General features: G+C 37.4%; 2 long non-coding RNA genes across 3 annotated transcripts; one reads left to right on the top strand and one right to left on the bottom strand.

Annotated features, from left to right (window-relative positions):
- Nucleotides 1-16,225: 16,225 nt before the first annotated feature.
- Nucleotides 16,226-65,150, top strand: LOC105496003 (uncharacterized). 2 transcript variants are annotated; one of them, XR_011607870.1, is made up of 5 exons: nucleotides 16,226-16,329; nucleotides 39,965-40,250; nucleotides 48,996-49,131; nucleotides 62,611-63,050; nucleotides 64,859-65,150. It is a non-coding gene; the product is annotated as an uncharacterized lncRNA (long non-coding RNA). The 2 variants fall into 2 exon arrangements; XR_011607871.1 differs by lacking the exon at nucleotides 39,965-40,250 and having other exon boundaries at nucleotides 16,232-16,329.
- On the bottom strand, nucleotides 63,479-69,804 carry LOC105496004 (uncharacterized). The gene is made up of 3 exons (XR_011607869.1): nucleotides 69,716-69,804; nucleotides 67,381-67,422; nucleotides 63,479-63,566 (listed from the first exon to the last, which is right to left on the bottom strand). It is a non-coding gene; the product is annotated as an uncharacterized lncRNA (long non-coding RNA).
- Between the last annotated feature and the right edge of the window lie 2,285 nt (nucleotides 69,805-72,089).

Raw genomic sequence — 72,089 nt, 5'->3', positions numbered from 1 at the left:
AAAGAGGAAAAAGTGGGGTTCAAGCAGAATCAGAGAACTGAAAAGCAAGAAGCATGATTGGTCAACATGATTAGGCCATCTGGGTTTGCTAACTGGTGCTTTTCGTAGATACACTGCTACTATCCCACAGTGACTGGGAGACAGGGTCTCCCTTCTCAGGTATTGGCTAGAACAAATAATAAATTCTTTGGGCAACCTTCAGCTTTCTCAGGTAGTAATTTGAGAGGAGTGGTTGGGTGATCCCAAGAACACATCTGTAAACCAAAAAGAACACATCTTTAAACCACATCCCAAGAACACACCTGTAAACCTGAGAGACAGGTTTTAATTAACTTAGAAGTTTATTTTGCCAAGGTGAAGGACATGCCTGGCAAAAATAAACATGGAATCACAGAAAGTCTATGGTCTGTCCCTTTCTCCAAAGTCAACTTTCAGGGCTTCAGTATTTAAAGGGGAAAACTGGGCTAGAGTGGAAGGGGAAGCATATAGTAATTCACACATTGCATGAGAAAAGGAGTAGGTAGGGGAACAGTCAATTATATATTCATCTTGCAGTCAGTAACTTGGCACTTTACATTAGATAAGGTGAATGTAAAGTAGTTACCTGTGGAGATATTTAATCTTTTATCTGTAGATGTCTGCTTAGGAACAATAGGAAAGGCAGCTTCTTGCATGACTTAGCTTATTTTTTTTCTTTTGGCATAGTGAATTGGGATCCCAAGTTTTTATTTTTCTTTTACACATCCTTGAGCTGTAAGGAGGCATGCTAGAGTATGTTAACGTCTCTTAGAGCATGGGGTAGCTGAAATTGTTTAGGCTGAAAGTTTGCATTCTTTATAGGCTAAAGTTGAGGCCAAGTCGAGAACAGAGCTTAACCGAGCCTGAGTGATTAAAGAGAGAACTTTTGTCAATGTGATAATTAAAAAAATATGTATTCTTTATTAATGCTTTATGACTTTTTCTATTCCATAGTGAATTTTTGAGTGATAAATATCTAATAATTTAAACATAAAATCAGTTACGAGTTTTCAAAATCAATAATTCAAGATATATATGTAAGCATGTCATATACAATAAGTTGTCTATGCTAAGAAGACAGAGACTTTAGGGCCACTGTGAAGTCACCTGTATAAAATAAAAAAAGTCTAATCTAGAGAAGGACAGCGCAAGATGGCAGAGTAGTATTCTCCAGCAAAGATCTTTCCATAGAAGCATAAATTCAAGAAACCAATCACAAATTAAAAAATACCTTCACAAGAGCTAATTACATCAGGTGAGATATTGCAGTACCTAGTTATAGAACATAAATAAAGAAAGATGCATTGAAGATGGTAGGAAGAATGATTTTACATTATTCATGTCACTGTTCTTCTAACCCCAGACAATCCAGTATGAAGAGCAATAACATCTGCTCTGGGGAAAGAGAAAAGTGAGACAGGACATGTCTTGGACAGAATACTGGCCTGCCACAGTAAAATATGGCACTTGGCAGAAACCCACAATCCTATATTCCAATTCAGTACCCACAGACAGAAATTTTAGACTCACCATGGCACCAACCAGTAACACAAAGTTCTAGGCTTCATGTTTGCTTGTCGAACTCAGTCTCTGGCCTGTACCATTTCTAGATCAACATCAGTGGCCCTGGGCTCTAAAAACTTCTTCTTCTTTTTTTTTTAAAATCAGAATCTATATTACAAACGTCTTTCAAGAACACAGGAAGAAAAGATAGCCACATGCAAAGGGCTCTCTAAGAAGCCCTTCATTGGTCTATGACAATACTGATTGTAACAGCTTGTGAAGAAGGTTCAATAGAGAAATAAGGCATAAGCTTTTCTGCAAACTTATCAGTGAAGTTATACACATGTGATCTGTTTTTTAAATTATAAAATGAAACCTCCCCCAACTCATAGTCCAGAAAAATGGCAACTTACAGGACTTCTGTATTCCTTGTAGTGTGTGAACTACAGAATGACTGAATTTGCCAGCACCCCATCTGTGGAATTGGTGATGTAATATTATCTCTGGGAAATGTTTCCTTACATACATCAAGGAACAATGCACCTGTGCTTCTCACTTCTGCTTGCCAAAACTGTCTCCCAGCATCAAATCTTTCAAAGCTCCAGTCAACTGGGTAAAAACTAAAGGACTGAGAATTATCAACAAAGTTTAGCCTCATCATCCTTAATATCACACGTTTTCTATCTCTTGAGATAGTAAGACTAGGGTGGGCTATTTTTGGATCTGGCATCAAGTCTTCCTGAAATGTGCTCATCATTCTTTGCAGGCCAAAATAATGTGGATGGAGACTCAAACTCTCCTTCTTGATTCATGTGAGAAGATTGCAGGGGTTTTCAGGATTTCATATGTGTTGTAAATATTCTCAATACCTGTCAGCTCATCCAGGTCTGCCTGAAAACACTTGTTTGTTATTTCATTTAACAGATTTTGTAGTACAAATAAGTGCTTTGAAATTTGTCTTTGGTTTTCAGTGAGTTTTTCTTCAGCCTCCTTCTCTTCAGTAGGTAGCCTGTCATGAATTGCAGCTTGTTCTTCTTCCAAGAAAGACTTAATTCCTTCAAATTCAGGCTGTAATTCCTTCCTCCATGTTACCATCTTCCTTTTCACATTAAAAGATCTCAAAATTGGAACTTCACACCGCATCTTGACATCTTCAATTTCCTTCTGTAGTGGGGCTTAATGTAGCTTTTGAGCTTCCTTCTGTGTGTAGCTGCAGCTTCCTCAGTGGGCATCAGGGGTCAGAGGAGACCCTGGGCTCTAAAAACTTCTAAGCAGCAGGCCTCAGTGAAACTGGGAATCAGATTTACCCCAGCATTTGCTTGATGCTGTGCTTCTGGCAGCACTGTGACAGTCATAACTTCCCTGGGCTTCTGGTGTACCCCAGCAGTGTGCCTATTACAGGGATTTTCCAGAATAAACTAGTCTGTGAAGGCTGAAATAAGTATCTACCTCTTCAATTATGCAACCACTGATGCACAACCACAACAATCAAGAACAATGATGGAGACATAATATCACCAAAGAAATAAGATGTCAGGGACTGTCTGACCCTGAAGAAATGGAGATGTTTGAACTGCCTGACAAAGAGTTTAACATAACTGTTTTAGGAAGCTCAGCAAACTTCAGGAAAATATAGAGAAATATTTTAACTAAACAAGGAAAAATATGTGACCAGAATGAGAAATTCAATAGAGAAACAGAAGTAGTAAAAAAACATACAGACGTTTTGAAGCTGAAAAGTATAATGAACAAAATAAAAACTGCAATAAAGAGCATTGACAGCAGAATTTATCAGGCAGAAGGGAAAATTTGTGACTTCAAGACCAGGTTATTTAAAAACATACAGTAAAAATATGAATAAAAAGAATGAAGAAAGTTATGGACTTTATGGGACAGGATCAAATGAACAAATTTTTGAATCACAGGAGTTAAAGGAGGAGAAGAGAATGATAAAACGATAGAAAGCTTAATAAAAAAATTGTAGAAAAATTTTCAAACCCAAAGAAAGATGTAAATATCCAGATAAAGGAAGGACAAAAGTCTCTAATCAGATTCAATCCAAATAAAACTATCTAAACCATTATAATCAAACTGTCAAAAATCAAAGACAAAAAGAGGATTCTGAAATCAGCAAGAAAAAGCAAATAATGTATGAGAGTTTCAATATGACTGGCAGAAGACTTCTCAGCAGAGATCTTAGGAGATAGATAAAATATTCAAAGTCCTAAAGGAAAAAAATACCGTCAATCAAGTATACTGTACCAAGCAAAGTTGTTCTTCATAAATGAATGCAAGATAGATTTTTCCAGACAGGCAAAGCTGAGGAAGTTTCTCACCATCATACCTGTCTTATTGAATAAAAGCTGAAGAGAGTTCTTCAAGCTGAAAGAAAAGAACACTAACAATAAAAATAACATCCATAAGTATAAAATTCACTGGTAAAAGTAGACAGTCAAATTCAGAATACTCTAATATTGTAATAGTTGAATGTATAGTCCTCAATGAAGGTTGAAACACAAAACTATTAAAAATAATAATAGCTACAATAATTTTTAACAGATATGTCATAGAAAATGATGTAAAGTGTGGGATTAAAAATTCAAAATGTGGGAAGAGTTTGGAGTAAAAATATAAAGTTCTGAATTTTTGTCATGAAGGGTATCATCAGCTTAAAATAACCTTTTACAACTATAGATGTTTTTTGTATGCCTCCTGGTAATCACAAAGCAAAAACCTATAGTAGATACACACACACACACAAAAAGGATAAAGAAAAGTATACATACCACTAGAGAAAATCACTTAACCACAAAGAAAGATAGCAAGAGAGGAAGAAAGGAACAAATGACTTATAAAACAATTAATAAAATGACAGTAGTAGTCCTTGCCTATCAATAATTACCTCAAATGTAAATGAATTAAAATTTGTAATTAAAATATATACAGTGGCTGTATGAATTAAAAAAAACCCCAAGACCCAGCTATATGCTGTCTACATGAAACTCCTTTCACTTGTAAGAACACACACAGGCTGAAAGTGAAGTGATTAAAAAAAAGATATTCTTTGCTAATGAAAACCATAAGAGAGCAAAAGCAGCTATATTTATATCAGACAAAATAGATTTTATGTAATAAAGTATAAAAAGAGATAAAGAATATCATTATATAACGACAAAGGAGTCAATTCAACAAGAAGGTATGAAAATTATAAATATATATGCAGACAATATTGAAGTAACTAAATATATAAAGCAAACAAAAATCAATCTGAGCCAGGCACACCTGTAATCCCAGCACTTTGGGAGGCTGAGATGGGCAGATTGTGAGGTTAGGAGATCGAGACCATCATGGCTAACATGGTGAAATCCCATCTCTATTGGCCGGGCGCGGTGGCTCAAGCCTGTAATCCCAGCACTTTGGGAGGCCGAGACGGGTGGATCACGAGGTCAGGAGATCGAGACCATCCTGGCTAATATGGTGAAACCCTGTCTCTACTAAAAAATACAAAAAAACTAGCCGGGCGAGGTGGCGGGCGCCTATAGTCCCAGCTACTCGGGAGGCTGAGGCAGGAGAATGGCGTAAACCCAGGAGGTGGAGCTTGCAGTGAGCTGAGATCCGGCCACTGCACTCCAGCCTGGGTGACAGAGCGAGACTCCGTCTCAAAAAAAAAAAAACAAAAACAAAAACAAAAATGTTAGCCAGGCATGGTGGCAGGCACCTGTAGTCCCAGCGACTCAGGACTGAGTCAGGAGAATGGCATGAACCTGGGAGGCAGAGCTTGCAGTGAGCTGAGATTGCACCACTGCACTCCAGCCTGGGTGACAGAGCAAGACTCCGTCTCAGAAAAAAAACCAATCTGAAGGGAGAAATATACTGCAATATACAATAGTAGGGAACTTCAGTGTTGCACCTTTCGGCAGTAGTAGACAAATCATCCATATTGAAAATTATTAAGGAAACTTCAGACTTAAGCATTCTAGATTAAACAAACCTAACAGGCATATACAGAATGTTCCATCCAATAGCCACAGAAAACATTCTTCTCAATGACGTATGGGACATTCTCCAAAACAGATGATATGTTATACCACAAAAGAAGTTTTAACAAATTTAAGAAGACTAAAATCATGTTAGATATCTTTATTGACCACAATGATATAAAACTAAAAATCAATAGCAAGAGGAACTCTGAAAAAAATCATTAATATATGGATACTGAACAACATGCTCCTAAGCAGCCAATGAGTTAACAAACAAATCAAAAGGAAAATTTAAATAATTTCTCGAGACAAATGAAAATGGAAACCATATACCAAAACCTATGGGATATAGCAAAAAGAGTTTTAAGAGGGAAGTTCTTAATAATAAACACCTATATCAAAAAAGAAGAAAGATCTCAAATAAACAACCTAGCATTGCACCTCAAGGAACTGGGAAAACAAGAACAAACTAAACCCAAAGTTAATGGAAGGAGGGAAATAATAAAGATGAGAGGAGAAATAAATAAAATAGAGGCTAGAAAAACACTGGAAAAGATCAACAAAACTGCATTTTTTTTGAAACGGTATACAAAATTGGTAAACCTTTAGCTAGGCAAAGAAAAAAAGAGAGAAGACTAAAATATATAAAACTAGAAATGGAAAAGTAGACATCACAACTAATAAAACAGAAATACAAAGGGTCAAAAGAGATTATTATGAAAAATTATGTGCCAAAAATTGGACAAACTAGAAGAAATAAATTCCTTGATGCATGAAAACTATCAAAACTTAATTAAAAATAAATATAAAATATTAATGGATCCATAATGAATAAGAAAATTGTATCAGTAATAAAAACCTGCCATCAAATAAAAGTCCAGGAACTTATGGCTTCATTGTTGAATTCTATCAAACATTTAAGTAGAACTAATACAAATTCATCTCAACCTATTTCAAAATATTGAAAAAGAGAGGATATTTCCAAGCATTTTATAAAATCAGCTTAACCATGATACCAAAGCCAGGCAAAGAAACTGCAAAAAAAGAAAACTACAGGTCAATATTCTCGATGAAAATAGACATAAAAATCAATGAGAAAACACTGACAAAGTGAGTTCAACAACATTTAAAAAAATTATTCACCATGATCAAATGGGATTCATCTTAGGGATGCAAAGATGGCCTAACATACATAAATTAAATGTAATACGTCACGTTAGCAGAATGAAGGACAAAAATTATATGGTCATTTTAATAGGTGCAGAAGAAACATTTGACAAAATTTAGTATTATTTCATGATAAAAACTCTCAACAAATTAGTTATAGAGGAAATGGCCTGCAACACAATAATGGGCATACACAACAAAACCTGTAGCTAAAATCGTATTCAACGGAGAGAAGTTGGCAGCTTTTTCCCTGAGAACTGGAACAAATCAAGGATACTCTTGTCATTTCTATTCAATATGATATTGGAAGTTCTAGTCAGAGCAATTAGATAAGAGAAAGAAATAAAAGGCATCCAAATTTGGAAAGAAGAAGTTAAGTGGTCCCTACTTGCAGATGATATAATCTTATGTAAAGAAAACCCTAAAGATGTCACTCAAGAATGTTATAACTAAGAAATGAATTCAGCAAAGTTGCAGTAGTTTCTATATATTCACAGTGAACTATCTGTAAAAGAAATAAAAAAAATTCTTTTATAATAGCTTCAGATACTTAGGAGTAAATTTAACCAAGGAGGTGAAAGATCTGTTCACCAAAAAGTATAAAACATTGAAGGGAAAAATGAGGAGACAAATAAATGAAAAGATATCACGTGTCCGTGGGTTGGAAGAGTTAATAAAATATACACACTACACAAATAACCTATAGATCCAATGCAATCCTTATTAAGATATTGGTGACATTCTTTACAGAAATATTTGAAAAATTTTTTGAAACCACATGAGACCCTCAATGCCAGAGCCATTGTTGGCAAAAAGAGCAATACTGGAGGCATCATACTACCTAATTTCAAAATACACTACAAATCCATAGTAAACAAAACAACATGGTATTCCCATAAAAACAGACACTTAGACCAATGGAACCTAATAGAGAACCCAGAAATAAATTCATGCATTTACAGTCAATTGATTTTCAACAAAGAAGGCAAGAAGTCACAATGTGGTAAGGAGAGCCTCTTCAATAATTTATGTTGGGAAAATTGGATATACACATACAGAAGAATAAAATTAGACTCTCATATCACACTATAAGTAAAATCAACTCAAAGTGGATTAAATATCTAAATATAATACCTGAAACTATGAAACTACTAGAAGAAACACAGGGGAAAAACTCCATGATATTGGTTTGGACAATGATTTTTTAAGTATGACTCCAAAACACAGGCAACAAAAGCAAAAATAGACAAATGGGATGACAACAAACTGAAAATTTTCTTTTTTTTTTAATTACACTTTAAGTTCTAGGGTACATGTGCACAACGTGCAGGTTTGTTACATATGTATATGTGTGCCATGTTGGTGTGCTGCACCCATTTAACTCATCATTTACATTAGGCATATCTCCTAATGCTATCCCTCCCACTATCCCCCTCCCCACAATAGAACTGGGTGTGTGATGTTCCCCTTCCTGTGTCCAAGTGATCTCATTGTCAATTCCCACCTATGAGTGAGAACATGCGGTATTTAGTTTTCTGTTCTTGCGATAGTTTGCTGAGAAAGATGGTTTCCAGCTGCGTCTATGTCCCTACAAAGGACATGAACTCATCCTTTCTTATGGCTGCATAGTATTCCATGGTGTATATGTGCAACATTTTCTTAATCCAGTCTGTCACTGATGGACATTTGGGTTGATTCCAAGCCTTTGCTATTGTGAGTAGTGCCACAATTAACATACGTGTGCATGTGTCTTTATAGCACCATGACTTATAATCCTTTGGGTATACACCCAGTAATGGGATGGCTGGGTCAAATGGTATTTCTAGTTCTAGATCCTTGAGGAATCGCCACACTGTTTTCCACAATGGTTGAACTAGTTTACAGTCCCACCAACAGTGTAAAAGTGTTCCAATTTCTCCACATGCTCTCCAGCACCTGTTGTTTCCTGATTTTTTAATGATTGTTATTCTAACTGGTGTGAGATGGTATCTCATTGTAGTTTTGATTTGCATTTCTCTGATGGCCAGTGATGATGAGCATTTTTTTCATGTATCTGTTGGCTGTATGAATGTCTTCTTTTGAGAAGTGTCTGTTCATATCTTTTGCCCACTTTTTGATAGGGTTGTTTGTTTTTTTCTTATAAATTTGATTGAGTTCTTTGTAGGTTCTGGATATTAGCTCTTTGTCAGATGAATAGATTGCAAAAATTTCCTCCCATTCGGTAGGTTGCCTGTTCACTCTGATGGTAGTTTCTTTTGCTGTGCAGAAGCTCTTTAGTTTAATTAGATCCTATTTGTCAATTTTGGCTTTTGTTACCATTGCTTTTTGTGTTTTAGACATGAAGTCCTTGACCATGCCTATGTCCTGAATAGTATTACCTAAGTTTTCTTCTAGGGTTTTTATGGTTTTTGGTCTAACATTTAAGTCTCTAATCCATCTTGAATTAATTTTCATATAAGGAGTAAGGAAAGGATCCAGTTTCAGCTTTCTACTTATGGCTAGCCAATTTTCCCAGCACCATTTATTAAATATAGAATCCTTTCCCCATTTCTTGTTTTGTCAGGTTTGTCAAAGATCAGGTGGCTGTAGATACATGGTATTATTTGTGAGGGCTCTGTTTTGTTCCAAGGTCTATATCTCTGATTTAGTACCAGTACCATGCTGTTTTGGTTACTGTCGCCTTGTAGTATAGTTTGAAGTCAGGTAGTGTGATGCCTCCAGCTTTGTTCTTTTGGCTTAGAATTGTCTTGGCAATGTGGGCTCTTTTTTGGTTCCATATGAACTTTAAAGCAGTTTTTTCCAATTATGTGAAGAAAGTCATTGATTGCCTAATGGGGATGGCATTGAATCTATAAATTACCTGTCAGACAGATATTTACATCTGCAGAGGTTTCTATTCCTTTTTGTTTAGCTATGCCCTGTCCCCAGAGGTGGAGTCTACAGAGGCAGGCAGGCCTCCTTGAGCTGTGTTGGACTCCACCCAATTTGAGCTTCCCCGCAGCTTTGTTTACCTACTTAAGTCTCAGCAATGATGGGTGCCCCTCCCCCAGCCTCACTGCCACATTGCAGTTAGATCTCAGACTGCTGTGCTAGCAATGAGGGAGGCTCCGTGGGCATGGGACCCTCTGGGCCTGGTGTGGGATATAATCTCCTGGTGTGTCATTTGCTAAGACCCTTGGTAAAGTGCAGTATTAGGGTGGGAGTTACCTCACTTTCCAGGTGTTGTGGGTCTCAATTTCCCTTGGCTAGGAAAAGGAATTCCCTTCCCCCTTGCACTTCCCAGGTGAGGCGATGCCTTGCCCTGCTTCAGCTCTTGCTGTTCAGGCTGCACCCACAGACTAGCATCGACGGTCCGACATGCCCCAGTGAGATGAACCCGGTACCTCAGTTGAATATGCAGAAATCACCCATCTTCTGTGTCACTCATGCTGGGAGCTGGAGGCTGGAGCTGTTCCTATTCGGCCATCTTCCAAACTGAAAATTTTCTACACGGCAAAGGAAACAATCAATTAGAGTGATGAGATAACCTATAAATTGGGAGAACATATTTGTAAACTATATATTTGATAGAATGCTAATTTCCAAAATATATAAGAAACTCAACTCAATTAATAAGAATGAAACAAATAACTCAAAAAATATACGTCTCAAAGAAAGACATAAAATGGCCAACAGATATATGAAAAAATGCTCAACATCACTAATCATGAGGGAAACACAAATGAGATATCAACGCTATGAGATATCACCTCACACTTGTTAAGATGGCTGTTATCAAAAAGACAAAAGATAAATATTGGTATGGATGTGGAGAAAAAATAACCTTTGGACACTGTTGGGAATGTAAATTAAAACAGCCATTAAGATGAACAGTATGGAAGTTTCTTAGAAAAATAAAAGTAGAACTAATATATAATCCAGCAATCCCACTACCAGGTATACATACAAAAGAATGAAATCACTATCTCAAAGAGATGTCTACACTTCCATGTTTATAGAAGCACTATTCACAATAGCCAAGACATGGAATCAACCTAAGTGTCCATCATGGACAAACAGATAAAAAAAGAAGTGGTATATATACACAAGGAGTATTATTCAACCATAAGAAGAAAGAAATCTTGTCATTTGTGACCATGTGGATAAGTCTAAAAGATGTTATGTTAAGTGGAATACATCAGGCATAGGAAGACAAATACCACATATTTTCTTTATATGTGGAATCCAAAAAAGTCAATTTTCTAGAAGTAGAGTAGAATGGTAGTTACCAGGGGCTAGGATAGTTGGAGGAGTGTTGTGGATATGTTGATCAAAGCATACAAAATTTCAGTTAGACAGGAGCAATACATTCAAAAAATCTATTTTACAACATGATGATGGTTAATAATATATTATATTCTTGAAAAATGCTAAGAGAGTGGATGTAAAGTATTCTTACTGCAAATATTATAACTATATTAGCTAATGCATAAGTTGATTAGCTAGATTTAGTCATTCCAAAATGTATATATACTTCAAAACATCATGTTGTAAATGATAAATACATATAATTTAATATGTCAATATATAAAATATATAAAATATAACAAAGGTTATATTTTTGTATATTTGAGTTTTGAATGTTTGTTTATTCTCTGCTGGATAGATCGATAAAGAGAAAATGTGTATTTAAAGAAAATGCAACTGATAACCTTTTAAAAGGCAACAAATACAGGAGACAGAAATTACCCAAATTTCCACCTGAAGAGTTCAGGCTGACAATTCTGGACAAGTTCCAGGACGCTGTAGACAACATGTTCTCTTTTACAACATATCTCAAAAAGGTGCTACAAAGATGGAAAAGAAAATGAAAAATGAACTGTGAACTCTCAGAAAATAACTCAGAGAAAATAAAATCTATCCGAGAGATGAATATCATATTAGAAACAATACAAATTAGAATAAAATGTTAAAAACACTTATTACAGAAAAGATCGTAGTCAAGGGTAAGGGAGGAGATATAACATATACATAATTTATGTCCTTGAAAAAGACTACATACAATAGAAAATGTAATTAAGTATATAAACTCAAAGTTCTTTGGAAACAAAGAACATTGCTATCTTCAGAGCAAAAGCACATATCAATCCCCAGAAGATTTTGATGCGGAAAAAGTAAACACCAATTTATATCTTGATAACACTACTTAATTTAAAAAGAAAACAGAAGGCTTATGTGAGTAGTCATTGAAGCAGACAAAGCAAATTATATGGAATTTGGGTCTCACACTTTCCACATGACCACTCATCCCAGTAGAAAGAAAATAATTTTGTAGAAAAGTGTGACCTGATACTTAGATCTTTAGCCCTGTTGTCAATTTTAGTATAAAGGTAACAAAGAACATCTATGGGTATTCAAGAAGTTTAAGACTGAAGCATCTAAGCTCCTATTACCAAAATAAACAAGAAATGATGCTAGCAAACAAAACTCTAATGAATAAGAAAATCCATGCAAAAAGGAAAAGAAACAACACAGAACTCAAGATATAGAAATCACGTTGAAAGCATTTGGGGTGGACATCTAATCCATTTAGTCAGACATGTAAGACATAACAACTATAAAAATTATGTTTATAAAACAGAAGGAAATTTTATATAAGTATAAAAAAGTAAAAGTAATATAGATAACATTAATTTTTAAGAATTTGAAGAAACACTGAAAGAAATGTCAATTTTCTCACATATAGAATAGAAATAGACAATAGATGCCAATATTGAAATGTGTGGTTTTAAAAGTACGATATCTCAACCTGATAATTTTTAAAAACAGACCTATTTTTTCTAGAGCAGATTTAGACTGACAGAAAAATTGAGCATAAAGTACAGAAAGTTCCAATATGCTCCTCAGCCCCACCTATGCATAACCTTCCCCACTATTGACATCCCCCACATCCCCAAATGGTACATTGTTAAAACAGATGAGTCGGCGGGGGGTGTTGGCTCACACTTGTAATCTCGGGCACTTAGGGAAGCTGAGGCGGGCGGATCATGAGGTCAGGAGATCGAGACAATCCTGGCCAACCTAGTGAAACCACGTCTCTACTAAAAATACAAAAATTAGACGGGCATGGTGGCATGCGCCTGTAGTCCCAGCTACTCAGGAGGCTGAGGCAGGAGAATCGCTTGAACTCAGGAGGTAGAGGCGGCAGTGAGCCAAGACTGTGCAACTGCATTGCAGCCTGGGCAACAGAGAGAGGCTCTGTTTCCAAAAACAAACAAAAACAAAAACAAAAAACCCCAAAAAACTGATGAGTCTACATTAATGCATTATCATCCAAAGTCCATAGTTTACATTATGGTTTATTCTCGGTGCTGTGCATTCTTTTTCCTTTTACTTTTTCTTTTTTTTTTTTTTTTTTTGAGACAGAGTCTTACTCTGTTGCCCAAGCTGGAGTGCAGTAGCATGATCCACAACCTCCGCCTCCCGGGTTCTAGAGATTCTCCTGCCTCAACCTCCCTAGTTGGTGGGACTACAGGCATGCGCCACCATGCCTGGCTAATTTTTGTATTTTTAGTAGAGACAAGGTTTCACTATGTTGGCAAGGCTGGTCTCAAACTCCCGACCTTGTGATCTGCCATTCTATTCACCATTGTAGTTCAACCTGTTAATTTTTAGTATAATTTTTCTAAACTTTAGAGGCATAGTTGGGAACTAAATATTGCTCTTATAGGATATTATTCGGGATTGGTGGGGATAACTTGTAGTAATACACAATTTCACAATCTCAGTGTCTGACTATAACGAGGCTATGTTTTCCTCTTGTAAAGTCAGCTATAGGTCTCAGCATCTGCATCCATTAAATTTCATCATGTAGCAGCGTTGTCCAGATTATGTAGCCTCCCTGATGAATAAGGTAAGGAAAAAGATTGTTAGGGAAGCATATATGATAGTTGGATTCTTCGGTCTGGAAGTCACATTATCACTCCCAATCCCTGTGTTACTCTGTTCTTGCATTGCTATAAGGGAATACCTAAGGCTGGATAATTTATAAAGAAAAGAGGTTTAATTGGCTCATCGTTCTGTGGGCTGTACAAGCATGGCACCATCATCTGCCTGGCTTCTGGGGAAGCCTCAGGCAGCTTTATTCATGGTAAAAGCAAAGACAGCACAGACACATCATATGGTCAGAGCAAGAGCAAGAGTAAGGTTGTGGGGAGGTGCCACACACTTTTAAATAACCAGATCTCACAAGAGAACTCATTCACTACTACAAGGATAGAACCAAGCCCTAAGAGATCTGCCTCTGTAACCCAAACTCTTCCCACAATACGATTCGAGGTGAGATTTAGAGAGTACACATACCCATCCCCTGAGTGGCCAAATCACATGGTCCTATCAATCAGCAAAGGAGCATAGTGCAGTACAAATCTCCCCTGAGCACAGGACAGAAAAATCAGATCTGTTCAGAACTAGAAGCCTGTTCCAAAGTAAGAATACTCACTCTCTGAAGCTCAGTAACTCCATTTGTTTTACATTAACACTTTTTTTTTGGTTTCACTTAAATTCAGTTGAATTCCAAGTTAACTAAGTTAGTTAACAAGAACAGAATTATATAGTTTTTCATAAATAATATTTACTAAATGTTTGTTATTGTTCTTGTTGTTTGTTTTTTTGACACAGGGTCTTACTCTGTCACCCATGCTGGAGTGCAGTGGCATGATTGTGACTCACTGCAGCTTCACCTCCTGGGCTCAGGAAATCCTCCTGCTTCAGCCTTCCAAGTAGCTGGGACCACAGGCACACCACCACATTCAGCTAATTTTTAAAATTACTTGTAGAGATAGGGTCTCCCTATGATGCTTGGGCTGATACCGAATGTTAATGGCTATTTATGAGTATTAGAATGTTAATCTTCTTTATTGTTCTTTAAACTATCAGTATGTAGTATTTTTACAAAAAAAGTATGTTTATAAATTTGATATAATAATACTTTGTATGACTTAAAAATTTTGAAGGAAATAGAAGAAGAAAAGTATCATACATAAAAGCTGAAGTGCATTGTGGGTCTGATATTGGTTTCCAACATTGCCTCTTAATATGCAGCATATTTATTTCTGACTTTATGTATTGCTTCTCATAGTTAATGATGGTGATAATTATGATAAAAGCACTACAGTTTATAGAACTTCTTGCCTATTTGCTGCTTCCAGAAACAGCATACTCTGATAGCTGGCAGACACATCGCTATCTTACTGAGTTAATTTTCATATGGTAAAGTATGATATCCTTTAAGCTAGCACAATCCACTCATTTTTCACAAACCCAAGGACCAACTCTGGGCACCTCGATACATTAAGCCAGTTCTCCCAGACCATCTCCACTATTTCTGACCTGTTTCCATTTATATCAAGTTCATATATAGTTTTGAAACTTGGCTTTTGATCATAGTACATCTATTTCCCCATCTGGTCTACACAACTGCTATCTCTGACTTCATTTAAATGGCTTTGTTGGAACTTTTTTTCCTTAACTTTTCTCCTGTCTCACATAACAAACCCTTCCCATGTTCAGCCACAGAAGCCCAACTCTCTGTCCTAGCCCACCAGCTGAGACTCTAGAATACTGCACATTGTCTTTTAATGAAGAAGCTTCAATTAGAGGCCACATACGATACTGGTTAAGCACCTACTGTTTGAATAATCTAAGCTTGGTCCCAATCCAAGTTCTGACTTACTAGCATATGGGCTAGGAACCTTCAGTTGCCTGGTCTGTTTGATGGAGATCAGCATGTCTTCCTCTTACGGCTGTTTTATCAATAAAATGAGACGACTTACATAAGCACTCATCATAATGTAAGCTATAGGAAAAATGTTCACTAAGATTGGCTTTTATTTATTATCAAATACCAAAAGCAAGTATTTTTTCCTAGGAAATCGAAAGTAGGGCAAATTCTAGAGTGAAATTGCTCTTTCCAGACTAACTTTAAAATAGGCTTTTACTTCTAAGTCCTTGAGAAGTGGTGGATGAAACCGACTGTACTGTTTGGTAGGTACTGTTTGAGTACCTACCAATACTTTAAACCGCATTTTCCTGCTCTCTGAAAGACATTTTAAATTGCCCCATAGGTAATTCTCACTTCTCAGAAATTTGTTTTCATCCGTTTCCGTGAGACATTTCCTCTTCATGGCCAAAATGTGGATAAAGAAGCTTTCCCATCACAGAGCAACATGAGACAACTACAAATAGGAAGACGCTGTTTATGGTGCATATTTCTTTTGGCAGAATCATTGTCACATATCTGACTCAACGCTTATTTCTAGAAGAACAAGTTGTTCAGGAAGGAAATCTATTTCCATAGCTAAAATGGAAGTTTTATTTAAGAAGTGCGATTGGAATAAATCACACAAGAGAAAGTGGTTAAAGTGCACAGCTGCTGGTTTCAAATTTAACACTATTTGTATATGAAAAAGTGGTTGGGAAAGTTTTACTTTTACTTCTGGACCCACTGGGTAGCCTCAGGGCACGTGACAGTGTTCTCTATTCCTAGTTATGTTTGCAAGGGTAAAACATAGAAGTTCTGTGGCTTTCAAACACACAAGCAACAACCACTACACAAAAACCTATGGCGCTTCTTGGGTTGGGATTTTGAGATTGAACCCTAGGCGTTTCCTAAGCAAAACGAGTGAGTATTGCTATGTTAGTTAGACAAAAACAGAATAGAAGGGAATGTGTATCTGAGTGGATCTAGAGCTGTGTGGAGATTAAGGTATCAGACCTAAGGTTGTATTTTGGGGGTCTCCCAGACAGAAACCCATAGGCTTTTGGCACACTCTCTGGAGTTAATAGCAAATGTCTCACTGCCTTGTCCTCTAACTCTGCTGACCTCAATCTTTTCACATCTTTTTCTTCCTCCCTTTTCTAATTCCTCTTCTATTTTTCCCCTTTTATTTTCTGTCTATATATCTCAGCAACTACCATGTTTCTTCATGTTTTCTGAAACCTCTTTTTCTTCTTTTTCCCAATCGTTTTCCCCCATATTTTCTATCCTCTCATTACCTCATCCTATATCTATTTCTCTTTATTTACTATGTTCTCTTCCCTTTACCAATTGAATAAGGGACAGAAAATATGCCTTCCCGTGACTGTCAAACACTGCTGCTTTTCCATGAAGGCTCACCTGGCTCTGCAGCCAGGAGTAATTTATTTTCCTAATTTTTTCTGGCACTTTGTCATCTGATTTTTTCCTGCCTCCCTCCTTCTAGCAATGTGAGCACCTCTCCACTCTTGTATATTACAGTGGAAGCTCCTTGCACATAAGCACAGTATCTTTCCATCATTCTTTTTTCAAAGAAAAGTTTATATACTGGCTTGCAATTGGTAGAAATATTTACTCAATAAGTATTCAGAATATACATATAAAATTGTTAATGTGACAATTTAAAATGTTTTCAGAGGTTGCAAGTTTTAATTTGCTGGTAAAATTCTACAAATAGCTCTCTATGTTCTCCTAATTTATTTTAAGGATACATTTCCAAGAGAATGTTGTTTTTGCAAATACTTATTATTTAGATATTACGGATTTTAAACCAATGTAACCACTGAATTTGTCATTAAGTATACTGGGGCCTAAATGAATGTAACGGGGACTGGATAGGGGAGGGGAGAAGAGAATGATTTAGACCATGGTTCTAGGACAAAAAGAAATGTTTGGGCTCTAAGGCATCCCACATGACAGCTGTAGTATAGCCCAAATGACAATATCTGAGAGACTTTGATGAATCCACTTTATTGTTCGATTTCAGGTTTCTAAGAGGAGTTCAATAAATATCTCTTCTTCATCTCCTCTTTTAAGGTCAAGGGAGAAGATAAATTAGTAGAGCTTGATTGTAAGTTTTTAAACTTTTATGTAATATACAAAGGTATAAGCCTAACCTGGCATGAGGGGCTTTCTGTGACCTCATCCATAGTAAAAGTCAAAGTCCTTAATATAACCTAAGACATCTTACCTGGTATTGGCCATATCTCCTTTTTCCTTACTCCTTTAAGTCTCTAGCCTCAAATTTTCCTACTGTTTTCCTCCATTCCTCTACTCTAGCTGTTGTTTCTTCAGTAAGCTGGACATAGGCATGTTTCCAATTGGGGTTTTTGTATCCTTTGCCAAGAGCGCGTTTCTCCAGATGGCTCCATGGCTCCCTTCCTTCTTTTAGCTTATTAATTGAAACCCGTTTTTTTTCAGACATCTTCCCTCTTCACCCTCCCTAAAAATGGAAAGCTCTTCGTTTTTTAGCGCTCTTCCATGCTTTATCTTTTTCTTTTATACACTTATTATATAAAAACTAACATTCCATATCAGTTTATTCAGGACCAGCTTCATGGACTCATACTTGGTTTTATACTTTGTTATCACCAGCTTGAAATTCTTAATAACTTTGAACAACAGGTCCTAAATTTTCAATTGACACTAGGCCCTCTAGATTATATAGTAAGTCCTGAGTCTAATTTCAATATTAGTTGTCTCTCCTCTAAAATATAAGCTACTTGTGGGTTATAATTTTTATCTTTTTGAGCATGCTGTGCACATTTGAAAAATATTAGTAAAATCAGTAAATTAATGAACAGGGCAATGGGCATGGTAGATGTAAATTAAGTAGAATTTCTTGCTTTTCTTCACCTTTTTTTTGGCTAAGCATGAAAACCAAAACATTGTGAGGTTTGAAGGTGAATTGTAAGTCTTTGCATCACTTTTGTGTCTCTGAAGGTGCAGGCTCAGGGAGTACCTACAGAAGTATCTATAGGGTCTTAGGTCCTGGGCTTTAAAAGCTCACATGCCACACCAAGCTATCCCATGAGGGAAGCTTTCTCCCTCCTAGCACTAAGTTCAAAAATTTAGAATCTGAGATACTGACAGCGGTGGGCCTCCTGGCAAGCCTGGAAGGAAGCTGCTTTCATCCTTTGCTCACACTCTCTTTTAAATAAAGACTATATGTTTACAATTGTTTATATATGTACATGAATATAGATGATATATATACAACATAAAATTTTCCATTTTAACTGTTTTTAAGTGTACAATTCAGTGGCATTAAATACATTCCCATTGTTGAGCAACCCTTACCACTAGCCATCTCCAGAACTTATCTTTTTAATTGAAACTCCATACCTGTTAAACAATTCTCCATCATCTTCTTCCCCTTGCTCCTGAAAAATTCCATTCTATATTTTGTCTCTATAAATTTGACTCTTCTAAGGACATGATATAATTGGAATCATATGTGTCCTTTTGAGTCTGCTTTATTTTATCAAGCATAATGTCTTCAAGGTCTATCCATGGATTTCCTTTCTTTTTAAGGATGAATAATATTCCTGTATATGTATATGCCACATTTCATTTATCAATTCATCCATCATTCAACCTTAGTGATAGACACTAAGGTTAATTCTACCTTTGGGCTATTTTGAATAATGCTGCTATGAATATGAGTGTATAAATATCTGTTCCAGACCATTCTTACAATTCTTTTGGGATACATTCAGGTATGGGATTGCAAGATCATATGGTAATTTTACACTTAATTTTGGGAATAGCTTCCACACTATTTTCCACAGAAGCTGATCCATTTTACATTTCTTTCTTTTTTTTTTTTGATTTGCCTATTTTTTTTTTTATTATTATACTTTAAGTTCTAGGGTACATGTGCATAACATGCAGGTTTGTTACATATGTATACTTGTGCCATGTTGGTGTGCTGCACCCATTAAGTCGTCAGCACCCATCAACTAGTCATTTACATCAGATATAACTCCCAATGCAATCCCTACCCCCTCCCCCTCCCCGTGATAGACCCCAGTGTGTGATGTTCCCCTTCCCTAGTCCAAGTGATCTCATTGTTCAGTTCCCACCTATGAGTGAGAACATGAGGTGTTTGGTTGTCTGTTCTTGCGATAGTTTGCTGAGAATGATGGTTTCCAGCTGCATCCATGTCCCTACAAAGGACACAAACTCATCCTTTTTTATGGCTGCATAGTATTCCATGGTGTATATGTGCCACATTTTCTTAATCCAGTCTGTCACTGATGGACATTTGGGTTGATTCCAAGTCTTTGCTATTGTGAATAGTGCTGCAATAAATATACGTGTGCATGTGTCTTTATAGCAGCATGATTTATAATCCTTTGGGTATATACCCAGTAATGGGATGGCTGGGTCAAATGGTACTTCTAGTTCTAGATCCTTGAGGAATCTCAGAACAGATTCCTCAACAGATCCTTGAGGAATCTCAGAACAGAGTCCTCAGAAATAATACCACACAACTACAGCCATCTGATCTTTGACAAACCTCAGAAAAACAAGAAATGGGGAAAGAATTCCCTATTTAATAAATGGTGCTGGGAAAATTGGCTAGCCATAAGTAGAAAGCTGAAACTGGATCCTTCCCTTACTCCTTATACGAAAATTAATTCAAGATGGATTAGAGACTTAAATGTTAGACCTAATGCCATAAAAACCCTAGAAGAAAACCTTGGTAATACCATTCAGGACATAGGCATGGGCAAGGATTTCATGTCTAAAACACCAAAAGCAACGGCAACAAAAGCCAAAATTGACAAATGGGATCTAATTAAACTAAAGAGCTTCTGCACAGCAAAAGAAACTACCATCAGAGTGAACAGGCAACCTACAGAATGGGAGAAACTTTTTGCCATCTACTCATCAAAGGGCTAATATCCAGAACCTACAAAGAACTCAAACAAATTTACAAGAAAAAAACAAACAACCCCATCGAAAAGTGGGCAAAGGATATGAACAGACATTTCTCAAAAGAAGACATTCATACAGCCAACAGACACATGAAAAAATGCTCATCATCACTGACCATCAGAGAAATGCAAATCAAAACCACAATGAGATACCATCTCACACCAGTTAGAATGGCAATCATTAAAAAGTCAAGAAACAACAGGTGCTGGAGAGGATGTGGAGAAATAGGAACACTTTTACACTGTTGGTGGGATTGTAAATTAGTTCAACCATTATGGAAAACAGTATGGCGATTCCATTTTACATCTCTACCAATACTACGCAGGCCTCCAATTTCTCCACAATCTCACCAACACTTGTTTTGTTTTATAATAGTCATTCTAATAATGGTTTAGATTTGCATTTCTGTAATGATTATTAATATTGAGTATCTTTTCATGTGCTTAATAATCATTTGCATATCTTCTTTGAAGAAATGTCTATTTAAGATTTTTGTCCATTTTTAAGGCCAGGCACGATGGCTCACACCTGTAAGCCTAGCACTTTGGGAGACTGAGGTAGGAGGATTACCTGAGGTCAGGAGTTCAAGACTGGCTTGGCCAACATGGTGAAATCCTGTCTCTACTAAAAATACAGAAATTAGCTGTGGGCATGGTGGCGTGTGCCTGTAATCCCAGCTACCCAGAAGGCTGAGGCAGGAGAAATACTGGAACCCTGAAAGTGGAGGCTGCAGTGAGCCAAGATTGCACCACCACACTCCACCCTGGGTGACACAGCAAGACTCTATCTCAAAAAAAAAAAAAAAAAAAAAGAGAGATTTTTGTCCATTTTTAATTGGGCTGTTTGTTTTATTGTTGTTGAGTTGTAGGATAAATATATGTTCTGGATATTTATCCCTTAGCTGACATAAGATTTAAAAATACACTTTTCCAGTCTATGAGATGCCTTTCACTCTATTGATAGTGCCTTTCTATGCACAAAGGTTTTTAATTTTGATGTAGTCCAATTTATATATTTTTTCTTTTGTTGCTTGTGCATTTATTATATTCATGAAACCATTGTTGAATTCAATATTATGAAAATTTCCTGTTATGTTCTTTTCTGTTAGTTTTATAGTTTTAGCTTTTTTATCTAGGTCTTTAATCCATTTCAGGTTAACTTTTTATGTGGTGTAGTGTAAGGATCCAACATCATTCTTTTGCATGTGACTATCCAGTTTTCCCAACACCATTTCTTGAAAAGACTGCTCCTTTCCCACCGAATAGTCTTGGAAACTTTGTTGAAAATCATTTGAGTATATATGTGTGGGCTTTCTATTCTATTGCTTTGGTCTATATGTCTGTCTGTCTTTATGTCAGTACCACACTCTTTTGTTTATTGTAGCTTAGTAGTAAGTTTTAAAATCAGAAAGTGTGAGGCCTCTGACTTTGTTCTTTTCCGAGATTGTTTTGGCTATTTATGGTCCCTTGAGAGTTCATATAAATTTTAGGATAAATTTTTGTATTTCTGCAAAAAAAGGCTTTGAGATTTTCATAGGGATTGCATTAAATCTGTGAAATCTTTTGGATAGTATCAACATTTGAAAAATATTAAGTGTTCAAACCCTTAATCATGAGATGTCATTCAACTTATTTGTGCTATATTTAATTATTTTCAGCAGCATTTTGTAGTTTTCAATGTGTAAGTTTTTCATCACTTCTTTGGTTAAGTTTATGCTTAAGTATTTTTTAAGTATTTTGTTCTTTATGATGCCATTGTAAGTCAAATTGATTTCTTAATTTCTTTTTTGGGGTTTTTATTGTTAGTGTATGAAAACAAATAATTTTTGTGAGTAACTTTGTAGAATTATTTTATTTAGTTTTAACAGCTGTGTGGGTATGAACAAAGATAACTATTTAATCCTTTCCAAATTTGATGCTTTTTATTTCTTTTCCTTGCCTAATTGCCCTGGCAGTACTACATTGAATAGAAGTGGTAAAAACAAGCATTTATTTTGTTCTCTTTGTTCCATCTTTCCCACCATTACAAAGTCTTGTGATATATGACTGGATATGACTGGAAATATCCTGTCACTTAACAAACGTGGAGCTGTACTAAATGTCTTGGTTCTAGGTCCATAGTTTTGTGGTCTCTATGGGATAATCTTATCTATCTTGTTGATACATTAAAAAAGTGAGACTCATAAGAGATGTGAGATTGGAGTGATTTAGAGTTGTTCAAGGATCTAACTCATTGTAGCAAGTTCTGAGATCTAACTCACTATAACAAATTCTTATAAATTGCCAATTTATAAGAAAATGTGCTTAACTTTGGATTTTTATTTTGTTGAAAACCTGATAATTAGCATATTGAATATTGTCTATTTTTCTGGACTAATTTAAATGCCTTCTATTGAATTTATGCCATGCTCCTATGAGGTATTCACTGTGATGCCTGTTGATAAACTCACTTGTACAATAAATCTAGGTATAATTTTAGCTGTAAAATAGAAAAATATATGAATTATTATTCTGGGATACATAGGTCCTTGGAGTAAACTTACTTAATTTTTGGCTATAAATTTGTTTTAGAGATTTTTAAAGACAGCATTTGAACTGCACAACTCACAGGTCGAGGAAGATACAAAGGGTCCTGATAGTTATGGGACGGGGACAGTTACACAAAGACAGAAGTCCCTGGAACTGGGCAGATGGCTGCCATTCCTCTTGTTATCTATAAATCCTGGAGTATCTATGGCAGGGAATGCTTCTGAGTCTGTTATCATTCTTTTGTCTCTTTCTATAGACAGGAGACAACTTCCTCTCCACAATCATTTCCCTTTTTCATCCTTCTCCTGGCTTCTGTTATGGAAGGGGGAATTGAAGTCATTCAGGTGACAATCACAGTTATGGATGTTTATCTAGCTTTCTTGGATTATATTATGCTTTTTAGTTTGCCTTAACAATTGTATGGTGTGTGTTGGTCACTTGGAGATGCTGTGTTTTGCTTAGTTCCCCTAATAACTAATGAATGACAATTCAGGAATATAAAATATGCTACAGGTTGACACATTGGCTATCTTGCCCATAGGAGACGTTGCTAACCACATGAATCATTTCTCTCACTTCAGACTTGGCATTATTTGGAGTGTTCACCTTAGAGCAACTCTAAGCGCCAGCCACCATTTGAATAGGAATCAGCCACAGGGAGAAAACTTATTGCTGCTCAAATATGAAGTGTATCATTAGAAATAATCTTTCAATACAAAAATTAGCCAGGCATGGTGGCATACACAACTGTAGTCCTAGCTACTCAGGAGGCTAAGCTAGGAGAATCACCTGAGCCCAGGAAGTTAAAACTTCAGTGAGTGGCCGGGCGCGGTGGCTCACGCCTGTAATCCCAGCACTTTGGGAGGCCGAGGCGGGCGGATCACAAGGTCAGGAGATCGAGACCACGGTGAAACCCCGTCTCTACTAAAAATACAAAAAATTAGCCGGGCGCGGTTGTGGGCGCCTGTAGTCCCAGCTACTCGGGAGGCTGAGGCAGGAGAATGGCGTGAACCCGGGAGGCGGAGCTTGCAGTGAGCCGAGATCGCGCCACTGCACTCCAGCCTGGGCGACAGAGCGAGACTCTGTCTCAAAAAAAAAAAACAAAAAAAAAACTTTAGTGAGCAGAGATTGTGCCAATGAACTTCAGCCTGGGTGACAGAGTGAGATCCTGTTGCAAAAAAAGAGAAATCTTTCCTGAACACGTGTATATAAACTATATATAGAAAGATAAGAAAAAATCTAATAATATAATTTTTCCAGGGAAGGAAATTGAGACTGGAGATAGGGATGGGAGAAAGATGTTTTACTACGTACTTCTTTCTACCTAAATTTTGAACCATGGTGATTGCTTTAGTTACTCAGAATTAAATAGAATACAATGTGAAAATATTGAAAATATTCTCTTCTCATTCTGATCCATCTTATTCCTTTTACTTGACTTATTACATTGGCTAGGATTTCCAGTATAATGTCATTCTAGAGTAATGGTGAAAGCAGACCTCTTTGTCTTGCATGATGCTGAAAATATTCCCTAAGGGGTCTATTTTTAAATAGAATTTTACTTGGATAAATTCTCTATTGCCTATAATGACTTCTGTTTGAAAATTTCCAAATGCTTTATTATTGCTAAAAGTAAATTGAGTAAGCCAAATAAAGTGCTGATAGTCATTTCCTCCAACAACTTTCTTTGGGAAAAATACATTAATAGTTCTGATTTGTTTACTTAATTAATCTCAGATAATGATAATAAAATGATAATTTAGTACTAAAAAATTAAACACCTAAGAGAACAAGTTAATGACCTTTTTAGCTGCAATTTTGGTTAAGTTTTCATATTAATCCAGTTTCATTGCCTCTTCAAGGTGAGCACTACCATCCTAGCATCTTGGTTATGGCTTATCCATCTCTGGTAGATGTATTTATAAGATCATGCTCTTTCTGAAGGGCCTACGTGGGAGAAGCAAGAGGCATGACTGAGGTCTTTTGGACTCTACCATGTTTCAATGAGGGACTTTTATAGCAGAGCATCGACTATGGTATGAAGCGCTTTTCCAATGCTGAAAAAAGTAGCACTTTGTTTTTCACTGGCCATTACTGTTTGTGGGTAGCCTCCCCAAGGCTTCTGAAGAGAAGGAGACATGAGGGATGGATTTGGGTACCAACACTCATCACAAATCCTTATCAGGTAAGCCCTAATTTATCAAGAAAATAAAGCATAGAAAATAACTTTTTTAATATTTTCATTAAGGTCATAAATGTTAAGGCCTAGAGAATTAAAAAACGTAGGAATGCAGGCTTATGGGAAACAGTACTTGGAAAAGATTATAATACTTCTCTTTGGGTTCCTGAAGACTCGAGTATCATTATAAAGTAATACATGAAAAAGAAAAGTATAGGGACTTGTGGATACAGTTCACAGGAAATATTGGTGTCTGTGAACTGAGAGAGAGCCCACATTCCTTCAGTAAGCACTGGGTTACCAGGAAAAATGGAAAGAAAAATTTTAATGTTATACAAAGATGTTATGAGTACAAAAGGAAAAAATTAGAAATTAAGAAAATCTAGAACACAGCGTATTATTGCAAATCTTATATGATACATATCTGAATGCCTCTCTGCAAGAGAGAGGAAGTGTATATGAGAGATAGTTCCATTCCTGGGTCTCATCTCAGAAAGATATGGAAAAATTTAATATTACAATTAATCCCTTGATTATTACTTTCTGCTAATTAAGGTTTTTTAAAAGTTTAATAAAAATTAAACTTTTATTTTGAGATAATATTAGGTTCATATAGTTATGAAAAATAATACAGATGATCTTTTGTACCCTTTACCCAGTTTCTACCAACAATAACTTCTTGCAAAACTATAGTCCAATTTCATGGCCAGGATATTGACATTGATACAGTCAATATTCAGAACACTCCATCATTAAAAGGATCCCTCATGTTACCCTTCTATGGTCATCCCCACTTTCCTCTTACCTTCACCTCTGCTTAACCCATCATGACCATTGTTCTCCATTTTATAATTTTGTTAGGTATTTCATATACAAAATAGTATGATTCTGTATATGTATGTGTATATATATACACATAACACACACAAAATTTACTGTAGTATGTAAACATTTGGGATTGGCTTTTTTTCACTCAGCATAATTCAATTTTCTGGCAATTCTCCAGTTTGTTGCATGTTTTAGTAGCTTGTTCCTTTTTATTGGTGAGTAGTATTTCATAGTATGGATATATCACTGTTTATTTAACCAGTCATCTGTTGAAGAATATCAGGGATGATTCTTATAGTTTTGAGTTATTACAAAGAAAGCTGTGATAAACATTCACATACAAGTATTCGTGTGAACATAGGTTTTCATTTTTCTAGTATAAATGCCTAACAGTGCATTTACTGGGTTGCATGGTAGTTGCATGTTTAATTTTATAAGACTGCCAAGATTTTGTTTTCCTAGAGTGACTACACCATTTTCTATTCCCACCATAAATGTATGAGTGATTGTTTCTCCACATCCTTGCTGGCATATGGTGTTGTCATTATTATTATTACTATTATTTTTGAAATGAAGTTTCTTATCACCCCGGCTACCTCCCGGGTTCAAGCAATTCTCCTGTCTCAACCTCCCGAGTAGCGGGATTACAGGCGCCCACCACCACACCCAGCTAATTTTCATATTTTTTGTAGAGACAGGGTTTCACCATGTTGGCCAGGATGGTTTCAAACTCCTGACCTCAGACAATCCGCCCATCTCGGTCTCCCAAAATGCTGGGATTACAGGAGTGAGTCACCACGCCCAGCCATTATTTTTTATTTCAGTCATTTTGAGATGTATGTAGCAATATTTGTTTGGTTTTTATTTTCATTTCCTTAATGATTAATGATGTTGAACATTTCTTTATGTACCTTTTTTGCATCTGTGTATCGGTTTCAGTGAAATATCTCAATATTTTTTGCTCATGTTCTAATTGCATTTTTTACTGTTGAGTTTTGACAGTTATTTATATACTCCAGATGTGAGTCTTTGTCAGTTATGTGGTGTGCAAATATTTCTCCCCACTCTGTAGCTTACTTCATAATCATATTAATATAGTTTCATAGAACAAATTTTTTAAAATTTAATAAAGCGCAGTTTATTAATTTAATAAAGTTTATCGGTTTAAAAAAATGCAGCTTTTAGTTTTATAAATCACGCTTTTGATTTCAAGTTGAAGAACACTTTAGGTAGACCTAGATCTCCAAAATTTTCTCTTTCTAAAAGTTTTATAGTTTTAGGTTTTAAATTTAAATCTGTGATTAATTTTGGGCTAATTTTTTTTTTAGGTGTGAGATTTAAGTCAAGCTTTGTTTTGCCTATGCTGATCCATTTTGTCCAACACCAATGGACAAAGCAATACAATTGCTTTTGCACTGTTTTCAAGAACACTTAGGCATATGTGTGTGTGTGTGTTTGTGAGTTTTCTATCCTTTTGTATTGATCTATGTAACCATGCCTCTGCCAGTTTCATATAGTCTTGACTACCATAGTTATATAAGTCTTGAAATTGGACAGGCTGATTGCCTTTAATTTATTATTCTTTTCACAATTGTTTTAACTGTTGTAGTTCCTGATCTTTTCTATTTAAATTTTAGAATAATTTTGTGTGTATATAGAAAAATCATGCTGTAAGTTTGATAGGGAGTTCATCAAACCTATCTATCAATTTGAGAAAGAACTGACATCTGTACTGCATGGTGTTCCAATACATGGACCCAGTATGTCTCTTTGTTTATTTAGACATTTGGTGACTTTGTTTTCAAATCAGTGCTTTGTAGTTTTAAGCATGTTAGTCCTGAGGATGTCTTGCTAGATTTACATCTAAATATTTCATATTTTTAAGACATTATAAATGGTATCATATTTGTAATTCCAATGATGACATGTTTACTGATGGTATATAAAAATACAATTGATTTTTGTATGCTTATCTTGTATCCCATGACCTTAGTGAACTCACTTATTATTTCTATTTTTTATGGTAGAATCCTTGAGATTTTGTATGTATGTATGTATTAATGTCATCTGCTAACAGAAATAGTTTAATTTATTCCTTTCTAACTTGTACCTCTTTTATTTCTTTTTATTTTCCTATTGCACTGGCTAGAAATTCAAGCACTGGGTTGAATAACAGTGGTGGAAGCAGGTATCCCTGACTTTTTCCCGGGCTTAGGGAGGAAACGTTCAGTCTCTCACCATTAAGTATAATGATAGGACAGCTTTTGTGTAGGTCTTCTTTATGAAATTAAGGTGGTTCCCCTGTATTCCTATTTTTTTGAGAGATTTTATCATAAATGGGTGTTAAACTTTGTCATATGCCTTTTTCTGCATTGATTGATTTTTTTTTCTTCTTTAGCCTGTTAATATGGTGGATTCAATTAATTGATATTGGCGTATTGAACCATCTTTGCATCCTTAAAATAAATCCCACTTAGTCTTTATATATATTTCACTGAATTCTGCTTTGTTAAAGATATTTACTTCTACATTCATGAGAGTTATCGATCTGTAGTTTTGCATGTATGTATGTATGTATTTATTTATTTATATTGTTCTTGTCTGGTTGTGATATTAGAATAACGATAGCTTCATAAAATCATTTGGAAAGTCTTCTTTTCTCTCTATTTTTTGGCAAAGTTTGTAAAGAGTTGGTGTTAATTTTTCTTTAAACATTTGGTTGAATTCTCCAATGAAACTATCTGATCTTGGAGATTTTTTGGGGGGGAGATTTTTAGTTACAAATTCAGTTTTCATAATTGCTATAGGTTATCAAATTATCTATTTTATATTAGGTGAGTTGTATTAGCTTGCATTTTTCATGGAATTTGTTCAGTTTTCTAAGTTGTCAAAGTAAAATGTGCAGGGGTTGTGTTAGGGTGCTTCATTGCAACCTTGCAAGAGTGAAAGTCTAGGCTCCCTACTTAGTCTTTGCTGGCAAAGGTGGGGACGTGGCTGCAGATTTTTCTGTGGGGATTTTTGAGGTAGAACAATTATTGTTGAAAAGGTTGCTGCCTTTTTGTGCTGTTCCTTTCCTAGTGCTTTAGGTAGAGAAAGTAGATTTTCTTTTTTTTCTCATTGCTTGTTGGTGTTTCTGGGCTCCAAGTGTAGTCTATAGGAGACAAAAGAAAACAAAACATACAGAGAAAACCACCATGTTGGTCTTTGGGTCCTGAGGTCCCAAAGTCTGCACTCTTTTGTTTTTTTTTCAGATGGAGTCTTGCTCTGCTGCCCAGGCTGGGGTGCAATGGCGGGTTCTCGGCTCACTACAACCTTCGCCTCCCAGGTTCAAGCAATTCTCCTGCCTCAGACGCCCAAGTAGTTGGGATTACAGGCACTTGCCACCACGCCCAGCTAATTTTTGTATTTTTAGTAGAGACGGGATTTCAACATGTTGGCCAGGCTGATCTTGAACTCCTGACCTCAAGTGATTTGCCCACCTTGGCTTCCCAAAGTGCTAGGATTACACGTGTAAGCCACCACGCCCAGCCAGTCTGCATTCTTCTTTCTGTCTTTCAGAGTCTTCTTAGGTTGTGTTATATATATAATATCCAGGGTTTTTAGTTGTATATAATGGGACAATAGGGAAACGTATATTTACTTTTTCTTCCCACAAGCACAAGTCCATGATACATTTTAAAATAAAAAAAAACAATAGGGAATTTTTGTTGTAAGCCTTTCTTTGTGTAATGAAAAACAGAAAAAAAATAGAATATAGCATATTATATATGTAACATATATCAGTTATACTGTATAAAATGTAAATTTATACTATGCAAGTTAAACATATTAATATCCAATTATTACACAACTGTTCTTTCGAAGTAGAGGTGAGGTAAAGTTGTGACATACTTTGAGTTTCCACTTTGATACTTCTATATTGTAATATTTTTCTTATGAGCTATTTTTCCTGCCTCCTTCCTTCTTTTCTTTTTTTCCCTGCTAATTACATATTAATTGAAAAATTTTATACCAAATGAAACTTTTTTGCCTTTGCTACAAAATGTAAAGGTTAACAATTGTAGGCATGTCATTCTGATTGTCTTCTTCCCCTGTAGGAAAAACATTTGTCAATTAGCCTTTCACAGTCCTTTACACGGACTCGTGCTCATAAATTGAAAAAATTTCAATTTTGTCTAGTTTTCTGCACTCTTCAATCACAGCATACAGTTTCTCAATTTCAACTAGTTTGTCAGCAACCTGAAACATCTTTTTAAATTGTATCCCAATAATCAGAGCAATTTTGGTATTTTTCTTAGATGTAAGGTTTAAAAGTAGCATGTAACTGTGTCTCTATGGACAAAATGTGTACAGTCTGTTTAAATGTTCTTTCAACTTGAAAATTAATCTCATTCTTACAACTTCTTCAGGATTACTGGGGCATGGGGTCGTGATTGATAACCAGCCAGATCTGACCTTGACCACCAGCTGTTAGATCTCCACACAGTTTCCTTCTGGATATTAGTTATTTGTTAATAAAGACCCTAGGTTCTTTTGCATTTAATGCAACCTGAGTTTGTTCATTGCTCTTGCTAGTAATGTTTCTCTTAACTCTAGATATTTCATAGATCCTAGGAGCTCACAAACTGTGGAACAACTTTAGCTTTCTGGTCTATTTCAATTTGTTTGTTTAGGCCATCATTATTGTAAATATTACCAGGTAGATATTTGTAAAATATGAAGAAAGAAGAAAACATAAAATTGATTATTACATAGATGAAAATTAAGAAGAAGAAAACCCTGCTTACCTGTTTTTAATGGGGGATTAGTAATCTTGTCACAATAAACATTTTTACATGCCCAGGTAAGACTATAACCGTATTCTAAAGATGCTGTGTAAGGAAATGCAAGCAAAGGTGATAAGGAATCCATTGACACATAACCAAGTCATAAGCTTAGTTATTACCTGCACTATTCCTCAGAGGCCATTTTTTTCTGCATTACAATGAGCTTGAGGATATGGTGACAGAATAGAGGATGCTGTTATAGCACCTTCCATTAGTCTGTTTTAGTTTAATGATCTGGAAGCAGCTTTGGTTAATATCTAAACATATGTAAGTAGAATAATACCACAGATGATCCTGCCTGGAACATACACACATTTTGGAATCAAACTAGTCTAGTTTTCACCTGCAGTGGAGACAGTTGTGATGATATTTTCCTCAGAAAGAAGTTTACTAGTAGCTTGGGCAACTTGGCGTTGACCTTGCCAGGGCAAAATAGTATCACCAGGAAAAGTGCTCATCTTTCTCCTGTCAGTATTTGGTTATCCTTCTGGACTTTTCTCATTTCTACAGATACCTCAATGGGCTGCTGCCTCTATCTGCATGGTCTTCCTCTGGTACTGGAACCATGTGATATAAATTGCTGGTGAATAAGTATCTTGCTTATAGAAACTCAGGCACCAACTGGAAGACCTAAAGGCTGTGGGTCAACTCCACCTGCATCTATGACAGCACAGCTCTATAAACAATGTTTATATGTTTTTATTCAGAAAACAAAGATATCTCTAATTTAAAAAAAGTTTAAAAGCTTAAAGAAGAATGTTATCTTTAAAAAAATATTTATTTATTGGCATGAGTTAAGAATTACCCAAATTTCTTTTACATACCTATAAAAGTGATATAATTTGTTTTCTTTAAATTACTAATTTATTGTGTAATATTTATGAATTGTTAAATATTGCATTGGGATTGCATTCACAATTTGATTTATTACTTTCCTATTATATTGCTTAATTTAGAGTAGTTTATTTAGATTGTCATATCTATAGCTAACTACAATCAATTCACTTCTACTTTTGTAAAACTTCAGCAGCTCTGGGGATTGAGTTGGCCATTGCCTTATAGTTATGACGGGTAACTACCTTTTTGACCCATGACTTGGAATGAATAATTGACACTGAAATTGCTAAAGAATAATGTGGAAAATCCCTCTCACACTGTTCACCTTCATTGCTGTGGATAATCTTTAACAACTTTATTTTCTCAGTTGCTCTGTTCAGGTTTTTTACCTCTTACTATGTTAATTTTGATGTTAGTTTTGCTGTTATTGTAGTACTAGTTGGACTGTTTTATGGAACATGATCCCTTTCATTGCTATTTCTAACTTGATCACAAAACTGTGAGAGAAATCCATTATAATTTAATCATTTTATCCATTATGATGTATGATATACCCTATGTAATGGCGATGTCTTATTTTAATTAAACTTAATTATGTATTTTTTAAATTTTGACTTCATAAGCAACCATATTTTGGATTATTCATTGTTTTTACTATCTCTTAGCTCTGTAATTTTTTCTGAATTTCCATAAATAATTTCCTTCTCTCAAATGTTCTTTGGATTGATATTCTCATTTTCTGAAATCATAGCTAATTTGTATTTCAGACAATAAGGTTTTAATGAGCATTCTCCATTGTGGAATTTCGTATGTTTGTTTAAAAAGTATTTACTTCATCTGAGAATCTGAATTTGATTAAGAGATGAGTGGATAGAAATAGTGTGGCTGAGCCTGCCATGCTCCTTATAATGCAGGAGATTCTAGTGGACGCCCCTGGCTGGTCATTGCTGCATGGTTACAATGTGACCAGACGTGTAATGAGTGGTTACTAAAAAGAACCCGAAGACAGTACAGCAAGAGGATACCAGAAGCTACATAGTCAGAAGCTACTAAAACTTCATCCTAGTCCAGGGATATGGCTTAGCAAAAGCGTTGCAGGTGATAGGATCACTCACCCTGGGATTCTTGCATTCTGGCAGGACTTTGTCCTGGAAAGGCAGGACACCTAAATAGCCACTACCTGAGTATCTCTCCTGTAAGGAAACTGGGGCAACCTGGGAAACCGTGATTCTTTGTTTTCCTGTCCTGATGCATTTTGTTGTCCTTTGCTATATTGGATTTTTGAACTGATTACAGTAAAATTTAACTAGTGGTGATACATTTATGCCACAGAGTCATCATGTGCACCAAGTCTTAAGCCTAGTCCTCTCAAGACAATTTCAAATGGGTTATTCAGTGAATGGTGTTAAAGTATAATTTTCAGACATGCAAAATCATGACTCTCAGGCAAATATAAAATGAGCACGTGTCAAAGACTTTAAAATTTATTAACTAATGAGGGAACTGGCAAGATGTGGCTAGTTCAAAGAACACTTAAAAACTAGGAGTGTTTATAGGCAACTTAACAAAGAAGTGTTAAAAATTGTTACTCTTAAATAAGCTGTTTACTGTCCAGTAGACTATAATTTTGGGGATAATCTATTCCTTTGGATGAAAGTTATTTGCATCCCTTCTGGACAAAAATACAAGTTTGCAAATAACTTCATTAAATCTGTAATTTTTAACGACTATTAAACTATGAGATGAACTAACTATATTCTCCTGTACAATCTTTGAATGATCTTCACTTCTATAAGATATTGAAAGGATATGACACCAGCACTTTTATTTTCAAGTTTCTGATTTTTCTTTTGTCTCCCAGATAATGGACAGCCTATGGTAAAGGCTTTGATGCTTAAATCTTACCATTTCTAGCATTAGAAATGGATGGAAGTGAAAAGCATACTTCCTTTGAAAGCCTGAAAAATCACTTAAATCCACTTGGTGAGAAACATTCTTTTCCAATTTTTACCAAGCCATGTGGAAAATTATTTAGACAACTAAGCAAGAAAGGGCCTGAGGAGAAACAGATAAATCAATTTTTCTTGGGGGTAGGGGAAAGGAGAGTTTTGACGCCACCATGATCGAAACATTTAGAGACATACTGAGATGAACTAGGCAACAAGGAATAAGTGTAATAGCTTTACTAATCCTTAGAGCAGTTCTCAAACTTGAGCTTGTAATGAAAATCACATGGAGGCTTGTTAGAGCACAGCTTCTAGGGTCCACCCCAGCAGTTGTTCTCAAAATGTGGCCCCCCAGCCCAGCAGAATCAGCCTCACCTGGGAACACTTTACGAATGCAAATTCTTGGGCTCCACCATATAACAAGAACGCTGGGATTGAGGCTGGCCAATGTGTTTTACAAGCCCTCAAGGTAATTCTGATGCACATTTGAGTTTGAGAACTTTGCTCTTGGTGTAAGCCAGGAGTCACTATAGACTGAGAACAATCAGGGATAATTAAGAAATGTGAATAACAACCCAAGTAGTAATGCCAGGCAAGGTGCTGAGCACTTTCCAGTCTCCACATCAGTTAACTTCTCATAAAGAGCTGATTAGAAGGATATTATCATCTATATTGATTCATGAATAAATTGAGTCTCAAAAAGGGTAAATCATCAGCAAAAAGCTTAAGTGGTATAACCAGTATCAGGTCAGATGGGCTCCAAAAATCTGTTTCTAATCATTGCTCTATAGTTCCATATAGACAATGGAAAGTTTCTTTCAGATTTGCTCCGACACACATTACTTTTAAATATAACTTTTTGTTTGTTTGTTTGTTTGTTTTTGTTTTTTTTTTGTTGTTGTTGTTTTTGCATCTGGCTTCATGCCTCTGTATCTAATACTAGTCATGACATATTTCTTGAGGATTTCAGCATCCACCCATAGGACCTCTATAATGTATTCAACTTTGAGTTCTTTAACCTGCTCTCCTTAATATTCTGTCTTTTAGTCCATATCAGCCACCAACTAATGTGCTCATGCTCTGAAATTTAGCATTACCAGGAATTGTACCCACTCTACAATCTCAGTTCCATGCACACTAAAATCTGATCATCATCTTCTACTTTTCCAGCTCACTCCTTCTAGTACACCGGCTCCAGAAATTTGACCTCATAGGAGCCTACAGACTTATCATCCTGCTGACTTGTCACTGTCACAGGCAAGTCCTTTCTTTCCCAACCAACAGCCCAGATTTCATCATATTCATCAACTTTTTACCATACACCTAAGCTCTCTTGTCTTCCTCTGTGTCCATCATCTTTATCTAGTTAAACTCGACCATGGTTAAATATAAGCCACAGTCCACTCTACCTACACACATGCCATCAAAACTGGTGAGAAAAAATGACCATGTTGACCGGTCTCACGTTAAAGTCATGACCTCTCACCTCAGTGTTGCCAAACCGTCACGCTTCTTTTCCATAGTCCAGTGATTGCCAAACTTGTCTGCACATGGATGTCAACTATGGAGCTTCAAAAATTGCTCATGCCTGTGTTTCACTCCTGTGATTATGATTTAATTGGTCTGGGATACAGCGTGGGCAAGAATTTTTAAAAGACTCCTACAACTTAGTCCATTTACACTTCAACTCTCCTAGATACTTTTTCACATCTTTTCTTTCCCAAAACCTCCAACTCCTTTTTAATTATCCTTCCTCTCAGCTTGCTTCATTTTCACTAAGAAAATAAACCAATAGAACAGAACGTCTGTATGTTCCATCCACTGCATCTGCAATCCTACACTTATTTGTTCCCATTGATTTTGCCTCTCAGGCTGGTATTACAGTTGCACTGCCCATGTCCCTATTTAAGGCCAACACATCTCTTGAGCTTTAGATCCCATCACCTCTCCCCCACTCAAAGGCATTACTTCAGCAGTGTGCCTACTTTTTCCAAAATCATCTTTCTCATTTCTTTCTAGCATTTACATTAATAAATATGTTATAATATCTATAAATACACATATCTATTGGTTGTCTCTGCCTACTAGAAATTAAGGACAAAAGCTCCAGTGTTCTAGTTTACTATGTTTCTGCAATGTTGAGAATTGAGCTTTGCAAATAGTGGACTTTAAAAAAATATTTGTTGAATGAACAAATTTGCATCACTATTTGTTGTGCTGGTTGTTTGCTGTTTGGCTTAAAAATCTATCTGTGCCCTTCTTTGCCTTGCTCTATACTCAAGGAAGTTGGCTTCCAAAGACTGCTTTGTGTGGATTTCCTGGTTTGCTGACTTCCTGTTAGGTTCAGCCAAAGTTAGGCGGGAAAACTGGGGGAGCAGGGGGAGAGGTCAGGACATGCTCTCCCAGTTGCAATCTGCAGTAGCTATGTCTTTCCCTGATCCCTGCTCCCACCACAACACTCCTCCTTTTCCAGCTGTGCCACTCTCTGGGATCTGGTCATGTGGTATTTTCCCCTTCTGTTTCAGCTTTAGGGATGTCCATGGCTCCCACGTTGCTTGCCCCCAGGTGTGTCCATAACCTTTGTTGGCTTCTTTACTGCTGCCCTCACCTCTAGCACTAATCTCTTCATTAAAGTCCCTTTGTATGAACCATCTGGAGGGAATTAACTCCTTACTAAGATTGGATGGATCAAGTTGATTTAATAATCAGCTATACGTTTATTTTTAAAAATATAATTACCAACGTGGATGAATCTTCAGGGGATTATTATGGGTTAAAACTAAAAACAGAACTACTATATAATTCAGCAATCTAACTTTTGGGTATACATCCAAAGGAATTGAAATGAGGATCTCCAAGAGATAGCTGCACTCTCATATTCATTGCAGCACTAGTCACAATAGACAAGATATGGAAATAACTTAAGTGTTCATCCACAGATGAATGGATAAATGTCTGCAAAGGGCAGACATTCTTTTTCATTTAATTAGCTTAAAAATAGTTTTATTTACATATCATGGATATATATACCATATATGCATGTGGAATACCTATCACATATATATTCCATTGTCTGCATATATCACACAGCTTTACAAAAGAAGAAAATTCTGCTAATTGTAACAACATGGATGAACCTAGAAGACATTATGCTAAGTGAAATAAGCCAAACACAGAAGAACAAATACTATGTGATCCCACTCGTATGAGGAACGTAAAATAGTCAAACTCAGAGAAGAAGAGATAATAGTGGTTTCCAGGGATTGAGGGGAGGGGGCAATGGGGGAGATATTAGTTAAAGGGTAAAAACTTTCAATTATGTGACACAAATAAGACTTAGAGATCTACTGCATGGCATAATTTATATAGTTAGCAATAGTGTGTTATATACTTAAAAATTTTCTAAGAGAATATATTTTATATTAAGTATTATCACACATAAAAATAATAATGATAATAAATAAATCCAATGGGAGGAAACTTTTAGAGGTGATGAATATGTTTATGACAAAGATTCTGGTGACACTTTCATCATTGTATACTTACCTCCTAACTCATCAAGTTGTATATATATTATATATGCAGCTATTTGTATGTCAATCATACCTCAATAAAGTGGTGAAAAAGCATGAATCTCCAAAGATTACATACTATATGATTTCATTTATATAACATTCTTGAAATGAAAAAATTAAGGGAATGGAGAACAGATTAGTGATTTCCAGGAGTTAGGAATTGCACCATCATTACTCTCATTTTTTAAAAGGAGGAAAATAAGGCTCAAGGAGACTAAACGATTTGCATAGTTTTGTCCAGTTGGTAAATGATAAAATCAGGATTTTCATTTGTGCCTCTTTTGCTCCAAAGCTCAACTACAGCATATCAAACTAGCTCCCCAAACAGACCAGGCAAAGGGCAGTCTTTTTGTTTTGTTTTGTTTTAACTAGCTTTAAAAATAAAAATCAGTCACCCTATTTACACATGGAGATCTACATATAATAAACACACATTTCCACAGCTTCTTCCTTTTGAGCCTTTCCTCTTCAGGAAAGACTGGCACAGTTCTTGATGATACAGAGAAGCCCAGCTGTTTAAATATTTAGGTAACCGTATTGTAAAATGTATGCCTAGCCAAGAAGCTTTTTTTTTGCATGGAGACATAATTAAACAGGCAGATGAGCCCATGAAATATGTAAGGCTCCTTACAAATTCTCAAAGGAATCCTTTATAAACCAATAAGAAGATGTTAGGAGAAACGCCATCCCCAGTGTGAGAGAGAAAGGTCTGGGAGGATTTGAGTGCTCGCAGAAAGAGCCATTGAGGTCACATTAGCAGGAGTCTGAGTACACAGGGAGACCCAGAAGCACAACCCTCAGAGAGTTGGCAGCTCTTTAGTCTCACAAAGGAGTCTCTAGCCTCTATACTCCAGTGGCCTGTTCTCATTTAGATTGCAAATCACTTTGCATGGATTCCTGGGAATGCATTGAATGAACTCATGTTCGAAAGTTAGTTTAAGATTTGACTGGTATGTCCTTTGTTTTGTCAAATGCTTCCAATGCCACTGGCTCTCTCCTGCATAGTAATGAGGTCACATTAAGATTAATTACTACTTAATTTTTTGCTAAATGCTTTGCTATAGACTCTGGTTAGTTGTATTTAGTTGTAAAATAGATAATAAAAATTGCTTTAATAAAAGCAAAGCCCAGAATGCAGTAATAACAACAACAAAAATGAATCAGAATAATAATGTTGACTGCTATTATTAGACTCTTAAAATGTGCCTGGTACCATGCTCTCTTCCTTTATACAAGTTGCATCTATGATCTTCACAACCACTCTGGCAAAGGAACCATTTTAATTCCAATTTTCCTATGAAGAAATTGAAGCTCAATGATAATATCGAATTTTATCTGAGACTGTGCTCCTGGAAAACAGCAAAAACTAAGAAATCTCCCCACACTTTGTGTTTCAGCCTTATTGTGAAGGACCATCCTTCCTGATATGACTTAGGCCAGACTCAGATGCCCAACCTTGTTTACCTATGAAAATGGCAGGCACGGGCTCTCCAAATTTCTATTCTTTGCCCCATAAATGACTAGCTAAACTGTACCAACTGACAAGTGTAGACTAAAATACCTCTTACTATGACTTGAACGAATTTTATTCAATCTTTGTTTCTTTCCCAACATCCCTGAACTTTGATTTACCCTTAATCTGAGCCAGCATACCGTCCCTCCTCCTGGCCCCTCCTGAGACTATGCTACTCTAGGTAAAACCTCTCTGATCACCTGTCAGATCATGACAGCTGCCACCTCAATCCATTCATCCTATTTCTTTCTATCTTTGTTTATTCCTCTGTATACAGGAAAAGCCCTTTTCTGCCTAACCTTTGAGGCACTTGCAGATCTCATGGTGGGACCCTTCTCCCTACTGCAGTAGTTGCTCTCCCCCAGTTGCAATAATATGTCTCCCCCAATTCAACAATCCTTTAAATAAAATCCTTCCTTACTTACGACTTGATTTGTTTTATTCTATGTAAGTGATAGAACAGTGATTTAACCATATGCTTGTCTGAATCAAGATATCATACACAACACTACATAGGAATTAAAACTCTGGAAAGCCTATGCAGACTTCTCTCATCCCCTAGAACTAGTTTTTCCAAGGCACTCAATCAATACGTACATCACATCTTAGTTGCTTTCTATCTCCCCAACTGCACTGTGAGCTCCTCAATGGCAGGGTTTGGTTTTGAAACTATATCAAGAATCTATCAAAACAAGTGTTTTCTGAAAGAATATGTAGTAAATATTATTTAGAATTAAACGACAGCTATTGCAGAGAAGGGGAAAAAAAACCACTTTTTTTTTCTACTTTTCTAAGTTTTCCAGCTATGAATTTGCAAATCAGACTCACAAAAGACAGATTAACAGCAGAAACTCCATGATGAGTCACTCAGAAGGGTGGTCAGAACCTGAACTAATGTATTAGTAGCATCTTAATTAAAAACAATACATTTGCAGAGAAATAATAAGACAAAACAAACAAACAAACAAACAAACAAACAAAAAAAACAAAGATTTTGGGATTCCAAAGGTGGCAAACTGTGGGAAGGGACATATATGGAGGGACAAATGGAGTAAGACTTGTTTGCAAAGGTCCATCTCAAGGCTGACTTTCATCTTCTTCATGGTCATAAAACTTCCCCAGGAGAGAAGATTGGTGGCTGCCTTCATATTTCAAAAGTTTCTGCTTTCAATCAGAAAAGAGAAGCCCTAGGAAGGCTTTTTTATTACATCTATTGAATCTTAAATATTTTAGTTCAAAATAATCCTTATGCCAAAGTGGCAGGTTTGGGGGTGGCATATTTTAATCTCTTACACTATGCTGAGAATGTCTTTCTTTGATCCTCAGATTCTTATTCCTATAATAAACCCCAGACTCCAGGTGGCCAGTCCTCATTGTTCTCACAGTGCTGTGTAAGTCAGCCTTCAAAAGTGCCCTCTGGATACTGGCAAATCTGACCACATCTTCTAGATAAATAGGGGTGCGGAAGTGTGCCAACATGCAGCTGTTCCTGCCAGCAAATCCAAGAGACTATTACTGCTGCACTGGGCTGTCCAAAGAAATGCTTGTGATCACGTACCTGCCACCGGAGTCGGGAAATGCTGTGAATCACGTGCCATGCTCAAAGAACCAGGTTTGGTGATTCTTTTTCTTATAGTTAGAATACAGATCCCTGTGCTTACTTCTAGCTGGAGAATTCCTCAACTGACTGATTCATCCACAAATTGGCTCCAATGCCCAATGCTATGGTACTTTACTATCACTATGGTACTTTAGTGCCACTGGCCAGGAGAGGCTTGGGATGGGTAAGGAGACCACAGAGTATCAGAGAATCATGGCTGAAGACAATGGCAATATCTGTAGTCATCAGAAGTGCACGTAGCATGACATTCAACAGCTTGGAAAAACACAGATTGACCTGAGTATACACAAGTACAGAAAGCCTGGTCGTCAGGCAGAACAAGAGACTGAGAGGCCAGTGAGGACTTTGAGGGCAACTGGGGACAAGTCACTGAAGCGGAGTCATTTTCTGGGGTAAATACTGAAGGATTGTTGTCTCACACCAAGGGAATCAATGACGTGTACGCACAGGTAGTGGTTTTAAAAGCAGAAGCTTAATAGACGAAAGAAAGAGAACAAAGAATAGCTCTCTCTCCTGCAGAGAGAGAGGAGCTCCCAAGTGGGTCTTCTGGTTTCATGGCGAAACGCATGGGGTTTTATAGACAAGCTTGAGGAAGTAATGTCTGATTAATATAGGGCCTGAGAGATTGGTTGAACCAGTTGTGACATTTGCATAGCATGTGAAGAAGCTGGCCATCCTACCGTAATCTTTTATTATGCAGATGAGATCTCTACCTTCCCCGGACCATGTTGTCTGTTCCTTACTGTACACGTGGTTGACAAAGAAAAGGGAAGATGGAGCCGTCATGTTGAACATGCTGGCCCCCAGGTAGCCTTCTATGGACATAGCTGCCGGTTTTAACCCCTAGAAGCTTCCAACTTGATTATCTATGTCTGCAGCTTGATTTTTAAGGCTGCTCTTAAACCCTGTCTCTACTAAAAATACAAAAATTAGCTGGGCATGGTGGCACATGCCTGTAATCCCAGCTACTCAGGAGGCTGAGGCAGGAGAATCATTTGAACCCGGTAAGCAGAGGTTGCAGTGAGCTGAGATCACGCTATTGAACTCCAGCCTGTGCAACAAGAGCGAAACTCTGTCTCAAGAAAAAAAAAAAAAAAGAAAAAAAAGAATTTCATTAAAAGGAAAACCTTACCAAGGACTTTCTTCCACTCATTATCTGCCTAAATAATTTCTTTTTAACCTGATAACATCACCTTTCGGGTTTCTTTGTTCCTTGGGGACATGTAAACCTTCTTCTACCTCTAAACACCTTATTAGGTAGAGGTCGGGGGAGGAGGGAATAAATTTAGGAGAGAAGAAAAAGACCTAATAAAAACGTATGTAATTTGAAAGTCATCCAAAAGAAGAGCGGGATGGGTAAATAGTAGAAAAGAGCTTAATTGATGATACCAGTTTGCAGGCTGGGAAGGGACAGTTTCCATTGTGTATCAAAGGTATTCCTTCTTCAAAGAAGGGAAGGACAGTTTGGGTTTCATGGCTCATGAGTTGGTATTATATGTATTCAATTGGTTTGGGGGAAAAGCTGTACATATTTATGAGGGGAGCAGAGCACATGCACAGTGGGTAAACATGCATGTAACATACATCCCATGTTCACTTTGGAGCAGGGTTTTAGCATTAAAATAGGGTGGAATTCTTTATGACACAAAGACCATTTGTGCACAGCCTCTATATGCTGGTGAAACTGGTTTAAAGTCTGCAATTGCTTATCAGAAAAGAATGTTTGTAAGGCTGGTCCTCTGTCCAGTTAGAATTGTAGTGACCTGGGTCTTAAGTCAGAGTTAGGAAGGGTGTGATAACTCCTATTGGTAGGGAATTTAAAGCCCTAAGAATGTAGAAATTTGCCTTGCCAGCTGGGCCCTGAACCCTCAACCTGTAGGTAATCTTGTTTTCTCAACCTTAGGGTCCATCTTAGTCGATAAAGAGTTATCTATTTTGGTCTTTCAGATCACGTGACTTTAAGTTTATTAGAAAGAGAATGTTCAAAACTTAAAGGAACCAAGATAATTTTAGTCACATTTTAAACTCCACCTTCAATCAGCTGGAGTGAGATCTTCAGCACAAGAAAATAAACAAGCTTACACACATAAAGAAGCTGTACAGATCTGAATATCAGTCCAGAAATTCTGATATCGTCACACCACAAATGAATGAGTTCTCGGCAGGAGGATGTATGCTAAAGAAATGTGCAGAGGTCAATAGTCAGCTAAGAAAGTAGAGAGAGGAGATCATTCCAGGCAGATAGAAGAGTGACAGCAAGGTCCCTGAGAAAGGAGGGTGCGGGACATATCTATGGAGTAAAAAAAAGACCAGTGTGGCCCAGAGCAGTGATAAGTGTGTGCCTGTGGGTGTGTGGGGTGGAGGCAAGGAGGAGAAAGAGGCAGGGACATGCAAGGATGCGTCTCCGAGAGCAGTTGTGGATAAGCTTACATTTATAATTGTCTGTGATCAGACATTTTATGTTTTCTCATTCCTTTTTATTTAAATAAAAGTATTTATACATTTAAATAGAGACAATTTCTTGTTTTCTAGATTCGTGAATTTTCAACTGATTTGATATTTTAGCTGAATTTTCCTGGAAATGTCCGTAGCTTTTTAATTTTAACATTTGTGATTAACAAAGAAAATCAGGATATGTCTTCAGGGTCTCTCTAAAATTTGAACTAGGGAAGTGAACTACAGTTGCTGCATCCACTGCCCCTTAAGTGACTCCAAACATGTGTCCAGAAAGAATTGAAATGAGTCCTGCTGAGGCACAGAGAGGACAGAAGCGTGTCTGAGAGGTTGCTTTCCCTTTATCCCCACATCCACCAGGGAGTGGGATAAAGTGCTGCCAAACAACTTGAAAAATATTTGTTTTTCACTCGCTGTCCCTTGGCGACTCCTGCAAATGCCAGGGTGCTGGTAATTTTCTAATCTCCCACCATCTCTTGAATCACCAGTAATTGCTTCTGATATGTTTCTTTCTGTCCGACAAGTACTTTCTGATCAGGAACATCCATAGCTGGCTGTCAGGCCTCCAGCCCTGGCCCTCCTTCCCTAGTCTCACCAGCTTCCTGCATTTTAGGTGTTGGTGCCACAAGCTTCCCAAGGAGCTTCTCCGAGATTGACCAAGTAATGCTGATGAAAAGTTGGTCAAGGATTCACCCACTCTCTCTGTCTTCCCTACCTCTGCACAGGGGCACACAAACACACTCTTATGTATGTGTGCACACATGTATGCACTCAGACACACATGTACACTTATACATGCACACACACACGCAAGTATGCATCCATTTTACATACGCATGCATATTCACATGCTTGCATACATATACACATATACATGAACACACTGGTAGAATGACTGCCTTGAGGAGAGCCATAAAGGTCAGGAACCCTTGTTTCTATGACTGGACACACCATAGGGGTCCTTTTAGCGAGGTTGCTTCAGGGAAGTCAGTGCTTCTTACCAAAGGTTGGCAATCGATTATACCCAAACACAAGTCGTGGGGGAGAAATCCATGGAGAACAGCATAGAAAGGAGGGAGCTGAGGGATGGGAAGTAAAGGGTCAGCCTCCTGCCTGTAGTGAGCTTGTCATAAAATAATGCTGGAAGGTCCAGCCATAGAAAGAAAGAAATGGTAACTTAAAGGCCCAGTCAGAAGGTGTTAGAGAGAAAAACAGGCAGCAAGGAGTCAGCATGGAATAGGTAGCTATGTAGACCTGAGGAGCCGAGGTCTTAGGAAGGACCTAGGTAAGGTGTAAAGGACCTAGACACTCCCCAGGCATGTCTTAGGGAACCAAGCATTCCTCAGGGTGATCTTAAGGTACAGTTGACAACTACTCTGGAAGAGAAGGGACATTACCAGATATTGTAAAGGTGAACAGAGGGCTCACAAGATCCTAGTTGGTCTGAATCAAGTTTGACATTCTCCTGTTTTTGCTTTTCTCTACAGAGATTCTCTTAGAAAAAGCATTCCATTCACAATACATATCCATTTACTACTCAGCCTTCTGTGGTCAGTGGAGCCTCCACAGCTTATGAAATTGCAAAGACTGAGAAAACCCCCAAGCTTAATGGTCTGCACAATAATTCCAGAATAAATGCCTGCAAGAACTGAGAGTGTACACTAGCATTTCAGCCCGGAAGGAGGGATTTTAACCAGTCAGAGCACAATGACACAATTTTCCATTCATTTTTCAAGTTACCAGCCAGTCCCATTTCAGAGCAAGAAGTACAGTAATAAATAGCAAACCTAAACAGGTTTATCTGGAGATCTTAATAAATAAAAGTTGCCTGCTTCAAAATATATTAGTGCAGGGCTGGAGTTAGTTATCAGAGATTGTTTGTTTTCATGAATTATAAGATGTGCATTACAATCTTGAGGCTGTTGAAAACAGCAAAGAATAACCGTGGCTTAGTGCTCAAATGTATCTGGATTCAAATCCCAACTCTATCCTTTGTGAGATGTGTGACTTTGAAAAAATCTTTTAATCTATTTATTCCTCAGTGTATTGATTTGTAAAGTGCATACAGAAATGATGCTTATATCTCAGATTGGCTTTACAAGGGAAAGTCTATGTCCCTGGGTGAAGAGCAAGTCATGCCTGCAGAGAGAGCTCATTCAAAGAATGTGGGTCATGGGTCATGGCAAAAAGGCATGTCCTTACAACCAGAAGTGGGATTTGAGGGCGAGACTCTAAGGGTGAATTGGACATCAGGATTGGAATGTTCTTTTGGCTATGAGGGAAATCAGAATGCTAGGAAAACAATCTTATGTGTTAGCTGGGTGTCTGCTCATGCAAGTTAGGCTGGAAGCCAGAGGGAAAGAACACGGGAAGTACAAGTGATTCTGGGGGTCGAGGTTTATGTTTTAGAAGACAGAACAAAATCATCTACGACTGTGAGCCTCGGGTAGGAGCAAGATGAGACAGCACTGAGGAGCTTTGTCTGATGAACCAGAGGGATGGAGCACCTTGTCCTTTCTCCGTTATTGATCACTTCCAGAATTCAAGAAAGCCTTGTGAAAACAACAGATCATCTCATCTATGCTAAGGAGTTCCTGAGTCCCTGAGTCAGAGCTCTGGAGACAAAGCACGTATTCAGGGAGCAAAGGGTGGTGGGGAGCCTTACTTTGTAAGAAGAGATCCCTCCTCACAAGCAGAAGATAAGAACCACAAGGATGGACAGAGATCATCCCTCACTTCTTCTTCCCCAGAGATTCTCTTTCTAGGGCTCAGACATGGAAGTTCTGAAGCTTATTCACTGGATAACATTTACACAGAGCAGAAAATCAGGAAGTTTCTAATGAGGGCCTTCATCTCAAATCACATTGCATGCCTCCATTGAATCAACTCTGTTATTGCCCTTCAATTCCAGGATGCTCTTTAGAAAACCAAAACCAAACTTCCACCCAAAAAAACTCTTCAACCAAAAAAAAGGTTTGTTTGGAAGAAACAAACCTTTCTTCCAAAATAGGAGTTGGACCAACTTCTTTACTGTTGCTCTAGATCTTGCAAATACTTCTAATAATAGACTGGTTAGGTAGTCCTCGAACAACTCTTTGATAAGGGTGATTTAAACAACTCAGTCAAGTAACTGGTTCCAAACTGGCATTTTTCACAATTAATCAGGACTGAATTTGCCAGGCAAACAAATAATGATTTCCAGTTCCAATTTTAAGATGTCATATTACCTCCAGTCTATTCCTCAGAAATGTTAAACTGTTTCATTATTCTCATTTTTTTTCACATTCTTCTTTCTTGATTCTCAGATAATTGTTGAATCAGAGGAGTCTTAATTTCAGGAGATCCTAAGTCTCCCCAAGCCACCTGCCCATGAAAAATAAAATCTAGGGATTTCTAGTTGTTTTATTAGGGGATTAAAACATCATGGGCAAGTATTGGGAAAAACCGGTAACTACCAGAACTATCTAATGATCAAGGTGAGTTGTAAAAGGCACGTATTTAGGCACCCAATGCTTTGAGAAACCTTAGTAGGTATTCTAGGCAACCTGGGCTGAGATAAACTAGCTGAGGAGTGATGCTCTTCAGAAAACCAAACCAAAATTAAGAGATGAGGGGAAAGCTGAGGTGAGGGAAGAGAGAAGAAATTGAGAATGAACCATGAACCATAGAACATTCTGCCCTAGGAGAGAATTTTGGCTGAAGGATGCATGACAGAAGCAAAGCCACTCAGGTATATTTATCATCCCACAGCTAAGGACTGGGCAGGGGCAGCCTTTGGGGTGGCAAGAATATAAGCATGGCCTATGAAGTGGTCACTCTCCCCTGTCCAAGAAATTCTCCAAAATGGACAGTTTACAAAGATTTGGCAGATGCTAAATCATCTGTGATGGGATGATGCTGGGAAGTGTGGTCAAAAGATTCTGAGATTTGGAACCCAAACCAGTGTTAGCTCTGCCCCTTCTCCTTGGGTTCATTCATGGATATGAATGCAGTCAAAATACAGATTTCTCCTCTCACATAGAAAAGAAGTTCAGAAAGTCATGAGGCCTGGACAGGGACACAGAGTGGCACAGAGGAAGGGCACCATGGGCTCTGATACAAGCCAGTGCTCCCTCTAGAGCAGATGCACTGATGTGAGGATGCTTCACTCCTCCTGCTGTCTGGGAGAGCCCTGGTACCTGAGTATCTTTCCTGCACGCAGAGCTAGCACTGCAGATGTTCTTATGCACCCAAGCATTCATTGTTGGGGCTTGGACACATTTGCTATCCATGATCTCAGCCGACCATGAACTGATTTGTTCTATTTGTTGTTCCTGCCTGCTGACCATGTTTGTCCACTTGCTGTCCCTTATGCCAGGTCTCCTTTCTGCTCCTCAGGTTACACTTGGTTCTGTGGTTCTCTGATAGTCTTTGCCTAGACCTCAGGGGTGAAGACTTGGCAGGTGCCTCATAGTCAGAAGAATGATAACAGCAACAACAACAACAAAAACAGTTCACAGTGTGCTCTCAAACTCTGAGCACTGGAATCAGACTGCCTGTGTTAGGTCCTAGTTTTGACACGTGGACTCTGCAACTTAACTTTCCTGAATCGCAGTTTTCTCATCAATAAGATAAGGTGATAATAATGATACCTTTCCTTATAGTTGTGCTAATTATAAATATATCACCATGAGTGGCACACATTAAGTGAAAAAATGCTCACTGACTTTTATTAAGGTTACTATTATTTATGACATGCTTTTCCTTATTCTTTTCCTGCTTAAACTTAACTACAAAAATTAAGGTCTCAAAACACTTGCAGATGCCAGGTGGCCCAAGATCCATCTATAATCTTCTGGCCAACCATTGTTTCCCGAAAAAGATTTTCTGAGGAACATACATGTCTATATCTATTTGCATTTCCCTGGACAAGAGCCTGAAGGGATTTACTCCACTACTAACTATTCTGCTGAGGTCAATGTAAATTTAGCTGCATCGATTCCCCCGTGAATGTGTAATTGCTGCCTGGCGGATCGATCTACATCACATCAGCACAGTTTGGAAGGCAAGTCTGCACATAATGTGCACACTTCCTCCACTGCTGTCTGGAATGCCCACAAAAGAGTCTCTGCTTCCTTCTGCCAAGGGAAAGTGGCCCAGAATGCTTACTCTTTTGGGAATAAGAATTACTGGAAGATCTTCACAGGCAATATTAGAAAAATGACTTGGTGCTACTTTCTCTCCCCATCTGTAGCATAAGATGCAGTCAAGTGAAAGCATTAACAAATTGCAAGAAGATAAAAGTCAATAAGCCAAAAATTACAATTTTCAGCATCTTGAAGGACAATCATGAAACAAAACTAAATAACTGCCTTTGTCTCCTTTGGTCCCAGAGGCGAACTGCAAAACAGAGACGATAAACTAGTCTTAACATTTTCATGTAAGAAAAAGAGGTCTTTGAGATGGGGAAAAAACTCTACTTGAACCTAAGCTATAGATTTAAAGGAGCAGATATTTTGAATCGGCATAGGTAATGCTCATGCTAAGAGTACCTACCCACTTGTTTTTCAGTGTGATAATATTTCTATTTATTTGCTCTCTTTCATAATAAATAAAAACATCTCACATTACCTCAATCAGCATAAATGAGAGAATTTCTTCTAATAATGAAAGAGGGGTGTCTCTTGAAGTCCAAGGGCAGGAATATAGTACTAGAATTGAGGCTTGCAGTTTTTCTGTATATATATTTCTTATTTATCTCCTTCTCTGCAGACCAAGTTTCTTCACTTGCAAGTCTACATCATTAAAAAAAAAGAGTGGCCCACACTTTCTGCATTTTAAATATCAGTATTATCTAAACATAGAGGCATGACATCTCACTCAGTCTTAAATTTCAATACTCACAGACAAGCTTCTGATTGGCCTATCTTGGTTATGAGGACTCTAAACTAAACAAAAAAACCTAAGCCCTCATCGACTGAATGGATGCCCTGTGGCCAAGGGGACCCCGGAAAAACCTAAAAACTGAGTTTCTAACTATGACAGGATGGGAGGTCAGACACAGCTCATTATACCCCCTCCCTTTATGGTTTAGACACAAAAACTGACCAGCATTAATGTTAAACTAGAGATCATAAGACTGACAAAATGGACTCATTGTAGCATTAAGACACCAAAATTAGAAATAGGACCTAAGGCCATGGCAGGCAAGGGTTAAGTCACTCACTCCTGCACTTAAAGGATAAACTGTGTTCTAACTGCCACACATTTTTTTCTTTCTTTTTTTTTTTTTTTCCCTAGCAGCTAAATAAGCATTGGCCTTGAGATAGGCAATTACAACTCATCCAGCTCATAGACGCTGACTAACTGATGCCCTGGCCCACCAGCCATAGCTGCAGCTTTGATTGGAGAAGAGACTGATTTTAGTAAGTTTCTCCAGGTAAGAAGACTACTAACCATGGCTGGTTGTGGTTAATTTACAGAGGTTGTACATTGCATGCCTTCTTGTCCTGAAAATGCCTTTGGATGTAGAGTGCCTAATTGTAATACATTTAAATATTAAGTCTCCACCCCAAAATGAACATGAGTTTTGTTATATGCATGTTTGTTCAATACACATGTGTCAGGACTACTTCCGTGATTATTCACAGTTCCTCTTGTTACCTGTTGAATATGTATGTTTAGTCAACCCGTTCAGAATAAAGCTGTAAGCCCTCATCTTTTGAACCCAACTCCTCCTCTTTTGAAGTGCTTGTCTCTGGTCTTGGCTGGAGGCTGTGCTTCCAGGCCTGGGAGATGGCCAACTTGCAGGTTGTAACCCCTTATGTGAAATAAAGCCTCCTTTCCTTTTCTACCTTTATACGTCTCTCTTTTTTAAGTTGACAAGCCCAATTAACAGCAGACGGGGCAGGACTGGGGCATGGTTACATTGCACAAAATGCCCCAGTAATTCATTATTGTGACCTAGAAATGGAGGAATGGAGGATACAGCTAACATGGTAACACTCTGCACTGGGAAGATGCTATGATAGCTATCCATGATAACTCCACTGCAGAGCCAAGACATTCAAGGAGGGGCATTTTTCATACAATCTTTTGGTTAAATCAAGCAACGTATGAGTCAAAATTGATGAGGTCAAGAAGAGCATTTATTAGTTCTTGCAACACTTTAGATTGACCTGTGGTTCATTTTACGCTAACATGAGAAAAATGAGACTCAGGAATGAGTCTCCAGTTGTTGACATTTAGGTCTCCAGGCCACCTGGAGAAGTGACTCAGATCCCTGAAGGCATCTACACAGAAAATTACAACCTGGTCAGGTCAACGTCTCTGTAGGTATTCTTTCTATAGTTCTTGCAGTCTTCCTGTGGAAATCTCTCCTCCTCACCTGGATTTGCTGCTTTCCAAGTGGTCACACTTAACCCTTTGGGAATCAAGAGTTTATGACTGTGGGAGGCTGCACCTCTCTACTTTCCGGCCCTAGGAAACTGAGATGGACACAGCACAAGCAATCTCATGATGGAAGTAAATCCCAGTGGCAGAGTCTCCCTGCAGTTAGCCTTATTCCCTTTCCTCAGGGCTCGTCTTAGGCTTCCTTTAATTATTAAAGAGCGAATAGATCACCCAAGTAAAAGGTGCCCCGGGCCAGTGAAGCCCTCCTCAAGTCTGACTACCCAAGTTGTTACTGCAGAAGGAGGAGGGTAACGTCTAGAGTTCCTTCACCCCCATAGCTCCACTCTGTAATCCTATAAAATGTTTCCCTACAGAAAGAGGCCAAGAGCTGACTGGTGGAGAGTAATCATGGAGAGTAGGACATTGCAGTTTTGCATGTGGAGCTTGACACTCAACGGGGCAAAACCAAGAGGAAAGGGAAGAGTGGGGAGAAGGGTGGTTTTAAGGTGGTCCCCAAATCCCCAGATCTCCCGTCATTTATCAGAACATGACTTGAAGAAAGAATTTAGAAATACATAAAAGTTACTGACAAAATTTTATCAAATCACTTACATTTTGGCCCAAGTGTTTTTCCTTTATAAACTTTTAAATTATACACACAGAAAAAATACACAAAACATGATTGTATAGCTAAATTAATTTTCAAAAATAAAATCACGGATGCCTCTCTCAGTAGCTTCCTGCCAAAGGTCATTACTATTCTAACACTATTAGGTAGTTCTGTCTGTTAACTGAAATTTGTATAGTATGTACTCTCTTAGGTCTGGTTTTTTTACTCAGAATTTTCCAAGGCCAATTTGTGTTGTTCGTATGTTTGTTATGTAAGTTTAATTGATTTGCAATTCTGTATAGGATTACAGTATGAATAAGACACAATATATTTATTCATTCAAACATTGATGGACATTTGTGTTGTTACCATTACAACTTAGCGTTACAAATAATGCTGCTAAAACGTACATAGATTTATATTGACAATATACTAAAGAGTAGACTTTCTGTGTCAGGAATATATATGTGAAATGAACTTTAAGATACTGCCAACGTACCTAAGTGATTGCACGGATATGACATACACTTCTAACAGAAAACTATGAAACTTTCCATTTTTCCACACTTCCCCAACAAATATTATTGTTATTTTTAAAAATCTGACAATTATATTTTATATTGGTTTTTATTTGCCTGTCTGATAATTGATAGGATAAGCACCTTTTCAAATGTTTATTGGACTTTTGGATATGTTAACTGTGATATGCCAGTTCAGGCATTTTACCATTTTCTATTTGGTTCTTACTGTTTGGGGGAGACCTTCTTACATAAAATATTTTGTTAGCTGGGTATACAGCAAGTATCTTTCATACTGTAACTTGGCTTAATGGTGTCTGTTGATGAACATAAGTGTTAATTTAACATAGTTCAAATTATTAATCAGCTATTTATATTTATTAATTTTTTGCATTATTTTTAATATGTCTTTTTTTTTTTTTTTTGAGACAGAGTCTCAAGTGCAGTGGCATGACCTCAGTTCATTTCAACCTCCACCTCGTAGCTGGGATTATAGTCACATGCCACCACTGGCTAATTTTTGTAAAGGCATCATTCCTACCATAAGTTTATGGAAATATTTTCCTATGTTATTGTGTAAAAGCTTTACTAATTGCCTTTCACATTTTGATTTATAACCCACCTGCACTGAATTTTTGCGTATTTGTGAATTAAGGATAAAGATTAATTTTTACATGGCTATCTAAATGCCTCATGTTGATTTAAAAAAACCTTTCTCCATTGCTCTGAAGTCTCCTTTAGCATAAAGCAAGTTATCACCTATATGTGGATCTATTTCTGAGCTTTCCATTCTGTTTCCATTTTTTCTGCTTGGTACATGTACAACACTAGCTTTAGCATTATAAAAATCTTGGTACTCAGTAGAACATTTTGTCCAACTTTGTTCTTCATGGTTAATTTTAAGATGTATGAAATTTCCACTGTCCATTTGTTATCACTCTCTAGCTAAGTTCTACTGTTCTCAGGGAATATATAAGATTTTAATTCTTTTGAATTTCTTTATGATATAGTATTAATACATACCACTGAATACTCATAATTAAAAAGGATGCTTACTCTGGTAGTGTTTTTATGCAATATTGTATACATATCATTTAAGTCAAGTTTGAAAAGGTATTCCATCTAGATCCTTTTTGATATTTTGTCTTCTTGCTCTATCAGTTTCTGAGGGAGATGTGTTACTGTCTTCCACAATAATTGGATATTGTTTATTGCTCCATTATAGTTTTTGCTTTGTGTAATCTTGAGGATGTACTATTAGGCATATGCATTTAGAAATGGGAAATTGTCTTTGTGGATTTTATCCTTTAGTCATTTTGAAACATTCCTCTTTAACTCTTGTAAAGCTTCCTGTTTTAATAACTACTTTTAAATAACATTAGTGTAGTTATGCCTGATATTTTTTAGTTAGCTTGTGCATTGCACACCTTTTCTATTCAATTGCTCTCAGAAATTTTTGTTCTAACATTTAAGATTTATCTCTTTTGGCTGGATGTGGTGGCTCATGCCTGTAATCCCAGCACTTTGGGAGGCCGAGGTGGGCAGATCATGAGGTCAGGAGATCGAGACCATCCTGGATAACATGGTGAAACCCCATCTCTCCAAAAAAAAAAAAAAAAAAAAAAAAAAAAATTAGCCGGGCGTGGTGGCGGGCGCCTGTACTCCCAGCTACTCAGGAGGCTGAGGCAGGAGAATGGCGTGAACCCGGGAGGCGGAGGTTGCAGTGAGCTGAGATCGCGCCACTGCATTCCAGCCTGGGCTACAGAGCAGGACTCAGTCACAAAAAAAAAAAAAAAAAAAAAGAAAAAATTATCCCTCTTAAGATAATACAGTTTTAATGGTCTAATATTTTTTCTTTTAATTAAAATGGTTAGTTCACTTCAATTTAGATTAATTCATGATATGTTAGAGTTTAAATATATCATTAGGCCGGGCGCAGTGGCTCACGCCTGTAATCCCAGCACTTTAGGAGGCTGAGGCGGGCAGATCACAAGGTCGGGAGATCAAGACCATCCTGGCTAACAGGTGAAACCTTGTCTCTACTAAAACCACAAAAAATTAGCCGGGCATGGTGGTGGGCACCTGCAGTCCCAGCTACTCGGGAGACTGAGGCAGGAGATTCCATGAACCTGGGAGGCAGAGCTTGCAGTCAGCCGAGATCCCGCCACTGCACTCTAGCCTGGGCGACAGAGCTAGACTTAGTCTCAAAAAAAAAAAAAAAGAAAAAAAATATATATATACATATATATATATATAATTATATGTTCTTTCAGTGTGTCACAACTGATGTACTTGTTGTTAGCATTCCTTTCTAGTATTTTCTTAGTAATCAAGTTTTTAAAAATTGTATAGTCTCTTCCTTTAGACATTATTTTGTTAAACATGCTTTTACTATCTCGTTGGTGGTTAGCTGAGAGAACACAATGTCTCTTTAAAAAAATTTACTTGTGCCTAATTAAAATGATTACTTTTACCACTTTCCAGATAGTGGAAACATTAGAGCATTTTTCTATATTTATAGGCCACCATATTCTTTGCTATTTTTGTCATATATTTTAGTTTTACATATTTTTAAAAAATGTTTCAGATATTATTATAGTTTTATAATATTAAAATGTTAGTATTCGTTGAGAGTTACTAACATGCAAACCCATTGACTTGTTCTTCATTTCTTTCTGTATTTGTATGTGTTATTCTGGGATTATTTTCCTTCTTTGATAACTTTATTTTCTTTTTTAAATGATGGTTTTCTAGAAATTTTCATTCTCTCCCTCTGGATGTGTGTGTGTGGCAAATATTTCTATCTCTTCTTCTTCTTCTTCTTTTTTTTTTTTTTTTTGAGATGGAGTTTTGTTTTTGTTGCTCAGGCTTGAGTGTAGTGGTGTGATCTCTGCTGACTGCAACCTCCCCTTCCTGGGTTCAAGTGACTCTCTTGCCACAGCTTCCCGGGTAGCTGGGATTACAGGAACTCACCACCACATCCAGCTAATTTTTGTATTTTTAGTAGAGACGGGGTTTCACCATGTTGTCCAGGCTGGTCTCAAATTCCTGACCTCAGGTGTTCCACCCACCTCATCCTCCCAAAGTGCTGGGGTTACAGATGTGAGCCACCATGCAGGCATCATCATGCAGCCACCATGCAGGCTTTCATCTTCTCTTTCAAAGGATGAGTCCAATGTGAATTGAATTCTAGTTTGACAGTTATATTATTCCGTTCTTTATAGATACCTTTTCAATATCTTCTGCCTTCCATCACTTCTTTTGAGGAGTCAGTCATCTGTTTTATTTTTGCTCTTTTGAATTTAATGTGTCTTTTGAATTGACTGATTTTAAGTGTTTCCCATTCTCAAAATGTTTTGGATTCACTTTTGGGTGTACACTTGGTCCATACTTTCTAGCCTCCACCTTTCTAGACTTCAACTACCGGACAAGCCAATTAAATAATTCTATATACTGCAGATGACCTTCTAGAAGCAGTTTCAAGTGATAACTTCTTGTCGCATGATCGCTTAATTCTGATCAAACACATAGTTGACTTCTGCTCATTCTTGTGTAATAGGCTCAAAGCTTTTCTCTGACACTCTTGGGAAAAGTAGAAGTGAGGAATCATGTACTTAGACAAATGAATCTGGGTTCCAATTCTGACCAGTGTGTAACACAAATGTTTTAACTGAGTCCTTGTGGAAACACAAAGGAAGGATCTTGTCTGAATCATGATTCAGAGGAATGAATGTCACTAAAGAAATGATAAATAGCCAGACTTTTAAATATCAGGTGCTGCATTTTGTGTTTTACTTTCATTATTTATTTTATTTTTAGAAGATTTTTGTAAAGTTGCTTATATTGCAGATGACAAAACATTCTCAAAATCATAAAGTAGTTTATAATTTTATAAGGATAACTAAGCATCAAGTGATGAAATTAGGATGTCATCACCATAGTTTTCATTTTATTTTGTAAAGTGTACAGAACCTAGTAGAGCAGATCGTTCATGGATAAACAAGAAATATACATGAGGTACAAACCCATCATGACAAGATGTTATTTGGAAATATTAACCAATGCCTTTTAAAAAATTTGTTCCTTAAAACTCCCATCTCCAACTTCCCTTCTAATATTTTAATATCTTAAATTATCTTGAGCCCTGTCCGTTGTTTCCACTACCTCAGAGATGGGCTGTTACAGTGGACACAGGAGACACCTGATTCTATTTTTTATTTGATAATTTTTTGATAATTAGACATCTAGTTCCTGAGGAGAAAGGAAGGTATTTATGACTTACTCAAAAGATTTAGGTGGATATATTGAGAATAAAATTTCCCTCAGTGTGTAACAGGTTATTCCAAGTGTAATCAAAGAAGAAATGATTATACTATAGGTATCAGTAAATCCCAACCACAAACGATCCCAATCTTCCATTCACAGCCAATCAGGCCAGAAAGGGAACAAAATCCCCAGAAAAGCTGGTGAGGTATAGAGTAAGGGACAAAGTTAAACAAGTGTGAGGAGTAAACAGTCCTCCTAAGAGATAATGTCTGTACTACTGTGTCTAAGCATTTAGGACCTTAGAAAGCCTCAATATGCTCTTTATTGCCGAGAAGTAGCATGGGAGTTTTAGAATGTTTATATGCTCAATAGGGTTAAAAACTACTAGAGAATGCTACTGAACTAAAGGAAGCTTGATATCAAAACAGTAGTAAACTTTGTCTGGATCTGCTTGGCTTTTCAATGAAAGACATCATGAGAGATGTCATGGCACATTATGGGATAAATGACTTCCCTATTATCCCCCAACCTAAGGCACAATAACACTACTCAAGGGAATGCAGGTAAAAACCTCAAAGATTTTTATTAACCCAGCCAGTATCTGTATATATGCACCCACCCCACCCCCCCCACACATACACTCATATCATATATACACACACACAATGTAGAGAGAAAAACTTTTTAGAAAATGGTTTACTATAAAAAATTGTTTATAATCCTGGTATGCAAAAATATTTTTCTAGATAACTATGAATATAAACTATACACATATATATGCATTTAAATATGTAAATGTGTATACATTTATATGGACATATATATACACATACACTATATACATACACACATACAGTATATGTGTATACTATTTTCCCAAAGGTTATTCTGCCTATTGTGTGGAGCTTCTGTCAACAGAATTGATTAGAACTAGATAATCTTAAACTGTATACATTTCATTAGTATAAAAAGCTGCTTTAAACACAAAATCAAATAATTTAGTGTTTCTCAATAGTTTGCACGTGTTTTTTCACGTTTATCATTCTTTAGGTAAGGGAAAGAATTGCCCCTCCAGAAAAAGGGGTCAGAGACTGTCAAAAGAACCACTAACCTCTCAAGGATTAAGTGGAGGCTCTCTCTAATTTAAGGTTACAGACATTCTATCTCAGGGCAGAGTCCAGAGCCATTTCTGTTGTTGGATGTCCAAACAGCACTTAATAACTCATTCTTTGTTACAGGTTCTGCAGGTATTTTTCATAAGATGCCTTCATGATTTTGAGTGGTTAAGCAAATGCCAAGTGAACCAACGATAGGCCACCCCTTCTTTCCAACTCTTCCAAACTGCAGATTAGTGAGCAAAATGAATGTGGCAGTTACTTTAAGCCATTAAGCTTGGGAATGGTTTGTTACTCTCTACTGGATAACCAAAACACTCTCCTATTTTTGACTATTTAAACTTACACTCTGACTCCCTGTCCTCATCTGTTAATAAGGTGAGCATGTCAGAGTTAGAATAATTTGTAGATTTCGTTTTGTCTGTATTTAGTGCATACATAAAGTTGGATGTGGCTGCTTAAATGAGTTGGGCAGGTTTGGCCAAGAGCAAGGCATGGACAGTGAGACAGTGGTGTCATTATGTTTGTGCTGTCCTCAAGGCATGACCCAATTCTGAGGTATGGAGCATTTCTCAGCATAATTTCCCAACACTGACCTACATTTGTGCTCCATCAGCTGTTTAAAAAACTGCCAGTCTCTGAAATAAACAATGTTATTAACAGGGTTTGCAGGCATTTGAACTCTTCAATGACACTGAAGTTGTGCCTTTAAGAGCAATATGCATTCCTTTCTGACAGTCTATTTGCTTAAAATCTTAATTGTATTTCTTCGTGGTGGACAGCAAATGGTGTATATGACCTGTTGAGTAATATTAACCTTGCATTTCATGACATCACAATAAAATACTCTCCTGAACACTAGGGGCAAATGAAAGACGGACCTAATACTTACCAGCCACCACATATGAATCATGAGTAGAAACAACACATACGAATATAAGGAAAATTTTCTATAGAATTAAACTGTAGGAAAAGACTTAATCTTCCTTTGGCAATTTAATACTGCCTGAAGTGTATGATCCCATAACAATCCTATATATTTTGGAGGTAATGACTGGAAGTGTCATTCAACAAACTGATGTCTTAAGCAATAAATAACTCTAAAAATATATTAAAAAGATAAAGAGAGAATAGAAGAAAGCTAATGATGCTTGTAATTTGATGGTTAGGCATATATAATGTTTGTTTCTAACTTTTCAGTGAAAGCTTTCCCCCTAGATAGGAATTTGACTTTATTGGAAAATGATGTGCAGTGAGAAATATAAACCAATGTCAACAAGCATGACCTCTATGCCACACAAATATCATCAAGAGCGAGGGTAAGAAATGAAATACAAAGGAGGTAGAGAAAACAAAGAAAGATAGAGAAGGAGATAAAAAAGGAAGGTAAGAGAAACAAAGAGAGGAACTGCTAATCTTGTCGTTTCAGGAGGTGCAATGTGGTAGAATAAAAAAATCTTGTAAGTTTTTTTTCATGAGTTTGAATCGGATCTCCACCCTTTACCAGCTCAGTAACCTTGGGAAAGTCACTTTAACTCCGTGATTCTAATCTCTGCAGCTGCTCAGTAGAGTTAATGATGTCTAGCACAGTTGGAGATAAGCACACAGAACAGTGTCTGACCCCAAATGTGGGCTGAATGAATGTTTACTCCTTTTTTTTTTTGTTTTGTTTTCCAATGTTTGTTTTCTCTAAACTTCAGACAGTGGAGAGGAAACACAAACTAGCCAAGATACCTCATATTTTCAGCAGGATTCCTAAGGGAAGACGTTGCCTGGGTCCCTCTAGTAGCACAGAACTTCCCTTATTGAGGAAGGCTCTGGAAGTGAAGGTGAATCGTCCTTTCCTCTAACAGTTGGTGTAGACTGTTGGGGCAGCCTGCTCAGCCCAATACTTGAAAGTTGGCTTGGTTTCTCAAATGACTCAGAGATTTGTCTAATTTCTGTCTTAAACTGGACGTTGTCAATGCAGCTTAAGAGTATAGATGAAGCTTCTCTGCTCCCATGTATTACACAGAGATCCTAATGCTCACATCTAATACTGAACTAAAATTCACTAGGAACTAATATTTTTAATCAGCTAACTCCTGGAAATGGTTGTCTTTGGTTGCAGCCTCTAGAGAGCAAGGTGATTGCTGCCAGGCTTCCCTGGTAAAGATTTGGTCCTATCTTTAGGGGTGGAGGGTTTATATCATCTTGAAACCTGGAAGAACTACTGGTCTTTAACGCTTGTGGAGAGTTCAATTCCATCATCATCTCTTCACTTGACTGCGGTTAGGGAGACTTCCCACACTCTTTATGACTCTGTGGTTCTAATCTGGAGTCCCCCAGTTAGATGCAGCATTTCTTATCCCACAGTCACCACTCTTTCTTGGGTCATTCTCTCCCCAGCCAGGCTGTGAGTTTTTCAAAGTCCAACTCCCTGATTTGTTCTATTTGCTCCCTTTCATATATGGTGGGTATTTGTAAGCTTATTAAATAATTAAACCCCACAGGGAAATGATATCAGAGTGCCATTTTGTTGAGTAAATGCTGATTTTCCTGAACTTCTCACAGACCTGTTGCCTGTGGATAATGGATTTGTCAAAAAACAAGAGTAGCCTGTACCCAAACCAGAGAAGTGGGTTGTTCTCCTTTTTGAAATGGAAAAGGACAAGGACAAGGAAATTCATTCTGTTGAGCATCTACTCTGTGCCAGATAAATTACTAGGAACTTTAAATATGCATTTTCACTGAATTGTTTAAATAGTAATAGGGTTATATTGTTGGAAATAGGGATTAGACTGAAAATAGAGACAAAAATACTAGAAAAATGAATTTGTGCTTGAGACTCCAGAACATAATTATTGCCTGTTTGGATAAGCCTGATATTACAGAGAACATATCACGTAGGGCAGTCCTGATACGCACAGACATCACATCACAAGCATGACTTCCACCCTTGCAAGGAGAGAGCCATGGCCACCTCTTATAAAGATAAATAATTGCATGAGGTTGCTGAAAGTATCTAGGATTCATACCCTGATTATTCATGATCTAAAGGTCATTTTCTTTCTATCATGCCTTTGCCTCCTTATTTCATAATGGAAAAGTAGAGCAATAGATTGGAAAAAGATAACATGTACATTTTCTTAGTTATGTGAATAGTGACCAAACCTTCTAAGAAGTGAGAAAAAGATAGGAATTCATTTTCTGGGAGCTGAGGGGTACAGTACTATGCATTAGACATGAAATGCCATAGGCAACATCAGTTCTTTGCTTTCCTCTGCTTCCCTAGATATATATTTTCCAAAGACTAGTAATTCTGAAAATAGGTTACATTGATGAATACTGTACTGACTTAAAAAAATTTCAGAAACATTACTGGTCAGTTATAACTGGTAGCTTTTAATGCTGTGTATACTTTTACATAGGTGTAATATTTTGTGCTGAATGTACTATGTCTATGTCACTATAAGGCAACTAAACAGAAAGAATGAGGACTGACTTTGCAATTATAGAGTATTAGGCACTATATCAGTATATAGTGACTCAGATACTTACTTACTCTGTGACCTCAGGCAAAGTACTTATCTCTGTAAAATGAGGAAATGTCAGCTATTTCGTAGAATAGTTAGGAAGATGAAATGATGTGTATGTTAAATGACAAGTCCAAAGCTTGGAGAAGTAATTCATGCATAATTTTTGCCTTTGATGTTGAGGATTTTGACTGGACTGATAAATACATTCTGTTCAAACTGTAGACTGATGTGGTCTCAGGTTAGAATGACAATGGCAATGGCCACGCTAACAGGTATGAGGTAATATCTCAATGTAGTTTTTTGAATTGCATTTCCCCAAAGATGCAGAGAAAAGGAACCCTTATATGTTGTTGGTGGGAATGTAAATTAGTATGGCCATTATGGAAAATGGTACAGAGGTTCCTCAAAAAATTAAAAATAGAATTATCATATGATCCAGTCATTCACCTTCTAGGCATGTATCCAAGGGAAGTGGAATCAGTATCTTGAGGAGACATCTGCACTCCTAAGTTCATTGCAGCATTACTTACAACAGCCAAGATTTGAAAATAGCCTAAGTGTCCACTGACAGATAAATGGATAAATAAACTTTGGTGTGCATAGGCCAGGCGAGGTGGCTCATGCCTGTAATGCCAGCACTTTGGGAGACCAAGCCAGGTGGATCACGAGGTCAGGAGATCGAGACCATCCTGGCTAACACAGTGAAACCCCGTCTCTACTAAAAATGCAAAAAAAAAAAAAAAAAAAATTAGCTGGGCGTGGTGGCGGGCACCTGTACTCCCAGCTACTCAGGAGGCTGAGGCAGGAGAATGGCGTGAACCCAGGAGGCAGAGCTTGCAGTGAGCCCAGATCAGACCACTGCACTCCAGCTTGGGAGACAGAGCAAGACTCCGTCTCAAAAAAAACAAACAAGCAAACAAACAAACAAAAAAACAACTTTGGTGTGTGTATTCACAATAGAATACTATTCAATATTCAAAAAGAAGGAAGTACTGCCATTTGTGACAGCATAGATGAACCCGGAAGACATTAGGTTAAGTGAAATAAGTTGGACACAGAAAGACAAATACTGCATGATATCACTTATATGGGGAATGTAAAAAAGCTGAACTCATAGGAACAGTAAACCAGCGGTTTTCAGGGGTCAAGGAGTGATGTTGGTTAAAGAGTACAAACTTTTAGTTCTAAGATAAATTCTGGAGACCTAATGTATAGCATGGTGACTTCAGCTAATACTAATGTTTTGTATACTTGAAATTTACTAAGAGAGTAGCTCTTGAGTATTCTCATCATACATGCAAAAAATGGTAACTATGTGAGGTGACAGATATGCTAATTAGCTCAATTGTGGAAATCATTTCACAATGTGTATATATATACACATCAAAACATCACATTGTACACCTCAAATATGCACACTGTTTATTTGTCAATTATACCTTAGTAAAGCTAAAAAAAGAAAAAATGCCAAAGATATCTAGACAAAAAGGGAGGGATCAATACCTCATGATGGTGTGGGAGAATGGCAATGTGCCTGGATGTTGTTGCCTTCTGTAAACTGAATCAATTCAATAAGCAAGTTTAGTTAAAGGAAAAAGGGCATTTACCTTTTTTTTTTTTCTTTTTTTTTTTCTGGGAGTAAAATCAGGGAGAATCTGTTTTAAAGGAAGGAAGAAAGGATATCTAGTTGGAAATAGAAAAGAGATTGACAAAAGAGACAAAAGATCAGGGAAATGGGAATTTGTGTTTGAGTCTGGAATGAGGCACTTGCTCATTCGCAGGGGCCTGGTGTTGCAGGGAGGATGTTGTCTCTGTCTGACATGCCCAGAACCTCACACCGCAGGTGTGACTCCAACTCTTGCCCACTGCCTATCTAGAATTTCATACCAAGCACCTTCACAAGGCTCACCCTTCTTTCTTTGCAGTTTTGAGGACATCTGCATGAAAGCACAGACTCTGCCTCCTGCAGCTTTCTCACCACCTAAAGTGGCAGTATAGCGGTAGCCATAGCAACACCTTCGGTATTGCTAACCTGGAGTTACAAACTCTCAGGTAGGAAATGGGAGGCAGACACATATTGAACTAAAAAAAAAGAAAAAAAAAACTAAGGAAAAAAATGATTTCAAAAGTAACCTTTCCTCAACGCCAGACCCCACTAGATTATAAATCAGCAGCAAGGGAGAAGAGACACGAGAACAGTGCTTATCAAGTATCTCCTGTGTTTCAGCACCAGGGGTTGCCTAGATTTTTAATAATGAGTAGTAGTTCTGAAAATAATCCATGAGGAACGTATGCTTAACAAACTTCATCACTTATGCACAAACAAAGGTAACAAGTTGTTAGGTAACTTGCTCAGGTGTACAAGGCTGATCAGTGGTGAAGCAGGAATTTGTGCCAGCTGTGACAGATTGTCTGGCCCCATAAAAGTTTGGTCTCCAGACCGTGAACACGTTTCTGATGGCATTTTGTTTCATTAACTGCTATTCCTCTATTCTGCAGTGTAGTCTTCCTTCACTGAGCCTTTTGTCTGTGCCTGCCTGCTTCCTTATCAAGAACCTCATCTGGAAAACTCGCTTTGTGGCCATTTTGCTTCAATGCCCTGGAGGAAATCAAAGGCCCTTACTGTGTCCTGCAATGAATATCTAAAGACATCTTCATCCAACAAGCATATGAAAAAAAATTCAACTCATCCCTTATATATGCAGAAAAGACATGGAGATTCAGATGTTAAGACAGAAATTAAAAATTAAGAGATGAGATTTTAAATTATTGAATCTTGGCTTAAACTTGGGAAGAGTTGAATGCATTACAGAGAAGTGAGAAAGATCAAAGGACACAAAAACATGGAGATATGTATGACCCTCATCTCCTTTTCCTGTTTCTCATCAAAATTGTGAATTTCCGTACTTGGAGACCTCTCAAATGAAATTCTGTTCAAGGTGGGACTTTAATCTTCTCTTTTTGTTGTTCTATATTTCTTTAAGTGTTTATGATCATGATATGCTATCTTTATAATTGTAGAAAAAAGTTATATTTAAAAAGAACAAAATCCTAAATTTCTAATAAAATTGGGCACACACACACATAGATAAATGCTTAGCAAACCAACCCCATGATTGGCTTCAGTTTAAAGAGGCAGCAGAAAGGGGCTTGACTGGCATTTTAATTAGTTATCCCTGAGATCCTTATCAACATTTGACAGGTCGATATGATTTCAATGTGATTTATTTTCAAGACATGTAGAGAGGAAGGCTAACTCTGGAACTTGGCACATTCAAGATTTTCTTCACTCGTGGGATCCTCTGTGGGGCAGCTGAGATTTCTCCATTCATCACTTGATAACACCTGTTCCTATGCAGAACAAAGCTTGAGACTGATGTTACTTCCTGCTTCTAGGGCCCTTGGTAGCTCCAACCAGAACATCATCTGCAATACGCAGGTGACAATATGGAGTTCTAGCAGAGGAAGAAAAAAATGCATTCAATATACACTGCTTCCATTTATCGTGTCTGTGCTTCTCTGTCCTCTAAAGTCAAATCGCCAAAATACTAGGCATCATTTTCCCTATCCTTGTGAAACAAGGGACTGTGGCACTGATGATACTTTTCTCTGCCTCAGCTAATCTGTTTAAGGAAGGTGACTGAACAACTAACATGGAAAGCAGGAAATTTTTCATGAGAAGCAATGAGGAAATACACTCAATTATTTTCAGTTCAGCTTGGTGTCAGCTATTGTTTCTAACTTTGAAACTAACTTCTCAATGTTCCAGCTTTTCCCCTTCCATTCTCTGTCCATGTCATTTTTTATCCTTCCTCCTTATCTTGATAATGAGTTTATTTAAAAATTAAAGTCATAAACAAGAATTTAAAGAAAAAAATATCTAAACCCTTTGCACATTTGTCTTCACTGGCTTTGTGGGGCCCTCTAGAGTTTCTTTCTCAGGTGTCTGGGGCCTTAGTTCTTTCTCAGACTTGCAGAGCCCCACAATGTTTGCAAATAACACTGGCCCAATGGAACTGCAGCCTGGAGACTATCATGCTTTACCTAACTTCTCCAGTCAGCACCTGCTCAGTGTCCATCCACACTGGCTATTATGATGAATTCCAGTTTACCTAAAGTAAACATGGTTCAGTGAATTTCTCCCCATTTTAGAGTCTGTGGAATCAAAGAATACAAAGGAAGTGTCTGGAGAAAACTATTCCAAGGTCAGAGACCCACAGCTGGAGTCCAGTTCCAGTGGTAAGACGGGAACACAAGGGGAAGTCGGAGTACAGGTTGGAAATCAGAGGAAAACCCAGATGCTTGGCCAGTCTCGCACAGTGGGGACTCTGGGGACAACACACAAAGAACAATTGATGTGTACAGTAATGGCGGGTTCCACAAACATTCTGCAATCCCTTTGTTCCCCAGACAGAAGAACATAGGAACAGTCAGACATGCTGTCTCCCTCAAAGAGCTTAAATGTTATCTATTTATGGTATCTCAGCTTCTAATTCACTCTTTTAGCTTGCTCTATGAAAGTGGATCTGAGGTCTTTAAGTACTTTTTCTCTACTAGCAAACAAAATGCTAAAGTTTGATAGTAGAGAGTGCTTGAGAGACATTTCAGAAGAAAGGGAAGAGTTTTGCTTCCTGCTTCCAGTGTGCTCCTTGTGCAGACTCCTGCTGAGTTATGCAGCTTCTCTAGGTTGAGCTCCTGTCGCACACAGGACTTCCCCAGCAGGGCCTGCACTTTCTCCGGTGTCCAGGTTCTGCGGTGCACAGCAGCCACAACTCCTGGTGGCCAGCAACTTCCTCTAACAACCTCCTCAAGCCGTTTTGTAGCAGAGTGCTTCTGATGAGACATTTCTCTGTGAACAGCTTTCTGGCAACTTCTGTAATTCCAGCAAGTCCTTTGGGTGTGTCAACAAAGAGATCTCGCTGTCCTTCAGTGAACTATGACCATGCATCCCCAACAAAAGAAGCAATAAGGTACTCTAATTCTTTGCCATCTCTGCTTTTAAGATAAAAACCAGGCACTTGAGTTGTTTCATTTTTTTTTTTTTAAAATCAAAATTTAATGAATGAAAATATATTAAAAATTAAAGTCATTTTTCCATCTTGGAATCGAGACATGACATTTCCTTCTTGGGGAAAAAATGTGGAAGAGAACAGAATTATAGAACATCTGAGCTAAAAGGAAGCTTTGAGATCATATATTCCAGTGACTTCATTTTGTAATAAGAAACTGGAATGAAGTGGCTTACACAAGGGCACACCGTGGAGAAGGTCAAGGCCTCCAGACTCACCACAGTGCTCTTTGGGTGGTTATATAAAACTCCTAGGTGTTTCTAATATGCACCCAGGATTAGAAACCATAGGTCTAGGTGGAAAAATGAGACCATATATGCAAGTGCACAGAAGAGGGAATGTTCACAGGATTCCACGTATCTCATTAACTTTAAGTCTAGTGTCCAATTTCTTTGGGCTTTAAAAAAAATCCACCTTTCTTGGGCTTCACAGACCAGGAGATACTCACTTGGAATAAGGCTGTAGTCATGGTAATAAACAGAATTGTTTGAGAACTACCCTTTTAGCAAAATCACTGAAACTCTGGCCCCCAGATTCCTCCTTCTGTTTGTGAGCTCCTAAGGTGACCGTTTGGCTCCTGAGCAACCGTGACACCCTTGGCCACACCAAAGCTCATTGTAGGGCCTGTGATCATTCTTTCTTGGCCTTACCTGTGGCTTCTGTATGGCTTCCTGGTTCAGCACATGGTTATTTTTCCAGCAGGTCTTGATTCTACTTCAGTAGTCTCTATGCTGATTTTTTTAGTAAAATTTAAAATGTATGTTTGGATTAACATATGGTGGCCAGTATTTTACCAGGCCAAGATGAGATCTTGAGAAAGAAACACTATTTAATATTATCTTCTGACAGAAGAAAGGATATTTGAATATATCCTTTCTCCAGTGAGATACTCCAGAATATAGAAAGGAGGAGATGTTTACATGAAGAACATATTTTTAAATTTAATAAATATTTTATATAAAAGTAACTACAGAATTTTTTTTTTTCATTTCTAGAAAAATCATTACAGGTGGACTCTGGTCCATGAACCAGTGTTTAGAATGCACTGCTATATGTTTTTAGGAATATGTAGGCATTTGGTAGGAAGGTTACATAAGTACATCTGTGCCATAGTGCTTTATCATCCACTCCCTTCTGATCCTCAGCCAGGTCAGGTACGGGTCTCCCACAAACAAGAGAATTCCATACACTCCTGTCAATGTTAAAGATATTCAGGATTTCTCAATTTACTAGGGCATGTTTTAGTTTAATTCTTTGGTTGTGAGAAACAAGTCATCTGCATTTTTTTTCCCAAAAGAGGATGCTGATTTTAAGGAAACATGTGAGCTAAAATTCTGTTTATTTTTTGGGCCCTTACTCATGATCTTTGTACTAAAAAAAGTAAACAAAAAAAATTTGGAGCAGGAAAAAAATTAAAATATGTTTACTTGAAATGTTTGCTATGGAAAGAGTCCATCCATAAGATGAACTTGGCTTTCAGAATAAAAAGTACACTGTGATTCTAATGAAGAAGAAAGTTATAAATGGCCTGATCACTGGTAGAAAAACAGAAGTTGTGATTTATAATTATAATTATTATATCTATAAGGATTGCTATGTGTTATATTTCTGATTAAGGACTCAGAAATGTATAGAAAAGGGGCTCAAGACACTATTTATTTGGGAGGATAGTATTAGATAGGGTGTCCTTGTATTTTGAGGTTTATTCCTGAATTCAAATTATATCTTTTATGATTACATGAAATAATAAACATATTTATTCATATGGAAGAGGGCAGGGTGTCAGTTTTGTATTTTCATATGTTTGTTGATCTCCCCACATGCGAACTAATTCTTTCAAAATTTTTTACTTCAAATTTCTGGAAGAAAACTGTGATTAACCATATTTGCTTCTTCATGTCAAGTCAAAAATCACCATTCAGGCTTTATTTTACTTCTTTTGCATGAAGTGCTCATCTTTGGTTCAAATAGCTGTAAAAAGTGAAGAACATGGGTTATATAGTAAAAGAAAGGCCATCTGCTGGCTGAAGGACTGGTAGATTCCTTAGAAGCAGGTGTGATGAGGAAAGCAGCTTAAATATGACAGTCTAGTACAATGGTCTTGGCCTTTGTTTTCAGTCATTGGTTTAAACTCATTCAGCCATTAAGTATTCATGAAACCCATTATACCCTTAAGCAAATAAAAAATCTGTTAACCTACCCGTCAGTCTGCCCAGGCATATTCGGAGCCTCATGGAGGTATCTGTGAAGAAGATGAGCCCAAGAAAGCCTAAGTTCGGTACACACAGTAGGACTGAATCAGGTATGCTTGACAGATTACATCAGAAAGACTTTTAACTGATCAATTTCCTTAAAGCAATTTTGATTAATCTAGGCTAATCAAGGTAGTGATTGGTAAATGAAGACATAAAGAAACTCAGTAAATGAGATTTTCAAAGGATATGTAAATTGAGAAGGATGTGCTAATGATGCGATGTCTGTTCATTTATGTGTCAGTAGTTGTTGAAAATATACTTTCATGCTTTTTAAAATTAGGATAGTAATTATTTTATGAGGCATCACAATAGTATTTCTCCCTTGTAAATGTTGAAACTAGTTGCCATAACATCCCATCAGTGAAATTTGTGTGAGCTCCTCTGAGCTCCTCTTTTAAAATCTTAGAAGTTTGAAGAAGCAAGTTCTAAAGACTTTTATGAGTTTATGTAGGTATTGAAGAAAGAACAGTGCTGTCATGCTACCAATAATATGAAGGTCATGGTCCACTAATGTTAACTATATTGAAAGAAAATGGGCTGGGCGTGGTAGGCAGCTCAAGCCTGTAATCCCAACACTTTAGGAGGCTGAGGTGGATAGATTGCTTGAGCCCAGGAGTTCAAGATCAGCCTGGGCAACAAGGCAAACCCCAGTCTCTACAAAAAATACAAAAATTAGCTGCGCATGGTGGCATACGAATGTATTCCCAGCTTCTTGGGAGGCTGAAGTGGAAAGATTTGTTGAACTGGGAAGGTTGAAGCTGCTGTGAGCCACAGTCATACCACTGCACTCCAGCCTGGGCGACAGAGCCAGACTCTGTCTCAAAAACAAAAATAAACAAACAAAAAACCAGAAAAGAACAAGAAAGAACATTATTAAATTATGAATTGAATTGGATAATAAAGAAATGAAAGAGGAACAAAAACAAAAGGAAAGGAGAGAAAAATAGAGAACTGGTACTTTATATGTGTTTGACTTTTACCAGACACAAGAGTGGGGAAGCTCAAGTCCAGGCATCATGGGGCAGATCCAGGCTTCTGTACTCGTCAGCTTTGTGACCACAACCAAGTTCCACTGGTGCCCCTGAGACATCAGTCATCTCATTTACAAAAATAGTAGATGAGATGATTCGCAAGGTACCTTCCCAATTTAGAACTTAGCTTTATATAATTGTAAAAGGACAGGATTTCATTTTGCTTGCTTTAAACCGCCAGATATCAACTGTGCCTCTGCAGCACTGAGAGACAAATAAACCCAAAATGCTTTCCTGACATAAATATGCGTATGCTCATGGATTGCCTTCAATATCTCGTGCAAGCTCATTCATTAATAAAATATCAAAACGGTAAATTATGTAATTACCCAGAATTTGCTTAACTGAAAAACACATTTGCCATGAAGGTAGTGCCTAGACCTAGACATCAGGTGGACTATGTAGGCAGCCCCTAAGTTCATCCTGACCGAAGCTAGACCCTTGCCCCAGCAGCGTGTGGCTTAAGTGTTAAAGCAACTTCAGTGGAGTCACATGGCTGTGCCTCCTAGGGCTTTGGGGACTTTTGTGCCATATGGAAGGTCCTCCCTGTTGCTCCTAGTGCCTGGGGCAGGCGAGCAGACTATGCATCAGCAGCAGCGCTGAGACAGCAATTTGGCACTCATAGACAGATCTGGCTCAGCCTCCGGCAAACAACATCTGTCCTGCTGTTCAGTTTTATGGGGGTTACCACCTCCATGTTTGAATATCTAACATGTTCCTTATATAGCACGTGGCAGAATGGAATGGGAGTTCATTTAGGGAAAATGACTGGGTTTAAACCTTAGTCATCACTCATGAGCTAGGGGACTATGAACTAATCTCTAGATATCTCCAAACCTCTCTCCTCATCTGTCAAGTGGAAGTAACAATTTTAATGGCTTGATTTGTCTTTCAAAATTCTTACGGTCACAAAAGCCTCTCCTGCGGGTAAGAAATCAGCAAAAACTCCAAATCAGCAAAGGAAACAGACTTAAAATACATGCTCATTTCCAAAAGGTTTATACAGAATCAACAATCCAGCCATGGCTGACCCTGTGAACACGAACATAATGTTTATGCATTATGTTCCTTTTCTCTCTATACTTCCAGTTTTTCATTCCCGTGCTTCTTTTAGTGTCTTCAAATCCACATTTACTCTTTTGTAATTTATATTGCCTTAAGGCCTGTGCCAGGTATGGCTGAATGTTAACTGTGTGGAAGGTGTCCATAACCTACCCAACACCATCATCATCATATAATAATAGCTGACCTTGGCCAGGTCTACTCTCTGTCTGCCATTGTGGTGAATGTTCATGTGGCTGGTTCCTTATTTGATCTTACTGTCATTCCCAGGAGCAGTGTTTTATTAATCAGATTTATTCATTTATAGATGAGGAAACTTGCCTATAATCACAAGTGCCTGACAATTTCCTCAGACCTTTATCTATTCCTCCCTTCCTGTTCACTAGTATTCTTTTACCTCCATGGTTCCCAGACTCCTCATTCTATTCCAGCTCTATTACTTTTTCTTCTTGTCTTTGGGTTGGTTAATATCCGCAATCTTCTTTGCTTCTTGGCTTTGCTTTCAGGTCTGACTCCATTTTTTTTCTCACCGATTTCTGGATCCCATATAATCTTGGATAGAAAAATGATCTATACTGCATCAGAATCATGGGACCTATTAGCAAAGCTTTTGCATTCTATCCCTTCAATTGCAGCTTCAACCTCATTGTCTAATAAATAATAACCACCACTTTTTGAGGGATCAATGTATATCAGGCAATTTGCTGAGAGGACTTAAACCTGCACCATTTCATTCAGGCATTATAATAGCAATTAAACATTGCTGGCTCTAATAGCAAGGTACTAGCATTTTAATGAAGCCCTAACTCCAGTACACTCAGTATATGACAGAGCCAGAACCTCAGTCAAGGTCCATTTGTTGACACCAGATTCTACCGATAACCCTTATAATATGTTAACTTTAACTGTGCTCATTCTGACTGCTTATTTTATACCATCCCATGGTTCCTTGATTTTTTTCTGGATCCCATCTAGAATTGAAGCCCATCTAGAATTATTACCTTCATACTAATCCTTCCACCTATGCATATTAAAACCCTAAGAAGTGCAGCTCCAAAAAGTGCCTAGTAACAAAAACAATTATTTCCTAATATTCTGCAATATGAATGACGTCCCCTTGAGTTGTGCAGCGACTCGACAGGGCAGACCTGAGAGCGTAAGCTGTGTGTCTGAAGTGACACATTATAATACAGTGCTATTCTAGTGTACTAGGAATAGGGGAAAACTACATAAAAAGCTTTCATTAGGAAAATTCCCAAGGTTAGGCAGTTGCCTTTCTTCATAGAATGAAGGAACCATCTGCTACTGCTCATGCTGCCATGTTGCCTGATGAATTCTTATTGCCCACTGGTTGAGACCTCTGGTGTTTCTGTCATGATAGACCAAGTAAGTGTGATATATAATTTATAGAGCCTTTTAATTTGGGATAAATCCAATGGATTTTGTATTACAATGTTGCCAAAATCAAAAATTTAACTTTTTGAACTTTTGAACTTTGATTGTTGAAGGTTTGATAAAAAATTTACAACCACCTATTAAAAAAGATCAACAAACCCAAGACATAGAACATATGAACTAACCTGTACCCAGAAACATAATAATTAAAGTGCTTAAAACCAGTGATAAAGATAAAATCTTAAGATAAGCTAGAAAAAAAAAAGACATTTGTACACAGAGAAACAGATATAAGGATTACTGCAGATTTCTTGCCAGAAAAAAAATGCAAGTGAGAAGACTGTGTAACATTATCTTTAAATTATCTTTATTATCCTTTTTAGCATCGTCTTTTAAAAACATCACTTTTTAAATGTCATCTTTCAAAACATCCTTAAATGAACATAGAATTCTATCCCCAGTGAAGATAGAATTCTGTCTTCTAGGCTGTCGCCCAGGCTGGAGCGTAGTGGCGTGATCTCGGCTCACTGCAAGTTCCACCTCCCAGGTTCATGCCATTCTCCTGCATCAGCCTCCCAAGTAGCTGGGACTACAGGTGCCTGCCACCATGTCTGGCTAATTTTTTGTATTTTTAGTAGAGACGGGGTTGCACCGTGTTAGCCAGGATGGTCTCAATCTCCTGACCTCGTGATCCGCCTGCCTCGGCCTCCTAAAGTGCTGGGATTACCAGGAAGATGACTTTTAAAAACAAAGATGATTATTCACACCTATTAGAATGACTGAAATCCAAAATACTTACAATACCAATTTTGGGTCACAATGTGGAGCAGTGGATGAGACCTTCATTCATTGCTGGTGCAAGTGCAAATAGAGTTTGCCAGTCTTTTACAAAGCTAAACATACTCTTGCAATATGATCCAACATCTAGATATACTCAACTGATTTGAACACTCAAGTTTACCAAAAAATCTTCTTGGAGATGTTGAATTTTTGTAGCCCTCAAAACTGGAAACAACCAAAACTGGAAACAACCAAGATGTCCTTCATTAGGTGAATGGATAAACAGTTTCACATGCCTACAATATAATACGATTCAGTGATAAATAGAAATAAGTTTTCTAGCCACACAGAGACATAGATGAATCTTAAATGCATGTTGCTGGCTG

Source organism: Macaca nemestrina, chromosome 9, assembly GCF_043159975.1.
Source record: "Macaca nemestrina isolate mMacNem1 chromosome 9, mMacNem.hap1, whole genome shotgun sequence".
Taxonomy (NCBI): domain Eukaryota; kingdom Metazoa; phylum Chordata; class Mammalia; order Primates; family Cercopithecidae; genus Macaca; species Macaca nemestrina.
This window is presented reverse-complemented; position numbering and strand designations above follow the sequence as displayed.